The 72,089-nt window shown below is 39.8% G+C and overlaps 4 protein-coding genes across 5 annotated transcripts; all 4 read left to right on the top strand.

The window, feature by feature from the left end:
• The first annotated feature begins 12,112 nt into the window (after positions 1 to 12,112).
• Positions 12,113 to 21,675, top strand: LOC128474835 (gap junction beta-3 protein-like). The gene is made up of 2 exons (XM_053457235.1): positions 12,113 to 12,214; positions 20,030 to 21,675. The coding sequence occupies exon 2, from the start codon at positions 20,044 to 20,046 to the stop codon at positions 20,848 to 20,850; it is 807 nt and encodes a 268-aa protein (XP_053313210.1). The 5' UTR covers positions 12,113 to 12,214; positions 20,030 to 20,043; the 3' UTR covers positions 20,851 to 21,675.
• A 7,509-nt stretch (positions 21,676 to 29,184) lies between these two features.
• Positions 29,185 to 30,263, top strand: LOC128474834 (gap junction alpha-2 protein-like). The gene has a single exon (XM_053457234.1). The coding sequence runs from the start codon at positions 29,188 to 29,190 to the stop codon at positions 30,178 to 30,180; it is 993 nt and encodes a 330-aa protein (XP_053313209.1). The 5' UTR covers positions 29,185 to 29,187; the 3' UTR covers positions 30,181 to 30,263.
• A 17,271-nt stretch (positions 30,264 to 47,534) lies between these two features.
• Positions 47,535 to 48,876, top strand: LOC128472784 (gap junction alpha-4 protein-like). 2 transcript variants are annotated; one of them, XM_053454734.1, is made up of 2 exons: positions 47,535 to 48,186; positions 48,250 to 48,876. In XM_053454734.1, exons 1-2 carry the CDS (start codon positions 47,830 to 47,832, stop codon positions 48,823 to 48,825), a joined length of 933 nt encoding a protein of 310 aa, XP_053310709.1. In that variant the 5' UTR covers positions 47,535 to 47,829; the 3' UTR covers positions 48,826 to 48,876. The 2 variants fall into 2 exon arrangements, with proteins under 2 accessions (XP_053310709.1, XP_053310707.1); XM_053454732.1 differs by having other exon boundaries at positions 47,535 to 48,876.
• A 6,153-nt stretch (positions 48,877 to 55,029) lies between these two features.
• On the top strand, positions 55,030 to 60,410 carry LOC128472783 (gap junction alpha-4 protein-like). The gene is made up of 2 exons (XM_053454731.1): positions 55,030 to 55,153; positions 58,671 to 60,410. The coding sequence occupies exon 2, from the start codon at positions 58,689 to 58,691 to the stop codon at positions 59,748 to 59,750; it is 1,062 nt and encodes a 353-aa protein (XP_053310706.1). The 5' UTR covers positions 55,030 to 55,153; positions 58,671 to 58,688; the 3' UTR covers positions 59,751 to 60,410.
• The last annotated feature ends 11,679 nt before the right edge of the window (positions 60,411 to 72,089 follow it).

Raw genomic sequence — 72,089 nt, 5'->3', positions numbered from 1 at the left:
GCCCGCGTAAGTATCTTCTGAAAGCACGCTGTTAGGACTGGCGGGAGAAGACGCGGCCTTTTTCGAGAGAGAGTCCCTGGAGTCCTGATCAAACGCCCCATGAAAATGCGAGCGGACAGAGGTAATATTCGACTTCTCCCTACTCTCCTGAGATCTTGGGGTAGCCGCAGCCTTGTTAGTCTTCCCCATCTTGATGTGCGTCCGAGAAAAAACCATTTAACCGAGGAGGCTCGACGGAGCTTCAGTCTCAAGCGTCCATCTTGCCCGATCGCCGGCCACGCCCCCTACATATTGGTGGTAGTGGTTTTGTTTAGCAAACAAGCACACTTTTTTGTCCTAGCCAAATTACCCTCAGCGAGTACATTGGCTGAAATTGTCCTGGAATAAATCATTTGTCTCCATGGGGTTCCCTAGTCCATTTTGTCTGACCATGGCCTTCAATTTGTGTCACGATTGTGGAAGGCTATGTACAAACTTCTAGGAATTCAACTGCATTTCTCGCCCTCTCATCAACGGCCTACAGAGCTTAGGAACTCCCAAAGCTCTTAGGTTCACAAGTGGGCCACAAGTGAGCCCTCGGACACAGTGACACAAAGACATGTTCTTAGACTCCGCAATTTAGCTCCAAAATAGTGAAGTTTGGCTTGCTGGCAAATTGCATTTTGTGTTATACCACAGGGCTAATATGGAGCCTGGTTGACATAAGTCAGGCTAGTTAAAATGAAAATATTAACAGTTAGTGATGCATATATTTTGTATTAGTAATAATGTCACGCACACATCATACAAAAAACTGCAAATTAATTCCAGTGTTATCTCTTGCTTTGGCAAAAGTAAGATATACTTCTTGTAAATGAAGTAATATTGATATTTTTCCAAGAATACAGCATGAAGTATTTACATACCCAGTTACCTACCACAGGAAGAGACTTGTCTACAGACCAGTCATTGTCATTTTTGAAAGTATGTATAAAAGGTGTGGTTCAATAAAATAACGTCTACTGACAAGCAGCCCAGGGCATCATCTTGCGTTCCCACCTGCCAGAGCATCCTAGAACATGCATCAGCAAGACAAGTTTCTACAGACATCCCAGTGCAGAATACAATATTAGTTCATGCATATTTAAGGTGTGTGTTGTTTGTGTTATTTCCTTCACATGCTATATAATCATATGCTAGTTGTTTGTTACCACAGACATGAGGGGGTAAGGAAAAATAATTGAGGATGACACATAGCACCTGGGTTGTTTAGCTCAATAGTTATTCAGCATTTGTGGGTATGGTATAGAGAGGAAATGATTCCCCTTGATTACTAATAGAGCAGTGTTTCGTGGGCATGTAGCTAACACATATGTGTTAGTTCATGTACTGGGTCAATTTTAATGCTGATGGGTATAAACTGGAAGACAAGAACACATGTGAATATAGCAGTTCCTTCTACTATAATGATTCCCAGCTAACTATATCCGAGAATAATTAAATACAACATTTCACACAAAAAAATCAACCGAGTAATAACAAAATAATGATCCTTTGAAGCAGAAATGCGGTAACTCACAAAAATATTGTATTATGTGTGTACAAGGGGTGTCTTGGGGGCAGGGCCCTTCAAACCTGAACCTTAGAATCATGTTACGAAATACTTATCTGTTTTCTGAGACATTCAAAGTCACTATCGTACTTCACCATACTTTCTGGTGTCTCCAGTTTCCATGCTTTCGAAACAGGGTAACAGATTAGTGGCATGGATCTGTTTGTGTGCAACATGTTATATGATGAAACAGCGAAAGGCCTCTCCACCTACACTTAAGGATATTGTGTGGAAGGTTCTGTTCTTCTAAATGATTATAGTGTCTGCATAGGTATTAGTAAACATAAATAGTTCCCACACTCTGTGGTATGGTATATTTAGGTAGAATGGACTTCTAACAGGGCAGGGAGACAGCAAGTGTAAAAGGGGAGTGGAATGTGGAAGTCCACACATAGTTGGAGGCAAGTAAATGTGTTTATGGATTAAAGTTAATGGTTAATTTAGGTATTTCATCCCTCATGGTTACTCCAACAATAATTTTCTAGAGGAAGTAGACTACCTAAAATGATGGGGATAGGGTCCTTGGTAGTGATGACCCCTTGACAATGGAAATAAGTGGTTAGGCCATCGGTTGGTGATGGGTGTAGAAATCACGTCCCTGCCCATTGTAAATACACCCCTAAGTGGAAATATCCAAACTGGGCCCAACCTGTCAATACTTTGTGCTGCCACCATTATTTTCCAGCACTGCCTTAACCCTCTTGGGCATGGAGTTCACCAGATCGGAACAACGTTCGTTCAGGGATGAACACTTCTCGTATCTCATCCTTCACCGGCCGTGTGAACAATAGAATAACTTTATTTACACTGCACAAATTGCCGCAACACAACCCGGAGAATCAGAAGGACGGCAGAACGTGTTAGACGGCGCAACGGAGTGACGCTACCATGCCACCACGCCACCAGGAAACCATATAAAACGGACTTTTATACCGGACATTTGATATTGTATTTTCTCCTGAGGAAGCCGTTTATTTATACGGCGAAACGCGTTGAGATTCTTTTTATTGTTTGCTTTTTAATCTGCATAAAGTCTCCTGGATCCTGATCTTGCTTTGGACGTCTGACTGTCATTCTGGTGTCAGGATTTTCATACTTTACTGACGATTTTGCATTTGGGTTATGCCATCTGTTTTGTAAGTGTTTTTACCTCTTCTATTAAAATTTGGATAAAAGATACTGCACCATTTGGGTTTCTGCCTATATATTTCCAGGTTTTTAGAAGAATTCAAGCCAACTTGGTCTTTTTGATGAGCTTCCCATATTGCTACACTTGTGAGTGCACTATACACCCACACTATGAAGTGTATTTTTATTACTAAACTATTATTGTTGTTTTTGTTTTTTCCACATGTACTCGCGCTCAAATTTACCTTGTACTGAACATTTGTCAGGAGTGTTTTTCTTTTGGGAGCTGCAGAACGTGTAGGAGAATCATTTACATATACTTTTCACTTTATATTTTCTTCACTTTGGTTCACGAAATTGGTGATTATTAGCTGTACCTAGTTCACCAGAGCTTCACAGGTTCCCACTGGAGTCCTCTTCCACTCCTCCATGACGACATCACAGAGCTGGTCAATGTTAGAGACCTTGCGCTCGCCCACCTTGCGTTTGAGGATGCCCCACAGATGCTCAATTGGCCAGTCCATCACCTTTACCTTTACCTTTAGCAAGGCAGTGGTCGTCTTGGGGGTGCTTTTGGGGTCGTTATCATGTTGGAATACTGCCCTGCGGCCCAGTCTCTGAAGGGAGGGGATCATGCTCTGCTTCAGTATGTCACAGTACATGTTGGCATTCATGGTTCCCTCAATGAACTGTAGCTCCCCAGTGCCGCAGCACTCATGCAGGTCTAGCCCATGACATCCCCACCACCATGCTTGACTGTAGGCAAGACACACTTGTCTTTCTACTCCTCACCTGGCTGCCGCCACTCACGCTTGACACATCTGAACCAAATAAGTTTATCTTGATCTCATCGGACCACAGGACATGATTCCAGTAATCCATGTCCTTGGTCTGCTTGTTTTCAGGAAACTGTTTGCGGGCTTTCTTGTGCATCATCTTTAGAAGAGGCTTCCTTCTGGGACAACAGCCATGCAGACCAATTTGATGCAGTGTGCTCCGTATGCTCTGAGAACTGACAGCCTGACCCCCCCACCCCCTCAACCTCTGCACTCATACGTCCAAAGACAACCTCTGGATATGACGTCAAGCACATGCACTCAACTTCTTTGGTCGACCATGGCGAGGCCTATTCTGAGTGGAACCTGTCTAGAAATCGCTGTATGGTCTTGTCCACCATGCTGGAGCTCAGTTTTAGGGTCATGGCAATCTTCTTATAGTCTAGGCCATCTTTATGTATAGCAACAATTCTTTTTTTTCAGATCCTCAGAGAGTTCTTTGCCATGAGGTGCCATGTTGAACTTCCAGTGACCAGTATGAGAGAGTGTGAGAGCGATATTTAACACACCCGCTCCCCATTCACATCTGAGACCTTGTAATGTTTAGACATTAATAACTGTGTGCTATTTTGAAGGGACAGCAAATGTACACTGTTATACAGGCTGTACACTCACTACTTTACATTGTAGCGGAGTGTCATTTCTTCAGTATTGTCACATGAAAAGAGATAATAAAATATTTACAAAAACGTGAGGGGTGTACTCACTTTTGTGAGATACTGTATCTTTCTTGCAACCCCCCTTGACCATAAGAGTACCTTATCCCCACAAACAGCCATGTGAGTTCCCAGACAACAAAAAAGAGTGACACTTCTGTAACAAGACATTTTTTTGAGCCAGTACATAATGTATCACAAGGGGTGATAGGGGTATAGCAAAATTATGTGCCTGGTACTGAAACTCCTAATGGTCTTAATGAAAAAATAGAATAGCATTAGTTTCGGTGACTTAGTGTTTCCCACTAAAGGGTGCCCACCTGTAAGTTATCTGGTAAATGTTGCTGCTGATGGATTTAAGCTTTTCCTCTTTCAAGTGCTTTTTATTGGGTCATTTACATTTCACTTCAAGTAGGGGAGATATACTCTGCAATTCTACCCATTATTTTGATTTTGCTGTGGGACAGTGTTAAAGTAATATAAAATTAATCCAGATTCAGTTGGGTTCTTGCTATGAATTACTTTTTTTTTTGAACGTGGTTTTGGACAATTACGTATATATATAATCATCTATGGACAGTAGAGAGAATGGACATGACTAGTTAATTTTGTATGTAAATTACGTGCTGAAGTTTGCTTCATGTGATAATTTGGTAGATGCATTTAGTACTGTATGCTTTGGTTGATAGTAATGCACGGGTTTCCATAGCAATGGAGCAATGTCTCACTCCAATGGGTTAAACCAGCGTTTTACTTTCACCATAGCATCACTGCAACAGTGTGATTTAACCCTACTATTTATCTATATCCCTATGGCAACTCCTTCAGCAGGGGTGTAATTAGGGGAGGGAGCCCCAAATGTGCGGAGGCAAAGCCCTTGGTGTCTGTATAGGCAGCTCCATGACAGCTCAGTTTGCTGTGCACTCTGCCCTCATGCAGCACACAGACAGTATGTCTGAAAAGCCCTACACTGATTGGCTGACAAATCACTCTGTAACCTATCAGTGTAGGGCTTTTATATCACATCACTATGTGTGAGTGCAGGAGGAGACTCTATGCAGGATAGTGATGGGAAGTTCGGATCATTAAAGTGAATCGGATCATTTCGATTCGTTCACTGAAATGATCCGATTCATGATCCGGATCTTCGGATCACTCAGTGTGTCTGCACGGAGTTACTGTTTTCCAGTAACTCCGTGCAGGCACACTAACGATTGGCCCCGCCCCTTTCATTATGAATCCTCCCCCCTGCCTCCAGTGATGTCAATGAAGGCAGAGAGTCGTTCAAAGATTCGGATCTTACAGGGATCCGAATCTTACAGTGATCCGGATCACTGTAAGATCCGGATCATTGTAAGATCCGGATCATTGTAAGATCCGGATCATTGTAAGATCCGGATCATTGTAAGATCCGGATCTTTGAACGACTCTCTGCCTTCATTGGCATTCTAATCATTCAGAGAATATCACCATACTGTTATAAATAAATACATTAATAATCACTGCCCCCAGGATTTGCATTCCCCTTTACCTGCAACTGCACCTTAAGCTAACTTTATTAAATTAATTAAATTAACCCTTACCATTAAATTAACCCTAAACACCCCATCAACCATGACTGCCCTAAAATTAACCCTTAACACCCCATCAACCATGACTGCCCCTAAAATTAACCCTTAACACCCCATTAACCATAACTGCCCCCAAATTAACCCTAAACACCCCATTAAGCATAACTGCCCCCAAATTAACCCTAAACACCTCATTAAGCATAAATGCCCCTAAATTAACACTAAAGACCCCATTAAGCATAACTGCCCCCAAATTAACCCTAAACACCTCATTAAGCATAACTGCCCCTAAATTAACACTAAAGACCCATTAAGCATAACTGCCCCCAAATTAACCCTAAACACCTCATTAAGCATAACTGCCCCTAAATTAACACTAAAGACCCCATTAAGCATAACTGCCCCCAAATTAACACTAAAGACCCCATCAACCATACCAATTTATTAGGTAATTTATCTGGAGTACATGCAATTAATTTAGGGGCAGTTATGGTTAATGGAGTATTTAGGGTTAATTTCAGGGGCCGTTATGGTTAATGGGGTCTTTAGGGTTAATTTCAGGGGCCGTTATGGTTAATGGGATCTTTACGGTTAATTTCAGGGGCAGTTATGGTTGATGGGGTATAAGGGTTAATTTTATGCTGATGACTGAGGGTTAATTTAATTAATTTAATAAAGTTAACTGTAGGTGCAGTTATAGGTAAAGGGGGGCAAACTCAGGGGAATCTAAATCCTGGGGGCAGTGTGAACATTATTAATTTATTTATAAAAGTATGGTATCAGTAATATTCTCTGAATGATTCGAATCTCTGTAAGATTCGGATCCTTGTAAGATCCGGATCCGTGTAAGATTCGAATCATTCGACTCTTCGGTTCATTCGACTCTTCGGTTCATTCGACTCTTCGGTTCATTCGACTCTTCGGTTCATTCGACTCTTCGGATCATTCGACTCTTTGAACGACTCTCTGACTCTATGAGTCATCGTTCCTGTGAGAATTAATGAGCTGTAACCTGACCCCAGAGTGCTCTGCAGATGACTCACAGCTCTAGGATCAGGTTACAGCTGCATGATGATTCACAGACTGAACCGCTACAAACGAATCGTTCAGTCTAGTGAACCGACTCATCCGGATCACTAAAAAGAACCGGATCAAATGAACGATTCGTTCATGATCCGGACATCACTAATGCAGGACAGAAAAGCAGCTTCAAAGAAGTGACAAACCATGACCTGCAACCTTCTGAAAGATAAAGAGCAGGTCTGTAGCAATCAATTAATTACTCTCCTGCTATTTTACTTAGAATTTACAGGTGAGAGATGTTCACTGATTTACAGCTCCTTCTATCATGCATTTAAGATATTTTTTTTTTATTAAATATCATATGTGAAATATTTTTCCTGTGTGTTTATGTCTGCTATGTGGTACAAAATATTAGCTGGCATAGATATTTGCTACAAGGTCATCCAATATAAGATGCCACACTGGATGTTGAAGTAGCAAGCATTGAACTGTTCCTCACAGAGCTGACAAAACTTTGAATCAACTGGAACTGCATGTGGAGTGAACCCAAATTGGTTGTGTAAAACCTCAACCTCCCATAGATGTGATGGAGTTAGGTGCAGGAGGGCAAGGCCGCATGACGACAGCACACCTGATGCTAACTTGGAAGAAATTGAATGACACAGATGATACTCCAGAAGAGGCCTGGTGTGTTTTGCATTTTGCATGTTATAGCAAGATTAACTGTCGATGCTGTTGAGCAGTTGGCGGGGAAAATACGGTAGATTTTTGTGTGGAAATTATATCACCATGATGTGATGTGGAAAGAAAAGCTTTATCTTTATAAGAGTAATATCCTGCTAACCTTAATGGTGATAATTTTGTGTGCCTAGTGGGATATCAACGATTGGGCTGGACTGACCCATCGTGCATGGACAGAGGAATCAGGAGGGTCAGGGGGCCCATGAGGATTGAGGGATAATTCCTGGTGGGCCAGCCAGTCTGAGGGCTGGTCGAGCAGCACTGGGACTGCCCTGATGTCTAGCACATCTGCGTACCTTACTGCTGTGGAGATCACACACTGTGTGAGGAAGCTCTCTTTTCCTGCCCAGGTTCCTGCTTCCCCTGGGTTAATGAATGAGTGAGTAGATGAGTGAGTGAATGAATGCATGAATACATATTTGGGGTAGAGGTGGCACAGCCAGGCTGTTTACTGGCAGAGGTGACACAGGCTGTTTAAGGGGCAGAGACGGTGGGACAGAGTAAATAATGATGGCAGTTATGCTGTACAATATGTAGGTCTAGTAATAATTGGTATATGTTAAGATTTTATTGTGTATTAGAGAGGCATTAGAATGAGTTATAGGCAGAAGCTATTTGAAGTAACATAAGGATTATGCTATTGGGAGAGTTTATGTGAAGCCATATGTGTGCTAGGATTCTACCCTCTCAGCCTGTTTTATTGAGATGTCAAGTCTGTTGCAGCCCCTAGAGGTCACCTGTCAGATCACAGTATGCTAACAAACTGACCAGCAGCATCTGCTTAACTGGGTGTAACCCTTCCACTTTCCAGCCGTGTGCCCCCGTCTCCCTGTCCGAGGGCTTTCAAGCCGTGTGCCCTGTCCGAGGGCTTTCAAGCCGTGTGCCCTGTCCGAGGGCTTTCAAGCCGTGTGCCCTGTTCGAGGGCTTTCCAGCCGTGTGCCCTGTCCAAGGCCTTTCCAGCCATATTGCCAGTCAAGACCAGTCCTGTGTTCCACTTACCTGTCTTCTCAGCTTACTTAAATACAGACTGTCTAAAAATAATATCTAGCCTTTGGTGTGTTTCTTTTTGCCTGTCTGTACCTTCCTACCTATCAATATGCATCATGGGGAACAATCCGAGCCTCTGGTATCCCCTGCAACTGGGCTTCCTAACCAACCTGCTTACCCGAGCCCTGACTACGCGCAGTTTATGAAATATAGTATAAGCATAACACAGATCACCACAAATCCCACAATTTAGAACAGTCTTGTGAATTTACAGGCCCACAGTCAACCTGACTTCCAGACAGGGGTAGATATTGGGAGCAAGAGAAATTGTCAGAATAGATCTCCATACATGTTTAATCATGGTGCCAGGTGTCTTCCAGGACCTACTAAAGCAGAAAGCACTGGAGACTAAGTTGGCTCCACTCGTGGTGTATGAAGGGGTGCAAGAAGATACATATGAAAGAATACTTTAATATGTATTTTCACAAAAGAAAATAAAAAAGTACTTATCCTGCTACAGCAGCTGCCATCCTCCTCCATGGTCCAACGTTTCTTGCCACTGATTAGCTGCTTGATGCATCCAACCAGTAGCAGGGAATTGTCTCTATTGATATAAATAGGAGTGCTTTCCACACATGTGCACAGGGGTCTGAAGACACCATCACCTACAGTGATCGCAAAGCCAGCCCTGGAGCTGACAAGAGGTGAGTGTATTACTTGCATGGCAATGTGTGATGCTAAAGCACATTTCCTGCACAGACTTTAGCTGAGGGAGGGCAAATGTATATGCGGGATCATGCACATAAATTTTCATGGACAATATGAACAGCTACCATTTGCATTAAACTGCATATCATGGCTGGAGTGTGCCTTTTAATTGGTACAGTTAGAAATATAAATAGCGCAGACATACTCTGTATTGAAGAAAAAACTATGCAGTACATGAGACAGGTGTGTATTCCAGTGCTATGGCAACAAACGTTTTGAGATGTATTCTCCCTGCCCTACTTGTCTTTCACGTCATCGCAGGCAGGTATGTGTCAAAATGAGTGAGTAACTATTTCCTTGCCAAGAGTACCTGTAACAAACCACTAAAAGCAAACAAATGTTAAAATTAATTCAAAAATCAAGTATGACCTTGATTTTATATTCGATTTCCATTAACTTCTCTCCAGTTCTGTCACAGTACGTTAAGCTACATTTCAGTTAAACTGTATTAATTTACACTAATTATCATCACGAGTAAAGTGTTTCTTGCCATTGCCACTATTACATCAAATTTATACCCACCTGTTCGTCGCAAAAGAAACAACCAAAATATTAACCCGCTCCCTTGTGATATCCCACCTGCATTATTGTAGCTCCCTACTAACTGGTTTCCCCCTCTCCCACCTTTCACTACTCCGATCTGTTTCTTCAATACTGCAGCTAGATTAATCTTTCTCTGGCATCCAAAATCTCACTCGTGCTGTACCCCTTCTCTGGGATTCCTGTCCCCGTTTCAGATTCCTGTCTCCGTTCTGGAAACCATTTCGAGAAGCATACCTTCTTTTATCATAACACTCTCTGCCAGCATCCTGTCTAAGCCATTTGAACAACCAACAACCTTGACAGCTCAGCCTGATTCGACCACCTCATGCAAGCAGTCCTCTCCTACTGTTATCATTACCCCCTAAGCCGACTAGATTTAAGTTTGCAAGAGCAGGGCTCTCTTCTGCTTTTGTACCAGTTTGTTATTTTAACATTTTCCTACCAACTGTGATCGTAAAGTGATACGGAATCTGCTGGCGCTATATAAATAAATGTAATGTAATATCAATCATATACAGTATATTGTATTTAATGTATCAAATAAAAAAGGAAACAAACACTTATTAGCCAAGCAGCTTGAACTTTAACCCCAACACACACTATATAATTCATTTGTCATGGCCCAAATATGGGGTTAAAAATCACAATTTGTATTTAGGACAGCAAGCTCTTGTACTCTGAACCGAGGTGTCCTTGGGCTGATTACAGAACAGATCACAACCAGGCCTGTCTTTAACGCGGGGCAAAAGGGGCAGCTGCTCCGGGCCCCATCATTCCTGGGGGCATATATCAGCTGCCCACTAAGCCCCCTTTGAATGGGCAGCTATACCATCTGCAAGAATTTGGGGCCTCATAGACAGCTATTACAAAAGACTGTATGCTGTCATTGATGCTAAAGGGGAATTATACAATATAAAGAATTAAGAGTATGCAGGCTTAAACAGGGGTCATTTCATGTATTTCTTTCTTGCCATGTTTTGTTTTATGATTGTGGCATTCTGTTATGACCTACAGTTGAATATGAATCCCATAAGAAATAAAAGAAATGTGTTTTGGCTGTTGACTCATGTTTTCTTTAAAAATTGTACATATATTTCCAATTTTCCAAGGGTATGCAAACTTTTGAGCACAACTGTATAGTGAAAGGCAAATAACTTAACATGGTACCATTAAAAACACACACTTAGCTCTTGTCATGTGTGATTTACAGTCCATATTTTGTTGTATATTGGCAATGTATTACATATATAATGTTTAATTTTTCCTATGACCTGATTTTGTTGGATTGGGGCACAAACACAGCATAACATGGGTATTTGTGCTGATTTCCATTTCCTATCTATATCTAGCATTGTAGCAAAAACTACATGATGTATCAGTGACAATAAACCTGCTTGGACACTGGTTAGGCCATTCATGGTGTTATTTGTAAATATGTAAATTGTCCAACCATCTCAAAAACATCCACCCATAATCTAATTATTCACAGATACAACCACCAAACATAGATCATTGTACCTATTTCACAAAACAAAAATCTGAGGGCATATTGGGGTAGTTCTTTACCTATCTTTAAGATACAATGTACCACTGGGAATGTTTTTTTTCCTGTATGCGAAACAGCTTGAGGTCTTAGAATACAGCCTCTTGCTATCCTTATTTTGAAAATTCCTGTTGTAATTCCAATTCCCACAGGACTGTAACTAGGCAAGATAGGAAGCTGTCCCAGGTGCGGAAAGGTGAGGGAAATGTTTTTATAGCCCAGTGGCAATACCTATGTGCCTTTATGCGCGTCTGTCATCTTCTGGTTTGAGAACTTTTCCCAGGTGCCAATATCTATAGTTACAGCCCTGCATATAGGTAATTGTTAAAGTTTAGCCTAAGTATGACAATCTCTACACTTGCTTGTAATTAACCTTTATTGGCTTATAGGTCATTTATGCTTGTTGCACTTGAAGTTTTAGGATACATGTAGTTTAATACAACTAGGCACACAGACACAAACCTGAGCAATACGTGGACACTCTAATTTTACCATAGTTTTATACATTCATTTATTATTTATATAGAGAACAAAAATCCATATGTTGCAGATTTGGTGTTGGAAAAGAGATTGAAAAAAAAAGAAAAATTAATGGTTTGTTTTGAACCTCAATCATCTTCAGCTGGAAAAAAAGTTAATAACTTTCTCTTCTCTCCCCTCCCCCAAGTCTTTTGCTCTCTTCCTCCGCAAGGCAGAAACCTTTCTCAGATTTTTTCTTTGACACACCTTGGAAAAATTAGAAGGAGTTAGTGCAGTTTGAGCCTCCTGTTCTACGTTCAACTCTACCTGGAACTCAGTTGTTTTTCTTGCCACTGGGTTAGACACAGGTAGGACTCCCATGATTTCTTGTACTAAGTTTGTAGAACACTGCCCGCTTACACTAGATGTTATAGAATATTATTTTTCTTTGTGTCTTTAACCTTGTTTCTAACAAAAGTGACAGCATTCTGGTACATTTTTACTAATTTATGTTGGTTGGCTGTTAAATTGGTTACCTTGTTTTGTTTTTTGACATAATACAGTTTCATCTTAAATGTTTTGTGAAGACTTTAAAATCAAATGTGAGTGTCTGTGTTTTAATGTGCTGATTCAAAGTGGTCCATTGTCATAACCTCAGCATACAATACGTTACCGAACCCCTACTAGCCTTTTACCTGCATTTGATTGAGGACAATGGACTGTTTAGTTGGGGTTGGAGTGTCAACAGTTGCCCTTTTTCTAGATTGGGTTTTTATTAAAAATCTTAGCACTCAGAATGGTGTTAGAAAAAGTGTGACTGTGTGACTCTTGTGATCCTCCGCATGTCTAACGAAGATAACTATTATAGTTCAACAACAAAGAGGTACTTGTTTGCCTTTAGCTGAATCGGGAGAAATGGAGAAAACTGGAATTGATGGGTATAGGTCTATTTAGGGTAAATCAGAATTTCTTTATTTTGTATTTTTCAAAGGAAATGGAAGGGGTACAAAAGGAAAAAAGGGGGGGCGGGGAGGGAAAGAACTGAAGCAATATGGCAGTTCCATATGATATATGAAACAAAGCCCAGGCATCATACATAGTGAGTGTAGTAACATACATGTCCAAACTTCAGGAGCGACACTGAACATCAGACAAGGCGCCACGTTCTATTGAAACAGAACGACAGCTTCAAAACAAAGGGCAAGCATCCCACATAGTGAGCATAATAACAAACATGTTTGAGCGTAAATGAGCATTGGTCTATTTTTTAGTATCACTGATTATATTTATATATGACAGATGAAGAGCCACTCTGTAATGTACCCCATTCCATACACCAAGTGTTCTATGTACAGTTTATTCTATTAAGGTTGTTATTAATAACAATTATAATAACCAACATAATAACACATGTAGTGTTGCTATTTTTATTTATATTATGTGCCGCACAACGTCAGTTTTTCCTGCCAAACTCGTCTCACCATGTTTCCTTCCATTTTTTTGTAAATATCACTGATCTCTTTTTAGAAGCATGTTCAGTTATAAAGGAATTTTATCAGAATGATGAATTATAAGCAGATGATACTCTTACCTTACATACGAATGTGTAAAACTATGAAACATAATATTGATGATCATGTTTTTAAAAAAATACATTATAGTTATATATATTATAAATAATCAGTGGCACACTTGTGTAGCCCTCTCCCATACATCATCTAAGAGGCATCAATGGGGATAAAAGTAACAGCTTAATCTGCTTATATAACGAGCACCATCCTTGAAAGTATGCTCTCCCTATATAAATAGGTCTGTGCTGAATGATTTATTGTAGCCAATAATTGCAATTTACAGATACTATCATATGTACAACAGTGAGAGGTTATGGTATAAACAAGGCACAGAAGATTAAGGTTTATAATATAGATAGGGGAGGTGAACTAGTGCCAGAGGAGACACTAAGGGTTGTGTCAGAAATATAGGACTTGATCCAGGAGACAACCAATCAGTGTCACAAACTTGTGAATGATGCGAGTGGTGGGTAAAGTAATAGCAAGTATTACTTCTTTAATGTGTAGGCATGCACAATGTATAGAATAAAAAAAAATATTCTAAACAAAATAGGCAGTCTCTTACCCAATAGTAGGATTTTATTAAATATGCCACAAGAATCTGTTCAGTTTGCTTCAGGGTGTGCTGTGTTCATTCCCACGTTTTAACCCCTTAATGACAAAGCCCATACATGTACAGGCTCAAAATGCATTGTTTTCAATGGGTTTAGGGACCGCCCATTGTCCTTAAGGGGTTAAATTTGACTATCCAAAAAACAACTGGCCTCAATATTTAACTCAGCACACCCTTTCTTTAGTTTGGACCCTGCAAAGGTAAATATGAAACATATAGCAAGTTACTATGGGCCAGCTAAACTCAACAGATCATTTTGCAAGTTCAACTAAATTGTGTCCTAGTTCCAAGATTACTTTGTGGTGAAATCAGAGTTACTACCAAAGGCAAGACATTGAAAAATGAAAGACCTGTGTTTTCCTTTGCAAATTAATATTTTATGGTCATTACTTCCTTTTTAGCAGGAAGTAATGAGAGTATAAGTAAAATGCTTCCCTGAACATGCCCAATTTCAAACTTGGGTAAAATTGTCCTTAAATTAAACCACTAGCCCGTTTAACATATGTATCTCAATAAATTCTGCAAACTAAACTAAATGAGTGTTGCTATGTTGACAACAGACAACACTTGAGTTATTTGAGTGTTGAAATCAGCTAATTATTTTATGATAACCCTTTTAAAAAAGAATGAGAACGCTGAAAGGGGTGACTTAAATGAACTCCTAGTTTATACAACATTTTACGAGCACCTTTATACAAAATGCAGTTGCTGGTGAACATGAAAATGGTCTGCAGTTAAATTTAATGAATATTGCTGTTGCATTTTTTTTGTTTCAATTATAAACAAAAGTAATTGATGATAGTAAAGCAAACATATTATGTAAGAGTAAATAACCCTTTTTAGTTTGAAGTCCAATGTAATTACATGTTCTGTCCAGCCAAGGTAACATTTGAGTTTAATGCTGCCCTATTTAATTTTTACCTTATAATAGATGGGATTTATTTTTCAAAGTCATACTCTATATCTGTATTTACCTCTGTTCGGGCCCTACCATGGAGCAGAGTGGGGCAATTGCCCCAGGCTGCACATTTGAAGGGGCGGCCCTTTTTTTTTTTAAAGCGGAGGAGAGAGAGGCGCGCCAAGTGGTTTTCGCTTATCAACTTTTCAGTACCCCTTCGGCGCCCCTCTCTCTCCTCTGCGAGCCCTCTAGCTTGGTCTCGGTGCCGGCTTGTAATGCTGAGCGCCAGAATATGACGTCATTTCCGGCGCTCAGCAGTAAAGCAGCGCGCACCGTGGCAGAGCAGGGAGACTCACCGCAGGACTGCTGAAAGGTAAGTGAAGTACAAGGGAGGAGGGGGAGGGGGGTAGACAATGAGCAACGACGGGGGGGGGCAGCATTTCAAACTTCACCCCAGGCAGCATTATGTCTTGGGCCGGCCCTGCTGTCCGGTCATTAATCTTTCCTTTGGTAAATTCGGGCTGGCAACAGTTACCAAAGTGGGTAGAGATCAATACTACATCTATAACCATATTATAATGTGTAAAAATATTCATTAACATATAGGTACGAATGGATAAGTGAAATATGGAATATTTTAGATCACTCTCCAACTGAGACAGCAGAGAAAGCTAGCCATGCCTAAGATGTATTACATCTCTTACAACATTAGTTCACCCACCACTGGCAGAAATTTTGATATTCTTGGGTCCAGATTAAAGTCCGATACTTCTACTTAAAGATTAATTGAAATAGAGTTTGCGCATTGAACTCTTTCATACACATATAATTATATATATTTATATATTATATTAATAATATAAACATTTACAATAATACATTATTAGTGGCCAAAAGGTAAGGAATTGTATTACTTAGAAAAACAATACGTTATCATTCAATAATATCCATACTATACTATAAAAAGGGCTGGTGAAGCTAGTTTATTTCAGTACTAAGCATGAAGGGTCAAGTTACATCTTTACAATCAGAGTTTCTCACGGTTCTACTAGCAGTATTTATTTGTTGCAAGGGTTTTTTTTTATTCCTTTCCTGTTTTTTGTATTGTATTATTTCGTTAAGCACAGTTGCTTCATCTTACAAAAGCTATATACAGTAAAGGGTTGGGCACCAGCGATGAATCAACAGTTTTTCTACAGAAAACATTATATTACATTGTATAATATTATAAGACATCTGGGATTACTACAGAGGAATATTTAAAGAAAATAGAAAAGGGGTTTCAACGACAAAGGTTTTTTTAGACAAAAGATTTGCTTTGCTATAGAATCCAGTACAACATACTTTCCATTGATTTGTATATTTGGTATGCATCTGCCCCTGTAGATGTGTAACAAAGTGACAGTACACATGTACAAAAGGGGAGGGGGATAATTTTTTATGTATGTGAGCATGAATGAGAGCACTGAGCATATATGTCTATATATAAGTGCATGTTAGCATGCATGCATATGTATTAATGCGTGTAAGCATTCATGCGTATGTATAAGTGCGTGTGATAATGGATGTATATGTGTAACCATAAATGGTGTGAGAGGGAGTGTGCATTAGAATTATTGTGTACGTGTGTGTAAGTAGGAGTAAGCGTATGTTATCATTTGTAAAGTTGCGTAATTATGTTTACATATGTGTGCCAGAGTGTATGTAGGAGGGGGCAAGGCTGTTTGGGGGTTATGATGGCACTGCTAAGCTGCTTCAGGGGCAAAGATGGTAACTCACAAGCTGTTTGAGGTCAAAGGTGGTACTGTGGGATATGTTGCTTGGTGAAGTTGGAGGGCAGTTTCCAGTGGTTTCTAGTTATGCCCGTGATTGTATGATGCATTATAGGAGGGGTAGGCAACAAGTAACTATACAGCTATTACAGAATTCTAAAGTAAAACTCCAGGCAATCCGTAGATAACAATGCAAAGGAGCCAAAGACTTGGTAAACATCATGGCATTCATAGTTACATAAATAGTCAGTACATTGTGGGATACAGATGGATCATTTTATTTAGATGCTATTTATATCTTTCGTTTTATAAGTGGTAAATACTTAAGTGCAATCTTAGCTACCGCTGTTAACCCTCAGCATTGTCACCGCAGGCTGACAAACCAGTCTATTTTATGGACATGTTGGCAGAAGTTGAAATATACCACTGGGATTGACTTTTTAAACTGTGAGTTTTAGTGAGATAAACATTTTCATATTTCAATAATAATGCCTTTAAAATAGTAATCCAAATTTCAAGGCTCCAAATTCATATATCCCAACATTTCAAATGCCCAAAACGGGCACTGTTGTTTTAGGATATGTGGCTAGGGGGCAGGGCTTTGTCTAGACTTTTTATGTGACTTTGAGGTGTCTAAATACGGTAGTAAATTATGTAACAGAGTAAGGCCTTTAGAAGACTAATAGTATCTTTTATTTGCACAACATAATTTATAAACATGTTTCTGCTGTATACACATCATTGTAACTTTTACAGCAGTAGAACACTGGGACAGTGGACTGTCCCAGTGGCCATCTCCAACATGTATAACTTCCTGCAGATGCATTTAATAAGAGTAGGCAGAGCAACATAAGACATGAGAAAATCTAACTCATTAAGTAACTTGTGAGTTATTTAGCATTTCATATTCAAAAGCAACAGCATGGAAAGAACTGTACCTACAGTGCACATTAGATGGGTGGTGACTGTAAAGCTACTTGTATGTAGTTTATTGCTCACTAAACCTTCCATTAGACAAAAGGGCAACACCCTGGAATTCACCTATCAGTTTAGATGAGAGGTGAGCCTTATTCAATAAGCTTGAGAAAAACTAATAATGCTATTCATGAAAAAAAAATCCACTTTTTGTGTAAAGCTGACGTTTTTGCCCTTTTATTTACTTTTACCTCTGTAAACAAACTGGTTTTACAAGTTTTCTAAAACTGCACACCCACATTTCTGATGGCTTTTCTTGTGCAGATTCTTGACCATGAGAACTATGTAGTTAACCAAGTTATTGCCAAATATAATGTCTCTCCACCTTAAATCGTAGAAGTGAGTAATGCTAAAGCAATGTGGCATTTATCCACAACTATTTAACACTAAATTACAATGTGTACAGTTAAAGTGGTTCAGGGCAAATTGCATTTAGCAGGATCAAACAACTTTTAAAGAATCAATATAGCGTATATAAGCCTAAACAATTATTATAGGGTCTTATTAAAAATACCAAGACATATATTAAATACATACAATGCATTTGAAATGAGAAAAGGTGTTTCTTCTTATGTATATAGGTATGTATATGTATATATATATATATATATATATATATATATATATATATATATATATATGCCAGCAGAATTGAAGCAATAAAGGTACATTCATTTGTATGTAATTTGCAGTCACAGCCACAAGTTTAATAAATTTATAAAAGAAAATTAAATAAAGATGAGAATAAAATAAATGCCATCAACACAACGAAGACACAACAGGGTCACAAACCGTCATGTGATGGTATATTAGCAACCAGTAACATTAATATAATTCATCTTTATTTAATAAAAATTTAACATTCAATGTGCCTACTTTAAAGTATATGTGCTGTTTATGCACACACATTTTAAATAGTTTAAGAAGCAGCAAGAGGGCACTAATTTCACCTCTGAGTTTCAGAGAGCGAGCAAGTAAATTAAAATCCAATTGATAATACAACAGAATGTTTGCTTTCCTTAAGAAAGAAAGGTAATTGTACTCAATATATATTTAGAGGCCAACAAGTTAAGTACAAGGCTACTCCATTTCCTCTCATCGCATCATTATTACTTTTAAGTACTGTTAGTAAGACAGGTATTTTGGCACTCGCGTGACAATATCAGCTTCACCTTTGCACGTGTTTTTGTGTAATTTTTTTAGGATGAATCTATGAGGAAGATGTAGCCTCATCACGTGCAGGAAGGTAAAGAATAATTACATTAAAAGAGTTTTATTCAGCTGCCAACTTAATAAATACCAGGTCACTGGAGCATCAAACGTGATGGTGAAATGGTGTAGAAAGCTCAGGAAACAAAACATTTTATGAAAGCTCATATATTTTGCAGCCTCAGTGGCTAATGAGAGGTCATTGAAGATCTTGTCCTTGCTAATTTCTGAACAAAACTGGCTTCATTCATGGAGCCACTCAGTTATAATAAATGTAAGGAGCATACATATCTACAATTGACTGACTGACTGAATTCCTAACCTTTCCCACTTTATCAATGTCATCCCATTTCCATCCTCCCAGCCACCATTATGTCCATCCTAAAAGAGGATCAATTTACAGGAAGCCAGCATAGGCTTATGTTTCCCCAAAGATAATGGACGTTCCCGAGTTTGAGAAACTATTAAACACAGCACCACATTTTCCCTTTGCTACACATACCAGCAAATAATTGTAAACAATGTGGCATTCATATATTGCTATGATATATGTATTCTTACATGCCACTGAACACTCTAATTGGGATGTAATTGTTTTGCTCAGAGTTGTCCCTATTTATAGCCGTAATAATGGAAATAGATTGGGAATTCAGCAGTTGCTGAACAACTAATGCATAAGGAATTACAGAGATATCTATAGTAGTAGGGAAGTAATGTCAGACTACAATGTATGCAATTGCAACATAGCATTCTGGGATGTCATACATGAAAGTATGTTCAGCATGCATGCTCTAAGCACTAGGTATACTGAACAACTTAAATTCTAGAACATTGAATCTATGAAATAGCGAAGGTACTTTTGACATATTCATATTCAAACTGCAATCAAATATGTATAAATGCAGGGGCAGAACAAAAACAGTGTTCTGGGCTATTTCTACTTAATTAGCATGTGATTACGTTGTAGTTTACAGAAATGGTAAATGTATTAATTAATAAAGATGATAAAACTACTCAGTATAGGCTTAATAATGGTTATTCTATGTACTGTACTTTATGATATATAAATTATGCTTATAAAATCTATGAGGAAATCTGGTTGTAAAGGTAAATAACCATGTGTCCCCTGTCTTATATATTTTCAGGTTTTCATCCAAAAATGGATTGGAAGACATTCCAAGGTCTTTTAAGTGGTGTGAATAAGTACTCAACTGCCTTTGGACGTATATGGCTGTCTGTGGTATTTGTGTTTCGGGTTCTTGTGTATGTGGTTGCTGCAGAGAAAGTATGGGGTGATGAGCAGAAGGATTTTGACTGCAACACAAGGCAACCTGGCTGCACCAATGTCTGCTATGACCACTACTTCCCCATCTCTCATATCCGACTCTGGGCCCTACAGCTTATCTTTGTTACCTGTCCATCCCTTTTAGTCATCATGCATGTAGCTTACAGAGAGGACCGAGAGAAAAAGCATAAGTTGAAGAATGGTGAAAATTGCTCCAAGTTATATTCTAACACAGGCAAGAAGCATGGTGGTCTGTGGTGGACCTATCTACTAAGTCTCTTTTTCAAGACGGGAATAGAAATCACCTTCCTATACATTCTGCACAAAATGTGGGACAGTTTTGATCTCCCGCGCCTTGTCAAGTGTACCAATGTGGACCCATGTCCTAACATTGTTGATTGTTATATAGCCCGGCCCACTGAGAAGAAGGTATTCACCTACTTTATGGTAGCAGCCTCAGCTATGTGCATTGTCTTGAGTATCTGTGAAATATTTTACCTCATTTTCAAGAGGATGTTAAACTGCGTAAATAAGTACAAGAAGTCCAGCAATCGTTCTGTTACTTACAGCAAAGCTTCCACCTGTCAGTGTCACATCCGACTAGACAACATGGACAAAAAACCCTTAAACAAGACAGTGGAATCTCTACGAGCCTCTGCACCCGACCTGACATCTATGTAGGAAGAAGGATCTGTGTTGGGCATTACAAAACGATAAAGAGTACAATTACATACTTATCTGGAGTGAAAGAAAGCCTGCCAGTTTATTCACTGGGACATACTTTACACTGGCAGTTTGAACACCAGTGACCGTGAGGAGTGTTTTGTGCCAAAAAAGGCATCTCCCGAGATACTTTGCTGCCTAACCAATGGTTGGATGTCCAGAATACTCTTACCTTACGTTTACAAGATATGGATTATTTGATTGTGGAAACAAAATACTACGATTTTGTACATCATAAAAACCATAGCTTTTGTACTACATTATGGACTCTTTTGGGTGAACAATTTTATAAATCCATGACTTAGCATTTCATAGATTGGTAAATAGGTATAATTATCCTAGAGCCAACGAAGGACAATTTCAAACTATTGCTACACTGCCAACGTTTATGCTGTTAAGCTACACCATATGAATTACAGGTGCAATTACTGTTCAATCAGACTAGAAAGTTGTACAGATGCACAGTTTTCTTGCCTGAAACACAAAACTTTAGTCCAGAATCAATAAAACCAAATATTCAGACATTCTAAAACCTTTGTCCAAAATTAACCTGGCAGTTTTTTTTTAAATGATAGCTATTGTTAGTATATGTATATACTGTATGCTGTAAATAAGGGAATGGAAGTGTATAAATATGCCTTTCTCCTGTAGTAATCATGATGGGTAAAATAGTTGGAATCTATCGCTATATCTGCCTGAAAAGATTTTTGTGCATTAGTCTGAGCTCTTGAGGAGCTTGTGTAACACACATACCTGTATGGCACTCAGAGGATTTGATGTACAAAAACAGCTTAATAAATAATACACTGCAGCCAGGCATGCCATATTCCCCGCTTCTTGGCTTGAGGGGTTGATGGTGTCTCTCAAAGTAAACAAGATCACTAGTGGCTATTAACACATTGTTGACCTGTTATTAAGCATCTTTTATGCTTGGCACTTTATATGATGGGATGATGGAGTCCTTTGGATTGTGGCATAGGGTATATTCACTGCTAGGCCAGATATTGCAGAAAAGGGTTATAAGCATACCTGGGAACTTCTGAGCTCTGGCTACCTGGAGCCTTCCTTTGCGGGAAGCAGCCAGGACTGCCCACTAATGTCAGTGAGCAGTCCCACTGATGTCAGTGGGTGGTCCTGATGACATCAGTAGGAGGTCCCAATGATGTCGGAGACATTCCCACTGATGTCAGTGGGCATTCCCGAACATCACAGGAAACACCCCACTTAAAGGGGAAATGGGTGGGGATTGGGGCAACCCAGAGGATTCCGGTGTTGACCCGGAGAAGCAATGCTTCACCCAGAGATCTCCGGGCCAAACCCGGAGAGTTCCCAGGTATAGTGACAAGGACATATGTATATATTTCAAATCACTATCATTTTACATATCACAGGAAACCTCTCTCTTTCTGGCGCATTTCTATTTATTATTTATACAAAAAAAATGTATATTTTATTAAAGTCTTTTTTTATGAAATTGCAGTTGTCTTTAATTTAAGATAGTTTATGTGCATGCAGATAAAATAAAACTCGAGAATAAACTACCTAAGGTGGTGGCAATTATATGTATTATAGCTCCGCTTCACTGACATATTATTAGAAATGAATATGGTGATTGCTGTGTCTCCTTCTTTAAAGATGGTATGGTTGTGGTGGGAGAGCACCAAGGACTGGACCTACATATTGTATAGTGAGGTATGTTCTACTTGACCTCTCCAAAGTAAAAACAGACAAATCAAAGGGACCTGATGGGATACATCCAAAATTATTAAAAAGAGCTTTGAGGTGTCCTGGCAAAACCACTAGCAGATCTAGAATAGAAGTTGGCAACCGTAGTACCACTGCACAAAAAAGGTAGTAGGGAAGACTCTGCCAACAATAGACGAGTAAGCCTTACATCAGTAGTTGGCAAATTAATGGAAAAGCAAACAGAATGGGGATTTAAGTGACTTTGAACATGGCATGATTGTTGGTGCTGGTCTGAGTATTGCAGAAACTGCTGATCTACTGGGATTCTCACGCACAACCATCTCTAGGGTCTTGAAAATGGTCTGAAAAAGAGAAGATATTCAGTGAGTGGCAGTTGTGTGGACGAAAATGCCTTGCAGAGGTCAGAGGAGAATGGGCAGACTGGTTCAAGATGACAGAAAGGCAACAGTAACTCATATAACCACTCATTACAACCAAGATATGCAGAATACCATCTCTGAACACACAAGTCAAACCTTGAAGCTGATGGGCTACAGCAGCAGACCACCATACTGGGTGCCACTCCTGTCAGCTAAGAACAGGAAACTTACCAGTATTGGACAATGGAAGACTGGAAGAACGTTGCCTGGTCTGATGAGTCTCGATTCCAGCTGTGACATTCAGATGGATCCATCCTGCCATCAAGTTCTGAAGGCAAAAGGGGGTCCAACCCGGTACTAGCAAGGTGTACTTTATAAAGTGGCCAGTGAGTATATATTCAGAGGAAGGACTTGTCACTAGTGGGGTACCTCAGGGATCAATATTGCGACATGTACTTTTTGATATTTGTATTAATAATATTACAGAAGGTCTTAATGGTTTGATATGTCTTTTTGCAGATGATACACAGGTCTGCAACACCTGTGTATCATCTGCTATGGCAGCTGCAGTTTAATATTAATAAATGTAAAATAATGCACTTGGGGTACAAAAATCCCAGAGCAGGGAATAGCATTGGCAAGAGATGTAAATTACCGTATTTGCTCGATTAGAGGGTGATCCTGATTATAAGACGACCTCCCAAAATTTGAATATTAATTTAGAAAAAAAAGCCTGGATATAAAACTTCCCCATAGGAAAACGTTTTACTAGCAAATATTAATTCACATGTAAACTATTTTTTCATATTTAATAAAAACTATGATTGAGAAAAGTGCATTTTTTTATTTTATTTCCTTTTATTTGCCAGTCTGCCCCACAGCTTGCTATTCTGCCCCCAGATATGCCTTATACCCACCTATATGCCACTCTGCCCCCCCAGTATGCCTTATACCCCCTATTTACCACTCTGCCCCCAAATATACCTTATTCCCCCCTATATGCCCCCCCGGCTTACCGATGCATCCCTAGACTTGTCCCCCGTGCTCCAGACTCCCTGGTGTGGGATCAGATGCGCAGACAAACTTCGCTGCTACCCGCGACCTCTGTTGTCATAGAAGCTCCGGTGGAAGTGTCCGGTAGCAGCAAAGGTTGTCTGTGCACATCGCTTAGATGTTCAACGACAGCCAGAGAGGAGGATCCAGGTCTCCTGCACTATGGCAGCCGGTGAACGTCTGCATGATGCGCGTAGACAACCTCCACTGCCGCTGGCCGGTACTCCCGCTGGGGCTTCTATGGTGGAGCACCGGAAGGTTGTCTACGCACATTGTGCAGACGTCCACTGGCTGCCAGAGAGGAGGATCCAGGTCACCTGCAGCGTTGCGGGGGATCTGGATCTTAGTCTTGTAGTCAGACCTCTATTTGAGGTCTGATTATAAGATGGCATCAAATATAAGACAAAGGGTATTTTTCAGAGCATTCGCTCTGAAAAAACATTGTCTTATAATTGAGCAAATACGGTATTTCTGGTGACTTAACGGTAAGCAGACAATGCAATGAAGCATCTCAAAAAGCAAGCAGGATGCTGGGTTACATAGGTAGATGCATTGTCAGGCCTCACCTAGAATATTAGTTACAGTTCTGGAGACCCATTCTCCAGAAGGATATTGACACATTGGAGAGAGTTCAGAGGAGAGCTACAAAAACAACGGTAAGTGGTTTGCAGGATGGAAATTATCAGGAAAGGTTAAAGGATCTTAATATGCATAGCTAGGAGGTAAAAAGAGAGAGAGAGGGGATGCAATAGAAACATTTAACCCCTTAACGACCAATGACGTGCCAGGCTTGTCACGCAAAAAGGGTCAGTTAACGACCAGTGACGTGTCTGGCACGTCATGGCATTAAACAAGCTTAGAAAATGATTTGCAATCGATTTCTTAGCTTAAATGGTGTTGCTGTAATGCCTTGATGTCAAGGCTTTCAGCAGCACCGAGATCGGCATCAGGGGCCATGTCTGGTCCCTCCCTGGAGCGGCAACGCCCCCCTACGCTGTTTGGTGGGTGACACTCATTTTACATTACTAGAAATTCACAAAGGGGGTAGTGATTGCGCTTCAACAATAAAAAATAGAAAAAAGAAAAGTAGCACAATGGTGTAGTATGTTTATACTCCAGGTATATATGAAAATAAGATCCTAGCTCCAAAATGCACGTATGGGCGATACAATCCTCGCCTAAGAATGAAATAGCCGCAATGGTGTGGTACTCAGGTATTGGTTAAAATCGTGGTTAAGAGCAATTTAAAGGTTGCTCTTTCCTACAGGCGTAGGTGGTACGATCCCCACCAAGGATATTGGAGCAGCAAGTGTCCTTCTAGATAAAAAAGAAAATGATCCCAGGAGCAATGTAAAAAGGTTATTTATTTATACTTTACAGAATAAAAAGTATAAAATAATATAAAATAGCACACTATGCATTTCACCTTTACAAAGGCTTTTTCAAAGTGTTAAACATATAGGTACTGCATTAATCCATACAATTCAATGGAGCCCAGCTTTGTAATCACAATGTGATTAATAAAATAAATTAAAAAGATAATAAAAAATGTGGTAACATTTAAAAATAATTATGCAGTGATGTCACCATCAGGGGAACCATCTAGTTCCAGCAAAATGTAAAAAAAAATGAAGTATTTTATTATGAGCAAGTGCTAAAATTAGCAACGTATCTTCCCAAAAATCCTGACATGTAAAGTGTTAAAATAATAGCATTTCAAATACCCAAGGGGTGTCTACTGGTTTGATGGGGTAAATTGGAGTGGCCAGGTTCAAAGATGGGGCATAGGCACAGACTGACCAAAATGGAAAACAAAGATCACTTACCAAATATGGCTTTTTAGCCCCCAAATTACCAGACAAACCCATGCATGTGGGCTATCATGGTACGCAAGAGATGTTGCTGAACACATATTGGGGTGTTGTTTGACAGTAACTTATCCCAGGAGTGATAAATTCACAATGTGTGGGGGAAAAAACCCACAAAAAATACCATCACCACTGGTGGTAAAATTAGTGCATGGAAAGGGTTAAAATACCAGCATTGGAGTTACCTGGGTTCTCAAAAATATATGGTTTGATGGGGTAAATTGAATTAGCCGGCTTTAAAGATGGCCCACTTAGGAAACGATGGCAGAAGAACCAGATATCAAAGTTCCAAGTTATAAAATGTGCACTTCCCAAACGTGGCATTTTACCTCACAAACAACCCGACAAAACGATGCATGGGGGGTATCATTGTACTCGGGAGTGATATATACCAAGAGCTGTACATCCATACCTGAAGTACAATTTGTGTGATAAAAAAACACAAAATAAATTACTACCACAAAGTTTGACAAAGGGTAGTAGTAGAATTAGTGCATGGAAAGGGTTAAAATAGAAGCATTTGAAATACCTTGGGGTGTCTAGTTTTCATAAATATATGGTTTGATGGGGTAAATTGCATTGGCTGGCTTCAAAGATACCCAAAATAGCACACGGGGGCAGAATGACTTGAAACAAATGGTTTTGAAATAGCAAAACGCTATTTGTACTTATTGCCTAGTAACTTGCAGAAAAAAGGAAAAAAAACATTGGGTATCTATTTAGTAGGTTTTTTTATTACCTTTTTTAGATGAGTAAAAGATTTTTCAAATAAAAGTGAGAAAAAGTGGGTTTTTTTCAATTTTTCATTTTTATTATTTTTCTATAGGAAATTAGATGATATGATCACAAAAAAAAATATCTGAAGAAAGCCCTTCTTATTGAAAAAAAACAGTATAACTTGTGTGGGTTCACTAAATGGGAAAGGAGAAAATTACAGCTAAAGACGAGCAACAGTGTACACAAAGGGTACAAAAAATGTAAAAAACAGCCTGGTCCTTAAGGGGTTAAATATTTAAAGGGACTTAAAGTACAGGAGGCAAGCTTTTTTGAAAAGAGGAGCAATGTTGGAAAAAGAGGTCATGGTCTAAAATGTGAAGGCCCGAGGCTTAGATGTAACGTAAGGCTAAAGTGCTACTTTACTCAGAGGGTAGTAGATGAATGGAACAGTCTCCCAGTAGCGGTGGTAGAGGCTATTACAGTAAGGGAATTGAAACAAGCATGGGATAGACATAACGCTTTCCTCACTATAGGACCCAACCAAAGACTAAATGGTTCTTAACTGCTTTCAAATTCTATGTTTCTTTGTGTGCTTAATCCATAACCCTCCTGCCAACTCCTACTTTAGTGAATAAACTGCTAGAGATATTGTCACACGCCACCACCACCACCACACACTAGCTGTAGACGCTGTTAAACTTGACCTGTGACTTTGATGCACTCCTAAGGATTGGGTTTCTTGGTTGACTGCGCAAAACATTTCTGTGTGTGTCCCAGGCACAATGTGGCCATGCTGGATTTTATACTACTGACTCCTCCATGTTTTATGGAGGACCAACCCCAGTCAGTTTGCTTGGAACCAAAAATCCGGGTTGGCCCTGCATAATGCACAGCTACGTCACAAGCACAGTCAGTGATTTAGTGAATGGAGTAAATTAAGTCAGTGACCACCAAGAATAACATTAAAATATAAGTGAAAACCATCAAGTGTACAGTTCAGGTGGAATAATCACCCAGTATAACATATACCTGAAAACCAGTGTTTATACCATTTCCTTTTCAGGCTTTCATTTGCTGTGCACAGGTTAATGGGAATAAATAATGTGCTCATCAGATGAAGGAGATTTGCTCGTTAAGTATACTTGAAGTGAGGTGAGCTTGTTTTTCATCAGTATTGAATGTGTGCTTCCGACTCCAGGTAAGATGTCCACTCTTAAAACATCAGGGGGTTTTTGTGTGCCTAATCTTTATATATATATGTGTATATATATATATAAATATATATATATATATATATATATATATATATATATATATATATATATATATATATAACTAATAATAAGGTCTTCCTTAATGAATACCCAATTAAAGTGTAAGCCTTGGTAGGCATCAATGATTTCCCAGAGTATGTATTGTCCTGTCGTATGGTATACTTTTTCATGACGTGAATTTTTAGGATCTATTTACTAAAAAAGGAGTTTGCAGAAAAGTTGAACACTTCAGTTCACTTATATCACTATGCATTATCAATACAAGTTAGTGTAGTGTAGGCCACCACAACCCGGCTATATACCTATAATTCCCATGAAGTCCAGCTAACACTACGGCTGGCTGAATATTATTTGAAGATATAGTCAACAAAAGTTAGTGTTTGTACTGCAGACTTAGTGTACCCAATCTAGAGTTACCAGCTACTATTCCTGTAACTAGCAATGTTGCTGAGATGGATGGCTGAGAATCATGAGATATGCATTCCACAGCAACTGCCGTACCAATCCATAATGATATAAAAGCTCTTTGGCAGTCCAGTTGTTAGGTACGCAGTCATAATGATACCTAACATACCAGGCTGACTGAGTCATGGGAAATGCAGCCTCAACATCTGGAGTATTACATGTTTGACACTAACTGTGTGAAGGAGCAACTATTAGCTTAAAGGGGGGTGGCACTAGAGGGAGGGAGAGAGCAGACAGCAGGGGGTGTACAAAATTAAATGTTTTTTCTTTTTTTCTTTTTGTCTGCCTATGCCTACCGTAAGTTGCCTACTCTCTCACTCCCCTGCTGCTGCTCCAGTGAGGCCGTTTGAATTGCCAGGGAGATAATCATCTTGATTTATATACAATGTATATATTTGAAGGTGAGAATGGTAATATTAGTGTAAGATCCTAATAGTTAATTCCTAACATGTCTTTACATTCTGTTTATTTGAAATAATCATCTATTCACTAAAACGAGAGCTCAAAAGAGAATTTGGTAGAGATGTGCGTTTTCAGCTTATTTACGTAACCCTACGTTATGAAGGTCTGACCCAGTGGGATTCTGCTGGAGGAAGTGCTAGGCTGGCCCTGTATAATGCTTAATTAAATGAGGGAGATGTCATAAGTCTCCTTCTCATTGATGTATGCATTATAGAGGGCCCACTCAATTCTGCTTGCTGAAAATATTTCTAGTGTTGGCCCTTCATTATGAAGAGTTAGGTGAAGGAGTTGAAGCCACCAGTACCCTGTCAACTTTCCTTTTAGTGAATAAACGCATCTGTCATGTCCATTCCAAAATATGTCTCTTATATTTGACAGCTGGTGTAAAACATGGCAGGATGGGATCTATTAAAGATACTACTTGATGAGGTCCAGGAACACTCCACGCTGGTTGGGAAGGTCTGGCTGACTGTCCTTTTTATCTTTCGAATACTCATCCTAAGCCTGGCGGGAGAGTCTGTCTGGGGAGATGAACAATCAGACTTTATCTGCAACACAGAGCAGCCTGGCTGTGCTAATGTCTGTTATGACAAGGCTTTTCCCATCTCGCATGTCCGTTACTGGGTGCTGCAATTTCTGTTTGTCAGTACCCCAACTCTGATTTACCTTGGTCATGTGATATACCTTTCCAGAAGAGATGAAAAGCTGAAGCAGAGTCTAAATGAGCTAAAGGCCATGGAAGGAACAGGACCAAAGGCAGAAAATAACATTCAAGAGGTAGGGGCAGGAAAGAAGGTAAAAATTCAAGGAGCTCTGATGTGCACCTACACTACAAGTGTCCTCTTCAAAAGCTTTTTCGAAACTGGATTCCTCCTTGGTCAGTGGTACCTCTATGGCTTTGTGATGCTTCCAATTTATGTATGTGAGAGGGACCCATGTCCTCATAAGGTAGATTGCTTTGTTTCCCGCCCTATGGAAAAAACCATCTTTATTCTTTTCATGTTGGTTGTGTCTCTAGTCTCCCTGCTTCTCAACCTTCTAGAGCTTTTGCATCTCTTCTTCAAAGAGCTCCACCACAGGGTAAAGAATGGCACACCAGAACGGCTTTCACAAGAGGGACAAAGCAGGCTCAACTTGCAACAGTCTTACTTGCACCCTTCCTCCAGTTCTCAAGGAACTGAGCTGCCAGCTTACAATAAAATATCTGGTGGACAAACCTGGGCCAGTAACCAGATGGACCAAAATGTAAACAGTAAAGTAAAGTCTCCCTCTGACAGCTGGTCCCAAAGTGGTATATCCATGTTGCTTTCCAGTCCTCCAGTTGCTAACCTGGTTCCAGTTGTTTGCCCTTCCCAGGCTCCTGCTAAGCAACAATATGTGTGATGTATGTATCGCTATGGTAGACTCACGCTGGTTAATCCCGCAAAATAGACATGAGTTTCTGCACAAGGGTGAGCAGTTAAAAAGTGGTATTCAATACATTGTTGGGTGTCATGTTAAGTGAATTATATCAATTAAGAGTAGATCTTTATTTGTACCACATTATACCAATGTATCATACACATCTAGTTGAAATGATTTCTACATTTAAAGGATCTGCAAATAGGTAACCTTAATAGCAAAAGGCTCAGTCAGTACCAACTGTCATGCTTTTCATGAAAAATGAAACATTAAAATTTGTTAACCGCTAATATAAAGGATATAATGGGTGCCCTTGCTGAGAGAGACACAGTTTGCACTTTGAGCAAAGTAAAAAAATAAATAAAATAAGTGTGCACAATTTGAATATAAATATAAGATCTGTCTGTTTTTTTGTATAGGGTGTATGCTTATTCCTGATCTTTCAAAAAATCTGAGCACTTAAACCTTGGCATATATTTTGTTGAAGTCTAGAGGTGTATTTGGGAAAAAGTCTAAGCCTTTCTAAGTAGGTACCACTAGGCATCGGGGGGCCGGCAGCTTCCGGTATAGACCTTTCCACCAGTGCTCCTTTTATACACTGCTGCTTCTCCAGCAGCAGAGGGTGAGCAGGGTATTAGGGGACGAGGCTTTGGGAGAGTTCTGTGCCAAAAGTTGTGTGAACCGCAGCAGGTACCCACTTTAGGCATCCTGGTGAACACATGTGGAGTATAAAGTACAGCACTCACTTAGAAAATGACCCCCCTACTCACAAACATACTAGGAAGGCAAAAGGGTGAACAAATATTGAGATTTATTCCATGATTGTCTGGCTATTCTTTCCTTGAATGCAGATCTGAAATAAAACAGGGAGACACAGGACAAGAATTGGCAATGCACTTGTGCATATGGGGTAGGTTAAGACCTGAAACTTATATTTAAGATACAAAATATAAAAACAGGGCTTCCTATAGGCAGAAAATCCGAGGTGGGTTAACAATGGAGGCTTCATACACCAGGTCCCTGATGGCAAGGGGCCCCAACATGTTGTACTGTAATTTATGCATTTGCGAAGTAGGAATACAGTACTTGTTGGGTGATATGTCGGACTTATTTGGTGCAGAGGGTCCATCTCTTCTTGCAGGGTTATATGCAGGAATACAGAAAGATTCCATTGCTGGAGTATGAACTGAGAAGACAGAGTGAATGTCCTACTTTCTGTTATGTGGCGGGATCTGCTGGTAAATAGGTCCCTTAGTAGTCACATGTTGTTCAATAAGAGTGGAAGCTGCTTTAAATGAAAAGGCAATGCTTAGAGTTACTGTGTCAAAATCCACTAGCTAGGGGCGTGTATCTAAAGGAAAAGAGGTATGCTGCATGCAAGTGTTTTTGTTTCTGTGTTTATGGAAGTCAGTGAGTGTGTGTAATAGACTTGTGCAACTGCCAGAGCAAAAGGCGTGGTAAGGCCTCCGTCTTCTTGAGGATGGGGCTTTCCATTCAAGGGGTCTGTCGAAGCAGCAGTCAAATAAGGTGACACGACTGCTTGATCACCTTATTGCGGTTGGAGGTGCTTCCTTCTCCATGATTGAGAGGGAGGCATTCAGGCCGCCGCTGTAGGTTCTCACTCCCTCTACCACCTCCCATGTCACATCACCTTCAGCAAAACTGTAGTTCCCTCCTTTTACCAGTCTTGTGTGTCATTGTTGAAGGCCGTGCTGTCCAAGGCAGCTGGACAAACCATCCACTTCACTTCCATCATATGGTGCGCCACTAGTGTACAGCATGTCCTTCTTTCACTGACTGCATGCTGGTGGACAGGGCCACTGTAGCTGGTGAAGGCAGAGCCACATGGGGTGGAACAGGAGCAGAAGCGCAGCAGGGTTATAGATTCTTCATGTGTCATGCCGAGGTTATAGAGGAGCAGCACACATCAGGTCACATTGTGGCAGCTCTTAGGAAGATGCTTGTGTAGTGGATTGGACCACAGGTGGGCGCAGCAGTAGAAATAGAAATGGTGGGTACTGATGGGGCAGTAAACATGGTGAAAGCAGAGATGGGTTTGCACAACACATATGTACTACACCAGGTGATAAGGGTAACTATTCCAACAAACGGGCAGTGTAGGCTTTCGAAGATAAGATCGCCCGGTGCTTTCACTGCAGCGTGAAGGCAAACTAGCAGCTGAGGGAGGAGCAGGAGAAGGCAGGCCTATACCCCACCAAAGCCTACATCAGGATGTAGTTACCTGCTAGAGCTCCACCCTGGACATGATTGAGCGGATCCTAGAGCAGCAGTAGGCTCTTCGCTCCATGTCCTCTGAGCAGAGCATTGGGGGTGCAAAGCCTATTGGTCAGAGGGAAAGCTGTTGTCTGGCTAGGCCTCTCTTTATTGGCCCAGCCGTTACTTTCATGCCCACCTACCAGTGTTCAAAGTAAGAGGAGTTTCTCTGTGACCGGCAACATACTCAACTGCCAGAGAACACAGCTCTCCCCAGAACAGGTTGAGCAGATGGCTTTCTTGAAAGTCACTCTTCAAACTGCAATATGCAAACTAATGAGGTCTAGTGCTGCTTCTCTGTCTCTGAGTGATCATTTTTGTTAATTTTGTTGAATTCGGCCCTGCTCTATGGGCTGCATGTGCCTATCATCTGCCGGTGTCTGCCTGCCCAGTGCTATACTTCTACTGCTGCACTTGTTTGACTGTCCTTACTCTAGAGAAATCTTTTTTTTTCTTCTTCTATAATGGGGAAATCCAGTACTGATCTATAAGACTGCATGTGCTTATAATCTGCCCTTGTCTGCCTGCCCAGTCTCAGTACTGTACTACTACTGCTGCTGCTGCTCCACGTCTTTAACTGTCCTTACTCTATAATATTGAGAGAATACTATCCTGCTCCAGTGGGCTGCATGTGCCTATGATGTGCCAGCATCTGCCTGCCCAGGCCCAGTGCTGAACAACTACTGCTGGTGCACTTCTTTGACCATCCTAACTCTGGGGGACATTTTTTTTAATTTGTATAATGAAAGGTGAGTCGAGAAGGTGTCAGGGGCCTCCCCTTTTTGAGAACGCCCCCAGAATGTTGTTCCAAATAATAAAGACCTCTGAATATCTGCAGAAACAAACGGACAGAAAATGAAATTTGTTGTCTGAAAACAACATGCATAGCTGTGTTTCCACAATATATGTAAAGATTTATTTTCGTACTGTCTTTGTAGTGTTGTGCTTGCTGCCTGTTTGGATGGATGACACTGGCTTCCATACGTGCATGATGTCATCAACTGGGCGGAGCTGGCAGGTACATAAAAGACAGTTGACAGTTGCTTTTCTTTGTAACGGCTAGCAGACAGCATAATAAAAGCATCAGTTACATATTGAAATGGTCATTGCATTATAACATTATTAAGGACATAACAGTCTTGACTGGTGAGTACTTGGTTATGTGTGGGCATTGAGTTAGCTCTTTGTAACTCTAATTCTGCTTTATTTGTAGCTCTCCTATATCTTGAATAAAAAAGGTCTAGAATTGTAGGATGCAAATGTAGCAATCCTGCTGAGTAGCCAATGATTAGTTAACGCACTGTGTCTGTATTTCGTATATAGTTTGGAGGGGCTTAATAGGGGTTTTTAGTCTGATAGAAGGTAAAGTCTAATATCAGTCATATGGCAATGCCATGACTTAGGAATCGTCGATTTCGTGGGCCCTGATTTCCCATATGGCAATGCCATGACTGAGGAATCGTCGATTTCGTGGGCCCTGATTTCCCATAACATAACCCCGAACCAAATAAACACACGGACACAAAACTGTATGGGTAAAAATTGGCCGCAGATTTTAATATGCATGGGAAACAAAACACAAACAATTATTAACATAATAAAGTAATTTTTAGAATTGCCACCAAAAGTAATAGTGCATATATTCCCCCCATTGTTTTCCAATCATCTCCCTTACAATGACACCCCCTTCCCATACATATAACAACACCATTAACCCCAAAAACAAAACCAATCGGGAAAGAGCATACCAAGATGCACCCTTACCAACCCAGATTCTGAGCCACAGACAAGCTCAAAATCACCAACACTAACCAAACCAGAAACACACTATTTCCTATTAACCAACCATTGTTCCACCACCACCTTACACTGACCAGCCCCACCACTGTTACACTGCCGAGAAGATCCTTGGTGATTCTACTAATAACAGGGAGGGAGGGTGGGTTAGATTCAGGTAAGAAAAACTGATTAGAAGTGACCGTTACAAAATGGAGGGACCTATTTATACAGGACCTCCCAAAGTTCCTTAACCAATGTCCCTAAACACCATTATCCTAAGCCCACCTCTTCACCCAGTCAAGGCTCCCTCCACTTTGCTGTTCCATGGGCTACACAAACAATAGTGATGGACCAGCTCTTATTGTTACCTTAATTGGGTGGAGGATATTGGATATTCCAACATTGTTGTGGGAAATTTGGACTATGTAATAATGTGCTTGGAATAGGTATGTGAATGTGTAGACATACAGGTAAATTCACTAAGGTGTGTAGCAGCAACTCGTATATGTTGGATTTAGTGAATTTGTGAGTTGGACTTTTGTCCAACGTTAGCACTTGGAAAAAATTAAATGTATGTTAAAAAGGATATGCATCTCACTAAGCGCCTTGCCTGACTACCAACCATTAAAAATAATTTTAGAAATAAATAGGACTCCTACTACCAAGGTGGGGGATGACAAATTATAAACAAAATATGTGCAAGAAAACATACCGTATTTGCTTGATTAGAGGACGACCCTGATTATAAGACGACCCCCCAAATTTGAATATTAATAAAAAAAAAAAAAAAGTCTGAATATAAGACTACCCTATAAGAAAAAAGTTTTACTAGTAAATATTTATTCACATGTAAACTATTTTGTCATACTTAATAAAAACTGATTAATGCTTTATTTCCTTTCATTTACCAGCCTGCCCCCAGTTATGCACAAGATCCAGATCCCCTGCAGTGCTGCCGGGGATCTAGATCCTAGTCTTATAGTCAGACCCTTCAAAGTGAGTTTTTTCCATCTCACTCACCGTAATGGGCAGAGGTGGTTGTCATGCCCCTCTCACCCTTACCTGCGCTCCGTCACTGCAGGCCGCAAAAAGTAGGCCAAACACGTGGTCTGTAGTAGCAGCGTCTACCTGCGATCATGTGGTAGGCCAAAACCGCTGCCTAGAGTTCCAGCAAACCCCAGCAAAATGTTGCACACCTGTGGAGGGGATGTGAAGCCTGCATCCACCATCAACTATCCACCAATAATATTCACACCAATAAACAGTAAACCAGGTGCTGTGGAATCACTCCTCTCTGACAACCAATCCAGTGAGGAGCTTGATTTTTCACTTGATCCATACCTGCAAGGTTGGGTTTGTGCATTATTTAGTATTGTGCTCCTCCTCTGCCCTGCGTGTGTGTGGGGGGGCACTGCCTCTGACAGTCTCCAAATCTATAAAGTCAGTGCAGCGCAAGTACTTACCCAGGGTCCAATCAATATTAAAGGTGGTCCAGGGAGGGGGGGCAGTCAAAATCATGTGGCATTCAAGGGGAAGTCTGCACAGATCATGTAGGTAATTCTTCTGTGGCTTTTGCATTATGAAGATATGAACGCCGCAAGATTTGTTAAAGACAAAGAATGGTTTTCAGTTTGGATCTTATTCACAGGGCTTTGTGGCAAATAATTTGAGGTGTGCTCTGGTCTACCCATCAGGTCTGGGTAGTAAACTATACAGTAAAGTAACTGAGCCATTCCTGTAATCGGTTTTTGGAATATTCTTGATATAAGTTTCTTTGTGACAATATTATGTCCTTATTGTGTTTGCTTTAGTTTGATATTGTCATCAGGTCTTTGACTTCATTATGTAATATGCATTATTAACGCAATAAACTTATTTTGCGGGAAGAGCTTGGATGGCTTTGTATATTGTATAATTAAGTCAGTGGGATTTTTTTAAAAAAGTTCTCCTCATCTATTAAATGATCTATTATACAGGAGAAGCTCAGCCCTTCTTTCAATTTAAACTTGCCAGTGTTAGCACCTCATAATAAACAGTGAAAGGAGGGTGTTAGAATTACAACCCTCCTGCCAACTTTATCTTTTAGCAAATAAAACCGCAGAGGTTTAACTATACACTATACAGGGCCCAACAAGTTTCTCCTGCAGAAGAATCTCACTAGAGTAGTCCCTTCATAATTAATAGTGTAGTCTATGAGCTGAAACACAACTCTACTGTCAAATCTCCCTTTAAGTGAATAAAGCCCAGAATATTGGATATCTCCCTCTTCTTTCTGTTGTGGGCATTGGCCTAGCTGCCTTGGGAAATGGATGACATCTGGATCTGTTTGCCTCTTATGGGTGGTTGGATCTTGAGACGCTTGCCACGTTTTGCCGTGTATAAAAGAGCACTGACTTTAGAGGGAGGCAGCTTTAATTATGCTAAATGTTTTGATAGTAAGTTTCCCTTAAAAATCTAGCTCTATGCTAGAGCAATAAAGAGTGATATGTTTTACAGTTGGTAGGGAGCAGAATGTACACCTGGAAGATTCCACACCTGTATTTTACATTTCATTACATGATATGAATTAGGGGACCTCACAAAAGAGGACAAAGACTTAACTGAATTTATAAAGCTCCAGCACTTTCGCTAAGATTTATCTGACAAAATGATCTAACAGTTTGCTTAAATAAATTCATATACAAATGTTTGTCATTTTTGTTCAACTGTGGGAAGTATGCGTTTATATAATAAAACACAGGAACAAAGATGTTGGCAGATGCTGTCAACAATATTACCATAAATAAGGTTTATTCATTTCCAGATGCTTTACTTTACTTTGTCCACGTGGAGGCAGTGTTGGCATAGGGTTTGTATCCTTACACCATTAATGTATAATGTATTTTTATTATTATTGTTTTATAAAAGGCCATCATTTTCCATAGCGCTGTACAATGCATAAATATTATATAGCTTCATCAATTTAAAAGAAAGAAGCCAGTTTTATAAAAGCATCGGAGTCCTGGGTTCCCTGCGCCTTAGAGACTGTATCTATGAGAAGCCACTTTGCTGACAGGACAATGCAAACGTGATGTCTCTTCTTTTATCCATATGCAAGGCAGAAAAAAACTGGGAGCATATAAGTTAGCATTTTCTTACAAATACCACAGTATGCGATAAGAAGAATAATAGTTGGTAACTGTAGAAGTCAACCTTTGCCGTGGTGCATGGCCTGTGTTTTGTTCATGGGTGCAAGATGGAAGGTTAGGTTTACAACAACAGCATCTTTACCTTGTTTGTAAGTATGTAGAAAAATCATCAGTCAGCAACTTTACCCCTCGCTTTATTCATCAGCGAGTGACTGACTCCGAACGTGGACAGACATGGACCAATAATAGCATGTTGAGTTTTTACAAAATAAGTTCACAGCTCTTTCACCTATTATTAATGGTATAAACAACTGTCTAGTGATTCCGTAAAGTAAAACTAGTCAACTACCTAGAGAGTCAAGCTGTGGTTTAGGCCAGAAATGCCAAGCACAAGTGTAAAAATAGTTATGGGATACATAGTTGACCTGCATTACACATAGGTACACTGGCAGAGCAATTAATTTAGTTGAGGATGGCCTGATATTTCCAATTATTGCGCAAATGGTAAAACTCTGGTCAAAAATACTGGAGAAGAAAAAAAAAACTGTTCAGCCAGGTCTATTATAATAAGATATACATCTTTACAACACTACTTACTATTGAATCTCTCTCGAACATGGAGGCGGAAAAACGTATACGAAGACACACAACACGAAGAATCTTCGTGTCCGTCTTCGTTTACTAATCTCCCTGGTCCCTTCACCATCTAGCCGACCTTATCTACGCAGCATCGCAGAGGTTAAAGGGAGCGTAAATTGGTTGATGCCAGAGGAGGCCCCTGCAGGCCACCAATAGAGTTGCTTGCACGGCCCTTTAACTTTTGACGGCAAACCTACGGAGTCTACGATCAGAATTTGGAGGTTATTACAAAATGCTAAACTAATGAGGAAAAAGCTCACACGCTGTACATTAGGAACTATGCATCCTGACAACATAGATTTGTATGTCAAAATGGAAGAACGGAAAGCCTATAACTGATAATATAAAACAGGCTATTATGTATAAAATGTAAAATTTATGATGTAAAGTAGTCATGTAAGCCGATCAACAAATTCAATATTCATGCTAATTGGACTGTTCCACCAGTTACATATATCCTCAAATCACGTTTTAAATGTCAAGCCATAATTTCATTTTATACTTGAGCACAATGTATGTTTCTTTTTAATACATCTAAAAAACATGCAAAACAGAAATTGTTGCTTGCTCAAAGATGCTTAAAGACTTACCGTATTGGCTCGGATATAGGCCGCCCCCGTATATAGGCCGCACCCTAAAAGTTTGGTGCTTTTTTAAAGAAAAAGTTTTTTTTCTTTAAAAAAGCACCAAAAAAAACATGCTGCCACTCTGTCCCCCCCCCCGAGATATGCTGCCACTGTCCTCCCTCCCCGAGATACGCTGCCACTGTCCTCCCTCTCCCGAGATACGCTGCCGCTGCCCTCCCTCCCCGAGATCCGCTGCCCTCCCTCCCCGAGATCCGCTGCCCTCCCTCCCCGAGATCCGCTGCCGCTGTCCTCCCTCCCCGAGATCCGCTGCCGCTGTCCTCCCTCCCCGAGATCCGCTGCCGCTGTCCTCCCTCCCCGCGATACGCTGCCGCTGTCCTCCCTCCCCGCGATACGCTGCCGCTGTCCTCCTCTGCCCCCCCCTCCTCGACTTACCGGAGCAGACTCCCGGGTGTCTTGCGGGGCCGGCGAGGGACATCTACGCAATACGCGTATGCAACTTCCGGTACCGGAAGTTGCATGCGCGTATTGCGTAAATGTCTCCCGCCGGCCCCGCAAGACACCCGGGAGTCTGCTCCGGTAAGTCGGGGGTGGGCAGAGGTAAAACGCTTAGATAACCTCCCGTGCCGGCACCCCCCCCGTGGGAAGTGCTGGCAGGGGAGGCTGTCTGAGCGTAACAGACAGTAGGATGCAGGTCCCCTGCACCGCTGCGGGGGATCTGTATCTTAACCCCGCTGCCTGCCCGGCGCCCGGGACTGCATGTCCCGGGCGTCGGGCGCTAGAGCCCGAATATAGGCCGCACCCCCACTTTAAAAACTTAAAGTGGGGGAAAAAAGTGCGGCCTATATTCGAGCCAATACGGTAATACCCTGCGCAACCCATTCCATTTGTAAGTTGAAGTTATTTTATGTTGATTTGAATGTAGAGATATTGTATGGCTTTTCTAGTCTAGAACTTTTATTTGCAGTTAATGTTGGGAGTTGAATTCCAAACCATTTGAAATCATTTTTAAACAATATTTAAAGTGTCCATGTGTTATTGAGTGAACCCCCAAGTTTTTAAGGTCAGACAAGGTTTGTCCACTTTTGTAGACACATTTACAAAATTCTCAATAATAACCTAGTTATTACATTTTAACACAGTAAAAGTGCAACTATATGTTGTCAACCAACATTAACAACAATTAGGGTGTAGACTGGTGATTGAAGCAGCCCACGAGATCAGGCCCTGTTTGCCTATTTGTGTAGCCAGATTTTAATAAAAATGTTAATACTGAAGTGATTACTAATAAAAAGTGATCAGCGAATTGGATGTTTCTGCTAATTGGACCATTCCACTGGTTACATATGTATGCTCTAGGGTGCTTAAAGGCGTAACACTCTGCATATACCATTCAATCTCTAAGTTTAAGTTATTTTATGTTTGATTTGAATGTCGAGATATTTTTTGGCTTTTGTAGTCTAGGACTTTGATTTGGAGTTAAGACCGGGAATTCAATTCCAAACCATTTGAAATAATTTTCAACAGTATTTAAAGTGTACATGGGTCTTAGAGTGAAGGCCAGACATGGTTTGTCCACTTTGGTATACAAATGCCATATTAACATTATACGTAACCACAATTTATTTTTCTTATATAGTTAAAATACATCCAACAAATTACATTGTTGCTTGATGCAAAGTAATTTTATTAAAAGAAAAACATGTAACAGCCATTAATTTCCCCCACCAAACCATCATACTATGTTTGATTGGACTTAAACCAATGTAAACTTGCCCAACTATCCCTGCACAGTTACTCATGAATTACATAAGTTGCTGAATTTGTCACTTTTGATGGTTTCCCACAGTTTCTGTTCCACAGGTACTGGGGAAGAGTATCAGATGAAAAAATGCAATTTGTGTAATGAGATATATCTTATTACATGTCAGATCTGTGGGAAACAGTATGTAGGATGCATTGGACATGTACTGAAAGGTTGCATAAGTGAACATCTTAGTTCTGTAGGCAATGCTAATACTAAATCCTGTTTAAGGAAACATTTCCATCAATATCGTGATGGTACAAAGCCTTTGAAGTCATCAAAACAATTACACTTTCAGTTAGAGGAGGGGATTTGTGAAAAAAAAAAAACTCGGCAATAAGTATATTGAATCTTGACATTGGCGAATAGGTGCCCTCGATGTCTGAACGATGAATGGAATGTAGAATATTTTTTTTCAATGACTCCATTTATTCTGATAACCTTGCATGGTCATTGGAGCCCAATATTAGTTTATGGTTGGTTTAATCTAATTTAAGTATTATTTGCTATTGAGCCCTAGATGGAAGACATATACCACTCATGAGTGTTCGTCGGTTAAGCGCTTTCCTGCTGAACCTGATATATAGTGTAGCTATTTATTTACTTCTTTATCAATAATTACTTGTTTATCTGGATCTGTACCATCTGCCTTCAAGCATGCGCTAATCACACCAATTCTAAAGAATCCTTCCTCAGACCCCGTCTGTTTGACTAACTACCGCCCTATCTCTCTGCTTCCTTTTACCTCTAAGCTGCTTGAACGGATTGTGTACAATCGCCTCACTAACTTCCTCTCCTCTAATTCCCTCCTTGACCCTCTACAGTCTGGTTTCAAACCCCTTCACTCTACTGAAACAGCTCTAACAAAAGTCTCCAATGACTTGCTCTCTGCCAAAGCTAAAGGTCACTACTCTATTCTAATACTACTGGATCTCTCTGCTGCTTTCGATACTGTTGATCACCACCTTCTTCTTCACTCACTTGCTTCTATGGGCATTCGAGATACAGCTCTCTCCTGGATCTCCTCATATCTGTCTAACCGTTCCTTCTCTGTCAACTTCTCAGGCAACACATCATCGCCCCTTCCACTTTCGGTTGGTGTCCCCCAAGGTTCAGTCCTTGGCCCTCTGCTGTTCTCTCTTTATACTTCCTCTCTTGGCAAACTAATCAACTCATTTGGCCTCCAGTATCATCTATATGCAGATGATACCCAAATCTACCTGTCTTCTCCTGATCTCTCTCCATCTCTCATGTCCCGGATCACCAGCTGCTTGTCTGCTATTTCTTCATGGATGTCACAACACTACCTGAAACTTAATCTTTCTAAAACGGAACTCATTATCTTCCCTCCCTCCATCTCCACTCCACTACCTAAATTCTCTATCACCATTAACAACACAACTATCTCTCCTACTAACCAGGCCCGATGCCTTGGGGTCATCCTTGACTCAAACCTCTCCTTCATCCCTCACATTCAGTCCCTCGCCAGATCCTGCCGCCTGCACCTAAAAAACATCTCTCGTATCCGCCCATTCCTCACCCAAGAATCCACAAAAACTCTGGTTCATTCACTTATCATTTCCCGTCTTGACTACTGCAACACTCTTCTGGTTGGCATTCCACTGTCTCGACTCTCTCCACTACAGTCTATCCTTAATGCCGCTGCTAGGCTCATCTTCCTTGCACGTCGCTCCTCTTCTGCTTCCCCCCTCTGTGAAACCCTCCACTGGCTTCCGATTACCTTTAGAATTAAATTTAAGATCCTGGTACTGACATATAAGGCCATCCACAATACTGCTCCTCCGTACATTTCTGACCTCATTAGCAAATACTCTCCGACTCGATCCCTACGTTCCTCCCATGGGCTAAGGCCCTCTTCCTTTTCCCGTCTACAAGATTTCACTCGAGCTGCCCCATATATCTGGAATCTGCTCCCAAGGAACCTTCAGAATTCACCCTCCCTCCCGACATTCAAGAAACATCTAAAAACCCACTTCTTCAGAGAAGCATACCATCTTAGCTGCTAGAACTTCCTTGTCATTGATACCCCCACAATACCTCTCACCCTTTCTCTATGCCTTATGTTTATCACCCCATTTTCCCTCTAGATTGTAAGCTTGCGAGCAGGGCTCTCTCCACCAAATGTATCGGTTTGTCTTAGTCTGTCAATTCTTGTCTTGTCATATCCCTTGAATTTATGTATTGTATTAAGCGCTGCGTAAACTGTTGGCGCTATATAAATAAAAGATAATAATAATAATAATAATAATTGTTTTATTTATATATTTGATCTTCCTTTGTTTATTTTTTTATAATCTTGAATATTACTCTTATGCTATATTAATAGATATCAATCATGCTTGACTTGATCTGACATATATTCATACATAACATTATTGTATTATTAAACACCAGCATTTTACCTCATTTGCTTTTAAGTGCATTTTGTTTTGTTCTTAATTATTATGTTTCAAATAATCCGTAACAGCTTGTGGGCATTTCGTTGTGGAAGAGTACCCACTCGTTACGTTGGCATTGATTGGATTTTGTTTATTAAAGGTTGTGGATCTGGTGGGAGATCAATAACCTATGTAACCTACGTAAGGACAAAACCAGTTAGGTGACCAACGTTAATTGGCAATTGGTGTTGTGGCTGCTTCTGAATAGCTCACAACTGCCTCACAGATTGTCCGGAAGGGGTCTTTAAGTCCCGGGCAGTCTCAGTGCATTGTCCCGGAATTGAAGTGCCGTCTTTTTATTTTTTGTCAACGCAGAGAAGAGAGAGGGGGGCCGAATGGTTTTTGCTTATTTTTTTTTTTTTTTTTTTTAGCAACCGCTCGGCGTCCCTCCATCTCCTCTGCGAGGCCTCTAGCTTTGTTGCGGTGCCAGCATGTCATGCTGAGCGCCGGAATATGACGTCTTTTTGGGGACAAAGATGGCAAGTCTTATGTGTCTTATGTGGGTTCTGGTCAGGTTCTATGTGGGCAGTGTGGACGCCAGGGCTGGCTTTGGGATGTACAACCTGTGATCTATGCCTGTAATTTAGGGGGTTTATCTTTACCTTTATTGCTGAGTTTACATGTGATTTCCAGTTGATCTTTACCTGCAATGCTGGGCTTGTGTGTTCTGTTGATCTATACCTGCAATGCTATGTTTCCATACGTTATTATTGTATACCTGCAAATACAGGATTCTATACCTTCAGTGTTGAGTTCACATGTGTGTGTTACGAGTGTGGGATCTCATGCGCTTCATAGTATGTCCCTGAATGGCAGAAATAAAATGTGGTCACCCTAGTATGGTTATGGCAGGCAGTGGTAATGGGTTACGATGTTGCCATATTTTGGAATATGCTCATTTAAGGTGGCATTATGACCAAATATTAATTTGATCTTTAAAGTTGATTCATAGAAAGCAATGTAGTGGGTAAAACAGTCAGATGCTGGTAGTTTAGCAAAATCAGTGTGAGCATCAAGATAACCTTTAGGACAAAGAGGACCTCTGGGATGCCTGGACTAACTACAAAACTTGTGAGGGATATCTCAGTGAGAACCATTAAATTCAATGGATTCAAAGGATGTTTTAGCCAAGGAATGAGAACAAGGTCAAGAACACAGGTATGAGTATCATGCACTTAAAATATTGGGGGCTGTATGGTATGGTTGTGGTGGTATCTGACATTTAACTAACAATGAGTTAATTCCTGTCCTGCCCAATTTTTCCTGTCCCTCCTTCCTGCATCCTCACAACCCTTGCCTTCATTAATACGTCTGTCAAGCATCACAAAGTTCCCGTTATAAGGGTACCCTGTTATCCGTATCGCCTGCCCTCTCCTAAGGTTCCCAACATCACCCTGGCCAGGTGAGTAGATACATTTCATGCTAAGAAGCTGATGAATGGCAGAATGCACAGTACTTTCGCATAGTTATGACCTAATAGTCTATACTGTAATATCTAGTAGCACAGTGACAGACTATTAGACTTTATTGTACCTGTTAAAAAAGTATATTTCTGCATGATATTATTTCTAATCCTAACTATGCCAGCTGGTGGGATGTTCTTTCTTAGGTCCACCATCCTTCATGTTTTTGGTTTTTTTTTTTAAAGTCGTCAAACCTTTGTCTCTAAAATATGCTTCTAACTGCTGCTGTCTTCCTGCTTCTTTTTTCTCATTTACTGTTTCTTTGCATAAAATACCTAGTTATGCATCCAGTCCTTGAAGGCTAGACAAGTGTGTAAGGTAAAACATTGCACTCCAACAGAATTAAAAGATGCAGAATTAGTAAAACGTTAGTTTTTTTTTCTGTAAAGGCTATACAGCATCTTTAAAACGAGGTCCATAGAATTCCGTTGAAATGCTTAAATGTCAGTCTATCTTTAACAGTGATAGAAAAACCCTAAACTCTCCAAATAGCTGACTAATAGCAAGCGCTCCATCAAAATGGGTTAATGTGTCATTTCTAGCCTGTCATTTGCATTTTGTGCTTTAACCCTTTGAAGAAGGTTATAAAAGATCACTGTTGCAAAGTTGCTAAAGTGGTGGAATGGCCCTAATTCTGTCATTACCAAAAGCAGAACAGGATTTTTTGTTGTCATATGCTTATATGGCTCGATTAAGACCGTAAGGTCAAAACATTGCCCTTGTTGCTGAATTAAATACACCTCACTTAACTACTGGAGTGTTGAGCAACTTTATTTGTGATATTTTGGGGCGCTGGTGGAGTCCAGTTCGAGCACCAGAAATATTGGAGTGCTGTTCCACTATCTCTACATTGGTATATGTTTATATGTGACATCAATTATTGAAAACAACCCACTGTGAGTTTACCCTTCTGCCCTGTGGTCCATCATGGTGATGGTATGCAGAGCACTGTGAAGCTCCAAATGCCTATACGCACAAAAAGAGATTACTTTTTTTTTTCCCCCCAACGCATAATATGATTTGAATAACACTACTCTATGAAAAGTTAAATCACAGCATACTGAACTTTCTTGTTCAGCAGAGCGTGGGTTAAATTGCATATCTGCTGGCTCTTTGTATTATTCCTGGGCACCTCTGGATTATATCTTCTCCATGGAAGCAGAATTAAACCCTCTGACAAACACAGAGCCTGATATAGACTTATACAGCACTTAGTCACCCACTGTGTGGCCACCAGCCATGTTACTACTTAAAGTGGTGTAGAAGAAAAATAGGAAAGCGGTTCTTGAAGAGCAAAGCAAAAAGAGAACAATGTAAAATAATGTTTAGGCAAAAACAAAAAATGATCATATAGTGGGATAAAGTTTGCTGTTCTTCCCCTCTTTAATTTCAAAACATAGACATTGCATTTTAAGGCCAGTGCCTTAAATCCTCTGGGATTATTATTATCTTAATTTATATAGCGCCAACAATTTACACAGCGCTTCTTACAACTTTATTGTGGGAGGCAGTAGTTCACAAATTAACCTGTTGGATGCCAGGGTATATGGGTTTTATGCAGAGAAATAAGGGTGCATTGTAAACAGCACTAAAACCATCTCAGATTGTTCCTATTTACATATAACTTTGCATATCATGACCAAAAATTGTGTGATGCATAAATTTAATTTTTTATTTTTTTTAAGAAAATCTGGGTAAAAATGCTTTGTTGTGGAGGACATGATAAGAATTGGGACTTGTATATGTTTTCCTAGCCAGAAATCACAGAACCCCCTCTCAGGAAGGATATGATGTATTTATTCAGGTTTTAGAACTGACTCATGAAAAACAAAGCAACATAAAAAAAAAAAAGAGAACTGTCACTTTGCCTACTACAAAAGGTATCAGTCTTCTGTTTTACGTCTTCCCTCATTGATTTTCATCTAATCTGTAATTGTTCTTAACTGCAGGATTTATGGCACCTGTGTTTAAGCATTTACTTAGTTTGGGCCTCGTCATATCTATGCTCAGGGACCTTAAATATGTAATTTTAAATGTACTGCACCATAAGTTGATTCAAGGATATAGACAAAATAAGTAAACAATTACTCCCGCAAATAAACATATTTGTTTTAGGTTTGTGGTAAGAGAATATGGCGTAAATGATACTTTTTATAGGAATTTGTTACCTGTTGATAGCTACTTATGTAACTAATTATGGCATTTATAAGGATAATGTATTTTATTTACATAATTTAGTGATAAACCAATATTCCTGCTGTTTCTATACACATTATAGTGACTTTTATGGCTGTAGAACACTGTATGCTTATAACCAGAAAACAATCTGAATTCATAGAAAAGAGGCACATCAGAGGAGGAAAGAGGGATGCAGGCATTTGGGTCCCAAACGGGACTGTCCCTCTTAACCCCTTAATGGCAATACTGTTTCTTTCTCGTAGTACATATATATTTTTTTAAAGGGCTTTCTTTAGATACCATTATTTTTTTCATATCATCTAATTTACTATAAAAATGATAAAATATGTTAAAGTTACCTTTTCTTTCAAAAATATTTTACTCATCTGCAAAAACTATTGAAAAAAACCTGCTAAGTAGATTCTTAGGAATGCAGTTCTTGGGCAAAGTGATGCAATCTCCATAGCAACCAAATAAATGATTCTACTATCTGCTCACTATTTACCATGTATCAGAATGTTAAGATTAAGAAATACTAAAGGTATTATAAACCAGTCTTTAGCCATGTATTTTGTTGAACTGGTGATATTGCTTGCATCATACCCCAGCATTTCAGGTGCCCAAACCAGGGCACTTTTGTTGGGGGTGTGGCAAGACCAAAGCTTCATCCAGACATGAAGTTTTATATTTCAAAGCTGAAGTGTGAGTATACATTACCCATTAGAATATTGTGTTATCGGTAAGCAATATGCTGTTTTCAATGGGAGTGATTTCCTGCCATTGATTAGATGCTTCAAGCAGCCAATCAATGGGGCAGCACATCATGACACAGGTAGAGCAGGAAACTGCAGCTTCTCTCTAAACTAAATATTATTTTATCCAATTTGGACAATGAAAGTATTTGCAAAATATTTTCATAAGCATTGCTTGTTTAGGGGCTCCCCAAGACACTGGAGTATCTCTTTAAGCTTCAGTATTTCTTTTCCCATTTTCATTTCCACTGTCCTATCCCTACATTGTATATACGAGCTTTAAATATCTGAAGTTATACGGCCCTTTTCAGTGTTACCAAGCGAAGCCAAAAGCTTAACACAAGCCATGCTAACATATACCAGACATTAACACTAGCTTGCATCTGTAGACTGCAGTATGAAGGGTGGGACTGACTTATACTAACATCTGACGTCTAACTGAATGCCTGATTCAAGTCAGCTGGAGGAGAAGCAGATTTTATCCGTACTGAACACACAATTATGAAGGAATAAGCAGCACTAGCATTTCACCTTTGTGGTTCTGAATTGCAGATAACCGCATCAAGACAACATGGGAGACTGGAGCTTCCTTGAAAAGTTGTTGGACCAAGTACAAGAGCATTCAACACCAGTTGGTAAAGTGTGGCTTATGGTGCTATTTATCTTTCGCCTCTTGATCTTGAGTCTGGCAATGGAATCTGTATGGGGAGATGAGCAATCCGATTTCGTCTGCAACACTAAACAGCCTGGCTGCCCCAACGTCTGTTATGACGAGGCCTTCCCCATCTCCCATGTCCGATATTGGGTACTACAGTTCCTCTTCGTCAGTACTCCCACTCTGCTTTATCTTGGACATGTGCTCTACCTATCTCAGAAAGTGGAAAAACTGAGGCAGGTAGAGAATGAACTAAGGTCTCTGGAGGGCAAAGTTCAGCATGTGGAACATGCTTTAGCTGCCCTAGAGAAGAAACGTCTCAAATATTGCATTCAGGAGGATGGGTGTGTAAAGATTAAGGGATCCTTAATTTATACCTATGCAGCCAGCATAATTTTCAAAAGCATTCTTGAAGCGGCTTTCCTGTTGGGTCAGTGGTACCTCTATGGCTTTGTGATGCCTCCAGTCTATGAGTGCAAAAGGCATCCATGTAAACACACAGTAGACTGCTTTGTATCCAGACCTATGGAGAAAACAATTTTTATTATTTTTATGCTAGTGGTGTCTGTTCTTTCCCTGGCACTCAGTTTACTGGAGTTGGCTCTTCTACTTGGTCAAAGGATTTTCCAGAGAATAAAGGCATGTTGCTCAAAAAGGTATACTAATGAAGTCAGTATGTTCCCGGATGCAACTAATAATCCACCAAGTGCTCCTACCCAGGAAAAACCCTGTCTGTACTTTCCAATTGAAAATGATCACCCTCCATGCCCAGCTTACAAAATGACAAACGAGCAAAACTGGACCAATTACAATACTGAAAAGCAATTGGCTTTGAGCGTTGAACTTCACAAAAGCTCTTTATATATATCTGATCAATCAAGCTGCTCCTCATCCAAAAAACAATATGTTTAAAACAAACATATTGCCTCAGGGAACAACTCCACAACCTGCAATAGCTGTGTATGACATTTCATATTGCTCCCACTTAAACAATAACTTTACCTACTAATTGCATAACAAGGAACTGATTTATTCACGTAATGGCGATGAGTCTGCCTCAATAATTATATTGAAATTGAAGATCACAGTGGATGTACGGATTTCTCTCAGACCAAATCTGGTATGTTATTTACTTTTTATACTATTGAATATCCAGAACAATATTATTGTTATTATTACTATATATTGTTTTATATAGCACCATCATATTCCGTAGTGCCGTACAGCCGTATGATGTGCTATATATATATGTGTCCCTCAGAAAATGTCTGTTAAACCCTTTTTGAGGAAACCCCTAGATCTGATCATACATGATGTGATCAATAAAGCAGGGGTGCAGAGTAGCACAGAGTGAGTTTAGAGTAAGAAGATTGGGGAACAAAGTTTCTTCCTGAAAAAGACAATCTGAATTTTTTTTTTTAAAAAAAATCACCATGATATCATCAGGGGGAAGAGATATATACAAAGACCCTAGCGGGATTGATTAAAATGTCTTTGAAAAAATTGTTTAAACGGTGAACAAAAAAGAAACAAAAGTTAAAGCCCTACCACTCCCAGGTAAAATATTAAGATTACCGTATAGTGTAGTGTAGTGCTCTATGTAAAGGGAGCGTTTTGTTATTTTATCTTCAGTATTATGGGAATGTTGCTGAACATATTTTCTTCATGTACACTAAAGCATTCCATGCTCCCATGTTTTCCACATTTACAGAAAGGAAAGTAGATGTGCATAAAACTTAAGTAAAATCGCTATCAAAAAAGGCAGTGGTACAACATTTTAGGCCAAAAGTTTGTTTTTTTTCTGCTGTCATTATCTACATATCTCTGTCCTAGGGTGACCACAGGCCCTGCATTGCCTGCAACGGGCCTCAATCCAGGACAATGCAATAGGCAATATAAAATGCATTTTTTTACACGGAGGAGAGAAAGGGGCGCCAAGCGGTCGCTCAAGAATAAGGTTCTGCTCGGCGCCCCCCAGTCTCCTCTGCGAGGCCTCTAGCTTGGTCGCAGTGCCGGCATTTCATGCTGAGTGTCTGAATATCATGTCATATTCAGGCACTCAGCAGTGAGCAGCGAGACAGAGGCCTCACACTCCCACTGCAGGACGTCTGCAAGGTAAGGAGGAAATACAGCGGGAGAAGAGGGTAGATAATGAGAAGGGGGGGAATAGATAGTGAGAAGGGGAGGAGAGGGGTACATATTGAGAAGGGAGGGAGAGGGGGTTGATAGTGAGAAGGGATGAAGGGGTAGATAGTGGGGAGGAAGAGGGAGTAGACAGCCAGAAGGGGGTGAGAATATTAAAATAAAGAGTGAGCATGAGTGAGAGAATGGATGAATTGATGTGTGGATGCATTTTGTGAATGAGTGACAGTATGAATTAATGTGTGAATGTGTGAATAGTGAGAAGGGATGAAGGGGTAGATAGTGGGGAGGAAGAGGGAGTAGACAGTCAGAAGGGGGTACTAAGAATATTAAAATAAAGAGTGAGCATGAGTGAGAGAATGGATGAATTGATGTATGGATGAATTGTGTGAATGAGTGAGAGTATGAATGCATTAATATGTGGATGAATTGTATTAATTTGTGAGAATGCATTAATGAGTATGTGTACATGATTTGTGTGAATGAGTGAGAGAATAAATGATTGTGTGAATTAATTATGTGAATAAAAGTGTGAATTGGTGAGTGACTGTAAAAGTGTTTGTATCATAGATATATAATTGATTTGTGGAATGGAAAAGATGGCACAGGCAGGGTGTTTATGGGACAAAGATGGCACAGGCCGGGCTGTTTGGGGAACAAGTTGGCGCAGGCTGGGCTGTTTTGGGACAAAGATGGCAGGTCCTACGCGTGTAATTTGTTTGCTGGTCAGATTCTATGTGGGCAGTGTGGATGCTAGGGCTGGCGTTCGGGTGTGCAACCTGTGAGCTATGCCTGTAATTTAGGGGGTTTTATCTATACCTGCAATGCTATTTTTCCATACAGTATTTATATATATATATATATATATATATATATATATATATATATATATATATATATATATAACATTAAATACAGGGTTTGTATGTCTTATTCAGTTGATCAATACCTGCAGTGCTGAGTTTACATGTGATTTCCAGTTGATTTATACCTGCAATGCTGGGATTGTGTGTTATTATGTTGATCTATACCTGCAATGCTATGTTTCCATAGATTATTATTGTATACCTGCAAATACAGGATTTTTATATCTGATTCTGATTCAGTGTAGCAAAAATGTTTTTGGTGCGGGAGTGGGGGAGTGATTGCATGCTAGGGAGCGTGGAGCGGGGCCCAAGGAAATGCTTGCATAGGGCCCAATTTTTTTCAATATAAAATGTATTGTTAGCAGGGGCTAATATTAATATATATCGGCAGCAGGGGCTAATATTAAGGAATGAAAAATAACTGCCAGTTCAGCTGTTATTTTGAAATATTTCAATCACAGTCTTTACTTCAAAGAGATAAGTACATATTAGGTGGTTACAAATGCATGTCTAACGCATGTGTGTGTAATTATATATATATATATATATATTTATATATTTACTCACAGAGTCCATTGCACACCATTCCAAATATTCCAAGCCCGGTGCTAGTAACCAGCAGTTTTCATACAAAACATTTTCAAAAGATGGTCAGCACTCCAGGTCTTTAAATTGACAATTTCATTTTATTCAAAGTCAAGTCATTTGAATAAAATGAAATTGTCAATTTAAAGACCTGGAGTGCTGACCATCTTTTGAAAATGTTTTATATATATATATATTTATACCTGCGTGTGTGATCTCATGCGATTCATAGCGTGTCCCTGAATGGCAGAAATAAAATATGGTCACCCATCCCTTTGCTTTAAATAGTAATACTTTGTCAGAAGTATTTTTATTCTCTTGACTATACTCAATGTATGTAAGTCTGCAGAAAAAGAGCAACTAGAGCAGCTTCTTTTTTACCATACATTGAAAGAACATCGATGAAACTTTTTCATTATTCAGCTAGTTTTTGGAAGGAAACCAGAGATTTTTCAAGTTGTTTTTATTTCGGTACTTAAGATGCTCTCAGAGTTAGTGGAGTAACAAAAGGGACACTGGTTTATATAGGCTTAGGTTCTTTGCTTTGTTGGAAAAACAAGTACATGTAGAAGTGCAGGAGGGGGGCATCAGAATAATAGTTTGCCTAGGGCCTTAGAAACCCTAGGGCCAGCTCTGGTTGCAGCTACTACAGGATCCCAAGCAACCTGCTTCCACCGACACCATCTGTCTGTCGGTTCAGTGTGGAACACAGAGATCTTACTTCTGCTTCCACTGCTGTGTTTGGCGTGTCTTGTTGCAATGTGTGGGGATCTAGAGGAGGTACAGATTTCCCTGGACACTGGAACAAATTTGGAATGTGAAAAATTGTGGAATGTGTTTTTTTTTTCTATTTGAGTTTTTTTTTTATTTTTAAAATAGCTGAATTAATAAATTGAGATTGGATTGATTTTTATGATAATGCAATTCAGCAGCCAAAATGAGCTCACATTTACCATTATATTTTATTTATAGTTTTATTGGGGGGGGGGTTACACAACATGAAAGCTTATTCTCTAATATATAGAGTCATTTAGTCATCATACCTACCCAGTGATATTATACTCTGACCCTTTTATCTGTTTCACTCTCAATTTGATTTAACCATTAAATGTATGTGAAGCTTGCCTTTCTCCCTTTCTTATTTCAAAGTATAGTTTCTTTCCTGCTAAATTTAGTTATCTCCTATCTACTTACAAGTCATGTTTATTTTACAGTTTATTAAAGATAGGTTTCATATTGTTTTATATTCAATAGTATCTCAAAGAGACAAAATGTATAATGTCTAGTCATACTTCCTTTGTCATAGAATGCAATATTGAGAACAATTGTGAGAATCTTGCCTGTGCTTCACCATAAGGGAAGCCTGACTAGAATGCGGTATTATTTCACTGGTGGGAAAAATACATGAACTTGGCTACCTCTTATTTGATAGGCATGTAGAAGCACATTCCGGCTTAGCACTAGGGTGTCACTTAAAAAGGGGCAACAAAAACGTGAATTTGGGTTCCTTCCTTAAGATGTTTAAACAATATGTAAAAAAAAAAAAAAAAAAAAAAAAAAAAAAAAGGTCAAAACGGTCATATGCTGGCAATACACCTACTAGGGTGTTGCACAACAGGGTGCAAATTACCCAGTATTTTAACAGACTGCCCAATGTGCCAGTGCTCAATGGGGCTATTATAAGGAAGATCCTTGAAGCCAGAACAGCCTACTTAGCATGCTTTACCCAGGGCTGCACTTCCTTACTTTATCTCCCTGGTAATATTCCCCTATTGGAGGCTCCTCCATAGGAGCACATGCGCACGTGAACCCCCAAGCGCAAAATTGCTAAATTCATCAAACAATCCATTTTAATTTAAATTAGATTAAAATGGATTTTTGATGAATTTTGCAATTTTTTTCCCCTTTGCTCTTTGGGGTTCACGTGCCATGAAGCCTCCAGTCGCCTAATGTAGTCTGCCTATCGCACGTGCGATAGGAAGAAAGACCCTACTTGGCTCAATGATGCCGTGCTTGCTAATTGAACCCTGTTTTGCACAGTAAAAGCTGTGAGATCAGGGGAGAAGCTCCCAGCCATCAGCTCCCAGCCAACACACTCCCCGCCCTCCCAGTGACTGACTGCAATCCTTTAGGGTTGATGGGGTGTTTAGGGTAAATTTAGGGGCAGTTATAGTTGATGGGGTGTTTAGGGTTAATTAAGGCGCAGTTATGGTTAATGGGGTGTTTAGGGTAAATTTAGGGGCAGTTATAGTTAATGGGATATTTAGGGGCAGTTATGGTTATTGGGGTGTTTAGGGTTAATTTAGGGGAAATGTATTTTAACCTGTACATTAAGTCGTAAATGTACATTTAATTTTTAAAATGTATATATTGTGAACCCCCATTGGAATTACCCACCAGCAGCCACTGCTATTGCCATATCTAAGATGTTTTGTCAGGTCACATCATAGTACTGTTTCACAGAGAACGATGGTGCAAGTGGAATGTAAGAGCCAACAAGGAGCAAGACAGCAATGGAGATCCGGGGGTCTGTCCCAGGGAGGCTCCCTGCTAAAATACATCATTTTATGATGGGTATTTAAAAGAGTTTTCCTAGGTAAGACAATGTTAGATGAGGGACAGTAAGTGAGAACAGAGTTAAGGTACGGCAGATGAGGGACTTAAAGTTTTAACAGGTACACTAAAGGATGACGGGGTTAAGGAGTAGTGAGTAAAAGGTTGAAGCTTAAATAATGCATAATACAATGCGAAAGAGGATTATGAGGAAAAATGACAATATTTAAATTAACATGACAAAAATAAATCAGCTTTATTCCCTAGGTACATTTTTGGCCATGATTAGAGTATCACCACTGCACCACTGCATATGGAAACCTGGAAGGTGGATCACTGTGCTGCTACTAGTGCGCTAGTTGGGGAGATCTGCCATGGTTACCCGGCCAAAATACATAGTTTACTGAATGTATAAGCTATCTTCTCATATATCATATGCCTTATTTTATTGATCTCTACTCTTAAAATGGGCCCAAACCTTTGACAAGTATGTATTTAATAGATTTTTCATCCACATGAACAAAAACTTAGCCAAGAAGTTAGAAAACTTAGAAAAGAAAAACGGTAATATTGTCCTATGATATACAGTCTAAGCAAGGGGTTGCAGGCTGGTGTTTTCAAACACTGTTTAACAGCAATTAAAGTTTGGACAGGTGATCACATTGAGCCCCTTGTATGCAGTTTTATACCTTCATTTATTATACTTTTTGTACGCAATATTACGCACAAATGTTTGAACTATTACAAACTACTATGCTGTTTGGCAATAAACATGTTAAAAGTCATTTATTCGCCGCCTACCCCCCCCCCACCCCCCCCCCCCCAAAAAAGGAAAAAACACTCTCCTTTCTGTCAAGCACACCATCAATATCCTGCACCTCCCCTAGACCGCCCCATGTTTCCTCTTCACCCGTGGGATACTTTGAAAAGGGACAGGGCATCGTCTGGCTGCCTCCCTTATCACATACTTCTTGGCATCACTCAGTTCATGGCTTTAGCCTGGGATACTGGCACCACTGCTAACCCTAATCCTTTTTATTGGCATGTAAAAGTAGAAGGATTTGCAAAAAATTAGTCTTCTCTAAGCATCACAGGTATGTATGAAGGATAACATATTGTGCAAACCATTCTACAGGCATTTTTAGACAAAGCAGGTTATAATTCAAAATGTTAATGTATAAACTACAGTTTATAGATTAATCATTTATGTGCATCGGACATATAAATCTACAATGATACATTGGTTGTGTAAGTGTTGTTGGAATTGCTGGAGATGAAGGAAGTTTGCTGAGCACTGCATTGTATAGGGAAAGAGAGAGTGATGTCGCTGACATAATCTCATTTAGAGTGTAGGAAGCCAATGCAGGACTCTCCAGCTTTTGATTGACTGCAATTCCCATTATCCTTTGTCGGCATTCATGTCTTTTTACACCATAGCCCAACTAAGACTGGCTTTTTTTTATGATTAAGAATTTGAGAGATCATGTAAAAGCTGGAGCAAAGTGTAGCAAGCGGAGCAGTAGGAAAAGTCCATTGGTTGCTATGGTGACTGCATTACTTTTACTATATTGTAGAATTGTGGAGGGGTTTATATACATAGCACACACAGTGTCACAACTGTATAAGAATACAACACAGCAATTCTAGTGATTTTTTAGCAAAGTGCAAAACTAGCCAAGAGAAAATGAATAACTGGAACTTAACGAGAAATATACAGGGAGTGGTGAACACTGACTCCAGGGTATAAGAGCATAAATAGATTCCAGCCCATGTGAACTGGGATATTTGGGCTTTATATAGCTTACTAATTCTTTATGTCGTTTCTCAAAAAAAGGAATAGCAGTTAGAGGTTAAACCTAATACTAACAAGTATTTTGAATGCGGCTCGGGGGCATAATGGGTCCTGGAAATTTACAGTAACTGGGAAAAACAGAAGTTAAAGTTGGTGAACTTGTTCTGAACTCCTTGGGATTTATTCACTAAAAACTGTTGCGGGGTGGAAAACCTCTTCACATTAAGTATGAAGAGCCGACTGGGGAGCTTCTCCAGCAACCTTTGCTAAAATGCATAGATTTTCATCTAGCTACAGTTAGTCTACAGGATTAATTGTTAAACCCAACGGGAGATGTACAAAGGTGAGAAATTGTTCTCTCTTTATATGGATTTTAGCTATATTGCTATTCTGAATACTTGAATACAATGCTATTCAAAATTTCTATCAGCATTTGAAAAATAAGAGACATTCCAGAGATCTTCCTTATATCTGGCTATGCTAAAAACCAAATTATGTATTTATCCTAAAAATCAAAAACTGTAACTGGTAATATTAGGCCATTAATATGTAACTATTTTTAATAACATAACAAAAATAGTCAAGCATTTGTATTATGTTAGAGGGCACCACAAATCAAGATTTAATTTGATGGTACATTAGGAGGAAAAGACAAGATCTGGTTATTGCAGCTTCTGATTAAAACCTGATGTACTGCTAGATTTAACATAAACCTTACTCAGTTCAATTTCAGTTAGGAAAAGTTTAGGAAGTTCAACATGTGTCTGATTTTTCAAGTTTTTTTGCAATTCAGGGATGCAATTTCCGCAGGATGGTAACACCACAATAAGCATTTCTCGGAATTGTCCTGATTAAATTAATCGAATATAGGAGTCCCAGGTTCATGATCACATGTTTTCATTTATGTAAACCTTCAAATGTGCTGGAATCGAAAGAGTTTTTTGAACAGCTTTTTCTATGAACACCTGTGAGCATGGACAATGGAGATAACAAAAAATATTGACGGACAGACGCAAAACAAAATTTAAGACAATGGGTAACCTGAAATAAAAGAACAACTGAATGTAATATAGAAGAATACGTGTAAAAACAAATAATGGATTAAATCGTTGAAAGAAGGAAGGGCATTACATTGGAGAACAGACTATCAATCCTTACTCCCATCTCAGCATCCATGCCTCAGCATCATTACTTTCTATGGTTACTCATATGTTTCATTATTGCCTAGAACATAATACTTTTTCGAGCGTGCGCCTATAATAAATGTTTTAAAGTTTCCTTGACCTGTAAAGATTAAAGGGGAGAGGTTATTGGTGACATGTATAATATTTTACTTTCTTTAAGACATTGTTTTAATCTATCTGAAATGTGTTCCTTGTAAAATTTAGGCTTTATATATTTACAGGCTATTTTACAAAAAAAATCAGGGTAGAAAAAAAATAACTTCTGATTATCAATTAAAATATGCAACGTTTCTTAATAAATTGAGTCATAAATAACTAAAGTAAAAAATACCTGTTATCATATAAATATTTTAAGCATTTTAGGTTCTTTAATGGAAACCAGTCATCTGTTTACAGTTGTGCTTGGTTTCATAAAATTATTATGTCCTGTTTATATTATCTGCTTCCTCTATTAGCAATATTTTGGCAAACATTTATTAACTGCAAATGCCACAACAGTTATATTACTTATTTCCTATACCACCTTTTATGTTTCCCTTAAATGTGATACTGTAATTAGAATTGTTCTTTAGTTGGAGAGATGATCATCTCGATCCACCATGAACTTGTATAGATCACTCTAACAGTGTTTTCACAAATGTGTTCCAATCATGCCAACATCTAAAAACTTAATTTTAAGAAGTCTGACGGTGAGAAATCTGTAAATATTATGGGGAGCTGTATTAAGCTGTCTTGTCAGACTGGGAGTTTGCTGATCAGTTACACGTTTAATTTTTGTGTTTGCTCTGCATAAAAACTAGTGCTCATGAAGTGTTGACTTAAAGACATTTTTTGTATAAGATACAGGGGACAGCCATACTAACAAAAGTTTTTTTAATATGCATTTTCAAAAATGAAAAAAATCTCCCTCAACTGAGGTAGCAACTGCAACTCTGCAGCTGCCGCCCTTCTCTGTGGTCCGGTGATTCTTGCCAGTCAGTGGCAGGAAAGCTATCCCATTAAAATCAATTGAAGCACGTTCTATGCAGAGATCTGCATGTCTGAACAGACCTCCACGTTCGCTGTGCCAGCATTGTTAATTATATCACATTCTTGGAGATGTTTGGTCAAACACGAGATGAGAAGGTGGGGCTGGTGAAAGGGCAAAAACATATGGGGGCATTTTACACAATAACCTATGCATTTGCAAGTGGGAACCACATTAAAATTTAAATGGACCACGCAGCTATCATATGCATTGAAGTGTATATGATAGATGGAGTGAGCTTTTAACGATAATATTAGAACTGACAATATAAAAAAAAATGTACAAAACATTTAACACACATTAAGACATCGTGATATAGAAAGAGACAAGAGGCTCTACATCTGCAAACTATTAGGAGGTTGAGGGGGAATGAAACAGAAGGCGAGTTGTGAAAAATGCTGTTTCTCAAATCAGCAACTCCCACGGTCAATCACAACTCTCCTTTTCTACGTTCAGATAAAATGCAGAACAAGTATGTTTACGGTATTCATTTTTGATAGATATGCAGCATATGTGCTGACAGAATTGAACAAGAATGTTATTTGCATGTACCGTTTTATTAGCTATATATTTAAAATTCCATTAATTTACTTTGCTCTGTTTCATAGGAAGCATATCCCTTCATCATGGGAGACTGGGAGTTTCTTGAAAGGCTTTTGGACCAAGTGCAGGAGCATTCAACAGCCATCGGCAAGATATGGCTCATGGTACTTTTTATCTTCCGAATACTGATACTAGGTCTGGCAGGGGAATCAGTTTGGGGTGATGAGCAGTCAGATTTTACCTGTAATACAGAACAGCCTGGCTGCACAAATGTGTGCTATGACAAGGCATTCCCCATCTCACATGTCCGCTACTGGGTACTGCAGTTCCTCTTTGTGAGCACCCCTACCTTATTCTACCTGGGACACGTTATCTACCTTTCCAGAAAAGAGGAAAAGCTGAAACAAAAGGAGAATGAGTTAAGGGCCCTGGATGAGAAAGATCAAGACGTGGACCATGCCCTTGCTGTCATAGAGAAAAAGCGACTAAAAATATGCATTCAAGAAGATGGGAGAGTAAAGATCAGAGGAGCCCTGATGTGCACCTACACTATTAGTGTAATCTTAAAGAGCATCTTTGAAGCTGGCTTTCTTATAGGCCAGTGGCATCTCTATGGTTTTGTGATGCCTGCAATCTATGTGTGTCAGAGGGACCCATGCCCTCATAAGGTAGACTGCTTTGTGTCTCGACCCATGGAGAAAACCATATTCATCCTTTTCATGCTTGTGGTATCTCTCATCTCTCTTTTACTTAACATACTGGAACTCATACATCTGGTCTGTAAGAGTATGCTACACACCATAAAGAAGTACTCTCCCTACATATCCACCAACAGGTATCCCAAGGATGAAGATATATACCCAGGGAAATCGCCAGAAAAATCTGTTACACCTTTCCAAGACAAGTCCTATCTCTACCTTCCATCAACAGAAAACAATACATACCCGCCATACAAGATGTCAAATGAGCAGAATTGGGCAAATTATAAAACTGAGAATCACCTGAACATGAGTGATGCAAATCAGACACACATAGGACATTACAACCACAGTGCCTTCACCCCTATATCTCCCGAACCAAATCCTGCATCCCAGAAGCATCCTAGCAGGGCAAGTAGCTCTGCATCCAAGAAACAGTATGTTTAAAGCATGTTTGGGGATTGCTTGTTTAATTTTCCTTCAACCTTGGTGTGAAATACCAAGCTGGCAGACTGGCTTTATGGCTGGGCAGTTCTATACTTTCAAGTCACTTAAAGGCTTTGGTGGTTGAGACTGCAAAACAAAGATAAGCTTTCTGCTTCCTGTGAGTTTAAATAACAGGCTGTGCAAGATGTGAAGATTGTAGAATAATAGCAGCGCAAAAACAATGAACAGCAAGACTGATGACAAGTTATTTAAAAGGGTTACAAACCTTGTAATGCACCAAATAAAACTGTTATTTGGACTCATTTAAGGTTTTACAAGAATGTGTAGCTGGTTTAACTGTGAAATCTGGATTTCAATCTAACACCTATAACATTGGTGCACTTTAGTACAAAATGCTGTATGGAATAATGACATTTTTTTTAGTCCTAGCTGAGAATCATATTGGTATGGTTATGTTGAAAGGTAGTACTGACAGGATGCATCTGTGACTCCACAAGGGTTTACTCTTTAAATAAATAATGAACAAGTAAAATGGTTGTTATATATAGGGGATAGCCTGAATTTTTTGTGATGACAAAAAATAACTAGGTCAGTTGCAACGTGTTAGCTTCCTTACTATATTTATTAAATACTGTTATTTTAAAATGAATATAGTGAAAACTGTGAAATTCATGAAACACTACACTGTCTCATATCATCAGTACAGACACTGAACTCCTTGTCATCTTCATATTGGCATTTGTGTTTTTTATTTATTTTTTAAGATGGAAACTGTTCTAATTAGAAACTAGCATCTCATGTAAAAAAAAAAAAAAAAAAAAAAACATTTTCAGTACAAATAATGTGTCTTGAACCATAGCAAATTAAAAGCACCACACAAGCTTTGTAGAGGTAGCATGACTAAAAAAACTTTAGAGACTTCTCCACCTCTCACGTGTCCATCCTGACCTCCTATATTCATCTATACAAGAAGGTATGTAAAAGGTATGCCTTGGTTGCCGAGCAGAGCAGGGAGATCGATGCCTGGAGTCATGCTATCCCACAGGTCTGTGTATGTAAAGACAGGTGGGCAGAGTTATCATGAAATGAGCAGGTGTTCCAAATATCATCTGTGCCAATTGGTCCTCTTTTGCCCCTCCAACCTTTTTGGTGAATATAAGCATATATCTGTGTTCATAAAGGTTACAAGAATGTGCATAGAAACAGCAGAATATATAATTAAATAGTGTAAATAAAATACATTAATCTTCTTAATGCCTTACTCGGTTAGGAAAAAAAATGTTTAGAGGTCACAGTGAGCTAAAATGTTTGTGTAAAGCACTGTCCCCTAACAACACTTCTAACCACACATCCCTCTTTGGCCATTTGATGTTGGAGGTATGAAACATACAGGTGGCTATGGAGTATGATAAGAAAGTTCTGTGCCAGCATACTCAAAGAGGGACTAGAAGCATTGTGCGGTACAGCTCGGCTCACTGGTTAATTACATAAGAAACAAACACACACATCTCAAACAAGAGATATCACACTCTGTGTTCATTCATCCATTTCCTGGATGTATGGTATTTTAGTAATGTTTGTATGAATGTACGTCCTTCACCTATAAGGAAATACACAGTAAAACCAAACCTAGCAATTTACTTGAAAATTGAGAGAAACCGCTATATCATCACTTATATAAATGTTTAACGTGATAACATAAATGATGACTTTTGTGTTTGCTTTATTTGAAATGTTTTAAATTTTGGTCTTCATTGCCAATCCCTATTGCCCAACACACAGTTTTAAAACATATTTACTTACGGTAAATAAATACAAAGTGTCCTGTGGTATCTGCACTGGATCATGTAAACCTGCTTAGCAACATTAAAAAATAACTAAATGATTCACTGAAAGATTGAGTTACGGATCAGACTTTAATCAAGAACAGCAAATAAACCCTAAACCAGAGACCCTGCTGAGAAAGGCCAAGTCCCAGGTGGGTATCATAATGCTATAGGATGAGGCCAATGTACATATGAATACCGACCCCCTTAGGATCCCATTGCAGTTAAACAACTTGTTTTATTAATAAAATGTGAATTAAGTATACAATTCGCTCTATGGACAAGTTTATTTTACTGAAGGTTTGTGTCCAGTGTTTCTCTCATAATGATCTGTTAGATCATAAATAAGTTTGAAGAACATCAAGGAAGCTGATATTAAAAGCCACAAGGTGAGCTACTGAGTGGTTACTCCTGCTACTCAGCCCCCTAGTGGCAAGTCACCTGTTTAATAACTTATTTTGTCAGACTGTAGTAAATCTCTCTTTAAAGGGGCAGGTTAGTGTCCCGGTCATCCCCCTAAAAAAGAATGTATATTCAAGTATTCTTGGTGGCCAAACAGGTAAGGTAGGTTAGTGGTCTCACCCCAGCCCCTCTTCCAACCACCGACCCAACAAAGCTATCTTAAAGAGGACACCTGAGATGTTGATGTATATGATGTTAGATCAGGAACAAAACCTTATTTATATTATTTAATCCTAACAAAGAATCAGGTTTAACATCATTTCAACCTTTTGCTAACCACAATGTGATGTAACTCTGGGGACCATCTGTAACCTTTCAGGTAATGTTTGCAGCAAAAATCCCAAAGTACAGCCAAGCTCTGTATTATCGACCTAGTAGCCGAGTGGCCTGAAATCCCCCCTTAATCAACAGTTTTAATGGAAAACATAAACTGCCCCCTACATAAGCAGCACCGGTGCAGGCAGTGTTACTTGTTTTTCTACCTTAGCACAGAGTATTTACCTTGGCCAGAGGGTGCCTGCTTTCTCTCTTAACATTTCTTTCCTTCTGCTTCCTGCCTCGCAGTTGCTCCAATGCAATGTCTGAAAGTGAGAGTTTCACGCCATAACGTATTAGTTTAACCTTTGTCTGCTATACCACTGGTTTCTCCTAACAGGACTCAAACTAGACCAGTAGCCAAAACCAATACTGGATATCTTAATCTGAAAAAAAATATAATTACATTTAAAAGTTTACCATTTTAGAGGCTTCATGCATGTATCTACTCAGTGGCAAAAATATATATTATATGATGAAATGCTAACTAATTATGGGGCTTCATTTTGCTTGTATTTTTGTATCCAGATGCTTACCTTTCCATTATGGGAGGAAGTTTCCCAAAATCTTAAAGATTAAAGAGGCAGAGATATGGCATCTTACCAAAGCATTCACAATCACTATTATAGTTAAATAAAAAAAAAGTAGATAGGAGAGCAAGATCTGCAATACTGTCATTGTAGATGATGGGAAAAGTAGAAAAGAATGTTGAGGCACCTTGGTACTCTGAACCTGTTCACCCTTTCACACTTAGCAGATCCAATTGTTGTGCCAACTTGTTTTTTTTTTTTTAAAACAGGGGCCTTAATAGGTAACCTCAAGGCCTTCATTGGGATCAGGAACGTTAAGGAATGCCAAAACGGAAAGGGCTTCTTAGCCTCATGTTAATTAATACATAGAGAAAAAATAAAATCAAGTCTGCATATACAGCATTGGGACATTGACAGGTATTGAATTTGTCAACCTCTTCTTGTTTATACAAACTTGTTAATTTGTATATGTTTTGATGCTACAGAGAATGTTAAAAAAAATTGAAAAAGCAGTATAGAGCTGTTTTTCATAATAAGCAGAAACGTTTAAAGCTATTTTAATCAAATAAAACGCTAAGGAGCTCAAAATTAAGACCATATTGTAACCATTGTCCATTTTGTCTTCCACCTTCAACTGCCAGCAGGTTATTTGCTATACATATTATCAAGATGTTGTCTCCCTACAGTATGCCCTCATTGTGCTCGAACCCTTAAGTCAATAAAATATTGCACACACAAAATAAAAAATAAATAAAAACTCATATACTTTTTGGCTCCACGTGGTCATACTGGGAGAGGGCTGGCACCTTCTGGCCTTGGGGAAAAGTAAAGCCAAGTGTCCCTCCCTGCCAATTAGCACATACATTCACACACAATCTAACATACACTAACACACACTTGCCTTGAGCCTGTCTTCATTGGGATGTGTATAAATTGCTCCTGCTTCACTTCATAGATGTTATGTTTCATTTTTCATAAAACATACATGTGGACATTTCAACTTAACGTGAACATACATGTGCCTATTACTTTGCAGGTCTTATGGAATATATGAGCACTAGAGAACCCACACACACTCACACTTCTTGCTTTCACACATGTAAAAGGGGGCCCTTGCCATTTTTGTTTCAGATTAAAAGACATTTTCAACACTGTGTGTGTGTTCAAGCTCTGTTATCTTAACCCAATTACCCTATTACACAAACACTACTTATCATACAACCTATCGCAAACAATAAAATGGATCATTGTTAATCACCCAGCCGGACACCCTGACTAATGAAAGTCTATGGACATACGGGCATCATTAGCAGTGTTCTAAGGATTCAGCACCGAGTGGTGTTTGAACGGGGAAAGTGGCCAAAATATCAAATGACTGAGAACAATGCCAGCCTCCAGGTCTGCAGATAAAGAAATGAGTTGTTACAAAATTAGCTAAAACCAAATTGTTACCTATGGTAAACTATATTACTGTACAAAACACTGTATTTTATGCTCAAGGAGATTTTTTTCTTTCTCCATGAGACTTCCCTTTTAAGTTTGAGAGGTTTATGTAATGTAAATCAAGAGACATTTTTATAGTTAGCTGGTAAACATTTGAGGAATTTTTTTTTTACAGCAGTTCAAATATAGCCCAGTTTTTAGGTGTTAACTAACCTTTAAAGAAAAACACAAGTGGAACATTTGATCTGCAGGCCACAGTCTTGAGAGCTTTATTTATGACAGTGCTACGACTTTGTTTAACAGTTAACAGCAAATGTGAAATATTGGGTTTATCTAGCATGCTTCTTCTCCTATTTATTTTATAATGCCAAGCTTACTAAATTATTTGTTTTACAAATTTTTTTGTATGGTCTGGTGCCGCTTCCAATCATTTTTAATGCCCCGATTACACTGGAAACCAACAAATAGAATTTTACAAGAGGTGTAGAAACACCTTCCACGATTGTATAGTATAGTTGAATAACTATAGTTAATTGAACTAGACCAGGGGAAGGGCTTGTCTTATAGGCCTCAGGAATTGTAGCATATTAGTGGGGCTGCGATTGATCTTCAGATTAGGGGGCTAGCACTGCATCTGAGCTCAACTCTTAATATTTAGGTTAGTTGAATGCTCTTATATTTAGCTGGTAGATATTTTGGCATAAACGACAATTCCAATTGCCATAAGTACTTGTACAGTACCTTCATCAACTGGCCCAGTCTGGCACTTCCTCTCATGCTTAGACAGCTGGAGGAAACTGTACAACATGCCTTTCCAAAACCAACACATAGCAAAAGATCTGCCATTTCCCAGGTCACTGGAAAGATGGTCCTGTTTTTGGAGAAAGAGCAATTTGGGCTCTTACCCAGCAGTTACCTTGCTCCACAATCAACCTTTAAAGTGCAAGACAAGCAAAAAAGTACCTCCTTGTTTTCCTAGAGGGGAAGCTAAACTAAGCAGATAAGAACTATCAATCGAGCCAGGGAGGAAGAGTACTCTGTCCTTTAGGTGTGAAGATGAATGTCAAGATTTATCTGGCAAAGACAGACCCAAAAACAAATCAATAATATCCATACAGGAAAGGGGTCAGTTCAACTCATAACAAGTGTATGGAAGGCCTTGTGAACCTGTTCCAAAAACAAACAAGAAAAGGTCACATAAGGACGTTTTGGTATTTACCCAGTGCCTTTGCTTCTGGGAAGCCTGGATACCACTCTGTTTGTACAACTGAAGTGCTGTTTCCTACAGGTCTCTGTCTGCCAATCGTTTAAGCCATTTTAAAAATTCTCGTTGTTATGTCTGTTAACAGTTTCTTTCCAGAGAGGTCCATAATTTCTTTAGTCTGCACAGTTTATCTGTTATTAATTCTACAGTGAAATAACCATATTGCTTAGTATATTTGTCCCACACCTTAAACTCTACTAGAAGCATGCTCTATGATTTTACTACTCCTTTATTCTACTCCAAAATATACTGTTTTGATGAAAATCTTCTACGCATTACCAAGGACAGATCACCATAATGCGTGATCGCCATTACCGGTATGCCACTGCTCAACTTGTTAGTCTAGGTCGGAGTATGTAATATTGTGTACATGAGGTTGCATATCCTTTTGAGGCACAGCTCTGGGCACTCACCACAGGAGATGTGCAGCACGAGGAAGATGAGATGCTGCCGCGTAGTTCAATCAATGGCAGTGCCCCATCTAAATATACCACTGGTCATGAGCACACATAAAAAAATAAATAAACTTTAGGCAGCAAAAGCAAGTTTTTCTTGTAAAAGAATGTCTTTCAAATGCAACAACAGGTACAGTTCAGAAAATTAAATAAAATGTAATATCACAGGTAAGCTGAATTAAATAGTTGCTTTTGATGTAATAATATAACACAGTTTATTTACTTAAAACATTCGTCTGCTAAATGACACAGAGTTAGATAAAATTATTGGTAAAGCCCTGTCCCTCTTTGTATATCTCAAGTGTTGGGAGATATGCAATTAGATGCCATAAAGACATTATCAATACTAAGTACAAGATGACACTTATTTCAAGCCATTACTGTGTTACCTTTATAAATTTCAATGTACAAGTTCAATGCCTACATGCATTATACACCAGCTGTATGTTCCTGGTGTTCACAGAGCACTGTTGGGATATTTTTGGTCCTCTAGTTGGGAACATTCCCTGGGGAAGAAAACAGCCAGTAAAATCAGACAAAATAAAGTTCCTCTCCCATTTATGTCCTGGGAAAGGTCACGCAGATGGAAGCATTAAAATACTGTATGAGGCTTGATGAGAACAAACAGGGGAGGATGGTTAACCCGCTGCAAACAACTCGTATCATTTAGCACCGTTCATGCGCTGATGAAAGGATATTTTAGAGTCTGTAGCCAAATGGAAGATCTTCAACAAGCCACTGCAAAACTGCATATTAAATGTAAGCAAAGAAGGGTGAACATCAAAGAGTAAAATTCTCTTGAGATAAATAGTTCTTGATACGTATTGGTATGCTGTTTAGAAACAGGGTAGATTTAATACAGTAAAACAGATGAGAAAGGAACCGTGCCTAGCATTCACACTAGACAAAACAGGGATATCCAACGTTTAGATATCCAACTTTGTTCAGGTAGCTGATGACAGAATGTTGAAGGGTAAAAAAGGCAATAGAAAAGTAATAGAAATTGGAGCTTAACTAGGTTCACTATCCATAACTTTGAAGTGTTTTCCCCTAAAATTAGTATTGTTACCAGGTACTCACTAGTGGTATGTTGGGCATGGTACCAACACATTTTAAATGAAGTCTTATTTTTAATACAGGGTGCATAGGCAGGGGCGGGCTGGGCCAGGGGACAAATGCCTCCCTGGCCGCCCTTACGAAAAATTTCTGCAGTTTTCTTCTGAAGTAATACTGCAGTTTTTTGGACGTGAAAAAACTGCAATACTGCACTTTTACTGCAGTATTATTGCACATTTACTGCAGTTTTACTGCATTTGTACTTCACTGTACTGCAGTTCTACTGCAGTTATTTTTGTAAGGAAGTACAAATGCAATAAAGCTACAGTACATTGAAGTACAACTGTAGGTTTGCAATATAATGACGTAAAAGTGCAGTAATACTGCAGTAAAAGTGCAGTATTGCAGTTTTTCATGTCCACAAAACTGCAGTATTACTAAAGAAAAAACTGCAGTAATTTTTCGTAAGCCTGAATGTACATTAAACGGCCGCGCGGCTGCCCATTTAAGTGGCGGATTCGGCTACGCCAGGACTGTCTTTAATGCGGGGCAAAAGCAAAACAGCATCCACGGTTGCCCACAGCAACTTGCTCCCTACTTTGCTTTTCCACACATCTTCTTTCCTCCCCCATGTAGTTCAAGTATAGGGGAAAATAACATGGAAACATAGCATTATGGGTATAGAGCAACTGAATAACACACGAACATAGCCTTGCAGGTATAAATCAGCTGACAAAGATCACACTTTGAACAGTCTAAGGGGCAGCCCTGGCACCCACATTGCACACATAAGACCTGCCCCAGCACCCAGATTACATCCACAGCACCTGCCCAGCACCCAGACTGGATGCAGAGGACATGCCATGACATATTTTTCCCCAAACAACATGCCTGTGCCATCTGTGCCCCTAAACAGTTCATCTATGCCATCTTTGTTTCCAAACAGCTTGCCTGTGTCATCTTTGTCCCCAAACAGCCTGTCTGTCCAAATAGGTATGCTTATTTCTGACTGAAATCAGACAAATTGTAAGGTTAGTTTGTTTTTCTTTTTTTTTTTTTTTTGGTACATAAATGTGTACTTTAATACCAGATGATGTTGCTATTTTCTAAATACAAATAGGCTACAAAAAGTTACATTATTTACATTATTACAAGTTAAATTATTTTGTATTCATGGACCTCAAGATATAAATGAGATTTTCTGAAAAATTGATAAAATGGGTTTACAAAAGATTAAAGTAACCACTGTCCATGATGGATGATGATGTGTCAGCATTCGCATGGTAGAAGGGGCGAGTTGAATGGGTGACCAAAAAGATGCAGCGTGGGAAAGACAGAAGAGAGACCCAATTTATCTAAGATATGTACAACAAAGATTTATGTATTTGGTAATGTAAATTACAGATCATAAAACATCTCTTGGGAATAAAAATTGTCTACCAACACTTATTTTCTCTAATTCTACACATAGTTAGTAGGTTTATAAGATGTAAGATATAATGCCACAATGCTTTTCCTACCAGCCTATGTTGGTTGATTAGGGTAACATGTCCAAGGGGCCTCAGACTCCCTGCAGCAAAACAAGGGAAAGATTGTCCTCTTGCGCCGCCACAGTCAATGGCGAATCCAGTGCCTGTTCTTTGGAGAGGCACACACACTCACACAACCAGACATCCAGACACAAAGACAAATGCACATAGACAGTAACACATCTCCACACACATATACCTAGACACACACAAACATACTCAAGCACACACCCTCATTGAACTCGCTAACCCTGCATGAAGCCTCAGCTTGTCTACAATGTGGCTCACACACACACACTAACATACTAACATACCCAGACACACACACTAACATACCCAGACACACACATTAACACACTAACATAACCAGACACACAACCTCATGCAACTCATTTACCCTACATGAAGATTGCATACAATGCAAGCTTTCACGCTACTACTGCAGGGTTATGCAATGCAATGTTACGTGACCCTGTTAAACTCGAGTCCCTCTGGAAATTAGGGACATAAAGAGGTAAGTAAAGGAATCAGGACTTACCTCTTCTTCTGGACTTCTTCTGATCTTAAGGCCGAGTTAGTCCTTTGAAGCCTTACAAAGCCCTGTGGGTTGGTCCACCAGGGTGCTAGAGCATGGTGTAGTGTAGGGTGCTGAGTGCAGCTCAGCCAGTAATTGCACTGTATAGCACTTGGACCCTTCAATGCACAATTATTTTATTATCACTCCTCACCTGAGGCATAACTAGAAACCACGGGGCCCTGGGGCCCCAGCTTGGCAGTGCCCCCAAACAGCTTATCTGTACCATCATTGCCACCAAACAATGTGCCTTTGTCCCTTGCCCTCCCCTTTCAACTTAAACTCTGGTACACATATGTAAACACACTTACTCATACTCACTAACACATATGTACATATTCATTCTTACACATACTCCATCTCACCCCACACATGCTACATGTTCACACACACAATTACACTTCCATGCTCGCTCACACACATACACCTACACATCCATGCTTGCGCACATACACAATTATGCATCCATGCTCGCTCACACACAAACACCTATACACATCCATGCTCACTCACACACACACAATTATGCATCCATGCTCACATACACATACAATAATACACTTTAATGCTGACTCACAAAAATACACATCCATGCTCCCTCACACACACAATATAGCACATCCATATTCACACACACAATTGCACATCACATGCAGTCCATATATATATATATATATATATATATATATATATATATATAATCATGCAAATAAAGTTGTTCTTCAGGAAGGCTCATTGAGAGCAGAAACGTTGGACCTTTACGAAGCCAATAAAAAGCTTTATAAAAAGAAGACCCGCTGAGTGCATCAAGTTTTACTGCTGGGTCAGGTGATGTAATGTGACCCAGATAAGTTCCTGTCTCGCCATGCTGGTTCAAAATAGTTTAGAAAGGGCCATTTCAACTTCCAGGCTAGAAGGGCCCTTTCTAAACCTTTATGAACCGGTACAAGGAGACAGGAACAGGTGGTCCCAGGGGATGCCCAGCCCCCCTAGAGGCATTGTCCAGTCGCAGTTGCGACCGCTGCAATCCCTATAGTTACCATACTACTCCCCACTTAAGCTTTGGCTGGTCGGTAGAGGAGAATGTTTATGACAACAGTGATGGGCTGGGGCTAAGCTTTTGGTTGGGGCGGTGGGCTGTGCCTTTTGGTTGCCCCCCATAGTGATTCACTCCTTTGGGGAGGATCCTAGAAGAACTGCTACTCCCTTGGTTTGAGCCACAGAAGTAAGGAAGGGGCTGTATATCCTTGTTCACCTTTTCACTGGATGAACTAAAGCATGAGGCACCTTGGGCTTCCGTGGGGAAAAAGTCTGTTCTGGTTCTCTGAAACCTTGTAACGTTTAAAGGTACATTATATTTTATATACAAAAAAAGCCAGCACTTTGAGACCCTCATGTACTGTATTTCAACAAGATTCATATGTAGACAAATAATGATGGCAGAAAAGCTCATTTGTTCTTGAATAAGATTACATGCCAAGTCTTTACTTATAACCTTCCTGAATCCCTTTGCTATTTTTTACAAGATGTAAAAATTCCTGTTAATATAGAGCTATATTTTAGAACCTCATAATTTAGTTGAACAAGTAATAACCGCAGTCCTCAGGATTCAAACCTGCACAGGGAGACCCCAATGGATTTCTAGTACATCGCCAGTCCAGCTAGTACTATGTCACATAAACAATAAAGTGACTGGACTACGGCATGGTGGGTAAGGTTAAGTGACCGAATGGAGCTATCATGAGCCTCGCTGCCTGGGATCGATCCGGTTTGGTCAATATAAGTGTGTGAGCATGGATGTGTATTGAGCATGCATGTCAATCCTCGTTAGTATAGTGGTAAGTATCCCTGCCTGTCACGCGGGAGACCGGGGTTCGATTCCCCGACGGGGAGGCAGTGTATTTTTTTTTTGCTTAAGCTTACTTCATATTGTAACAGACAAATTTGTAAAAACAAAATGCAGAAATCCTGGTTCTCGTATTTTGTAAACTGACATATTGGGCATTATGAGTACAAAACAAAAGTGGTTGCTGCAAATTTATACACTCTAAGACAAAAGTGTTGTAGTCGGCAGCATTTAACCCTGAAGGGAGACCCCACTGGATTTCTAGTCCATCCCCTTACCACTCGGCCACGACTGCCCCAGATGTGTAATTGTTTCCATAGGCAAACATGTAGCTTTCTTGCCTCTTGAAACATACATATGCTAAAAACATTGTTATTAACTATTTGTTCAATAACACTTAATTATAGGAGTCACTTCCCCTGTGGGTGAGTACCGTATTTATCGGCGTATAACACGCACTATTTTAACTAAAATATGAAGCTGAAACCCTACCTGCGTGTTATACGCCGATAAATCCTAGAGCCAGTGGCGGAACTACCGGGGTCGCAACTGCGACCGGGCCCTGGAGTTCTGCCAGTCAGGGGGGCCCAAGGGGTGCCGAGCGGTTGCTGAAGACGACCGCTCGGCAACTCTCGGGCCCTCCTGACTGACAGAAATCCAGGACTCCTCTGCTGGCGGCCGCCGCCTGCCTCAGCCGCCTGCCGCCTGCCTCAGCCGCCGCCTGCCTCAGCCTCAGCCGCCGCCTGCCGCCTGCCTCAGCCTCAGCCGCCGCCGCCGTCGCCTCAGCCGCCTCAGCCTCAGCGCTTCAACTCCTGTGTTGGAAGCGTGAGGCGTTTGTCTCGGGTGCCGGCGCTCAGCAGTGAAGCGCCGGCACCCGAGACAAACGCCTCACGCTTCCAACACAGGAGTTGAAGGTAAGTGACCGGGGTGGGGTTAGGGAGAGAGAGGGGAGATCCTGAGAAGGGGGGTTAGGGTGTGTGTCTCTGAGTCTGTTTGTGTCTGTGTCTTAGTGTGTGTCTTAGTGTGTGTCTTAGTGTGT

Source organism: Spea bombifrons, chromosome 2 (assembly GCF_027358695.1).
Source record: "Spea bombifrons isolate aSpeBom1 chromosome 2, aSpeBom1.2.pri, whole genome shotgun sequence".
Classification (NCBI taxonomy): Eukaryota; Metazoa; Chordata; class Amphibia; order Anura; family Pelobatidae; genus Spea; species Spea bombifrons.
Note: the sequence above shows the minus strand (reverse complement) of the source record. Positions and strands in the feature narration are given on the sequence as shown.

Bases quoted from the DNA above. Each gene is read 5' to 3' on its own strand.
- LOC128474835 (XM_053457235.1), top strand. From the start codon at position 20,044: ATGGATTGGAAGACATTCCAAGGTCTTTTAAGTGGTGTGAATAAGTAC.
- LOC128474834 (XM_053457234.1), top strand. From the start codon at position 29,188: ATGGCAGGATGGGATCTATTAAAGATACTACTTGATGAGGTCCAGGAA.
- LOC128472784 (XM_053454732.1), top strand. From the start codon at position 47,830: ATGGGAGACTGGAGCTTCCTTGAAAAGTTGTTGGACCAAGTACAAGAG.
- LOC128472783 (XM_053454731.1), top strand. From the start codon at position 58,689: ATGGGAGACTGGGAGTTTCTTGAAAGGCTTTTGGACCAAGTGCAGGAG.